Raw genomic sequence first — 69,421 nt, 5'->3', positions numbered from 1 at the left:
ACAGGTGCCCAAAGTTTGCCAAGGAGGGTGTGAGACAGATCTTTTATTTGCAGTTGTCACTGGGGCCGTTTCTTGTTGCTTATCTGTCTGCTGGCCTGCTCTTCCAGCTGCATGGCCACACGCAAAGCCTTGATGACATCTGGAAGGAAGGGGCAGTGTGGGACACATGGGGTCAGCGGAGTCCCAGAGGCCCCCATTCACTCAGGGCAGAGCTGCCACCACCACTTTGCCTGGGAGCCACAGAGGCCACCACGGTCTGCTGGCACCCATCCAGCCGCACCCACCTCGCAGAGCCGAGAAGTGCTTGGCTTGCTGGGCCAGGGCAGATTCCGCTTTGTTCACAAAAGTCTCCAGGTCATAGTCTGGCTGCTCGGTCATCTCGGAGAGCTCAAGCCAGCCTGGTCCTTGCTGCAACAACACAGGAAAGACCCTATCAACCCAGAACCAACCAAGCTACTTCTGCACATCTTTCTTGGGGCTGTACATGCAACACAGATGCCTGCACAGGATGCCACCCTTCAAGGGTCAGCGTTGTGGCATAGCGGATAAAGCAGCTCCACTTCTGACCCAGCACCCTGCTGATGAGCCTGGCAAAGTAGCCAGAGGATGGTGCAAGTACTTGAGCCCCTGCACCCACATGGGAGACCCGAAGAAGCTCCTAGCTTCAGCTGTTGTGGACATTTGGAGAGTGAACCAGCAGGTGGAAGATCTTTCAAATTAATTAATCAATCTTAAAAAAAAAAAAAAAAAAAAGACGCCACTCCTCTGTCCACAGCCCATATCCTGCCCCCTGCCCCTCTCTCCTGGGAAATCCTCAGCATGATCCATACTCTTCCTATTCAACTGTCTCTAACCCCTATGTTGAATGAATGACATCATTGTTCTTCATGCCCAAGCCTGAAATCTGAGTGGCAGCTAATAGAGCTTTCTTTCACCTTGCTTGATCTCAAAACCTGCCAATTCCATTCCCTAAATAGTTCTGGGTCTTATCCCATGGCCAAGCACACATGGTCTAGGCACCAACATTTCTATGGGATTCTTCCCAAATATTTCCTTACTTCTTCCACCTTTGCTCGTCCTTTCTAGTCCCCAAACCAGGATCCACATTGTGGCCACAGGAATGCAGCCAAAGCTCTGATACAACCATGTCACCACTCTGCCAAACTTCTTCCAATGGCTTCTCCTCTCTCAGTAATGAAGTCTGGGCACTTGGCATAAACTACATACAAGACTCTAGCTTTAGGGCCCTGCTGACCTTTCCACAGCGCTGACACTCCGAGGGCTGTGCCAGGGTGGATACCCAGCCCCTCTCCCAAGAGGGCCACTTCCCACCTGTATAATCTCCTTGAGCTCTTCCACAGCCCTCTCTTCCAGCTCCCTGATCTGAGTCATGGCTTCATTAAAGCTGGACATCTGGGAAGACAGTTCCTCCTCTTCATTGGAGAACTAAGGGAGCCAAGAGAAAGACAGTGTGGCCCAGTCCCTACCTCTGCAGGCCCCATTTCTGTCTTGCCTGTCCCTGCCCTGCCCCTTACGTTGCTTGCAATCCGGGCCCCCTTAGAGCTGGCTTCCATCTCTTCTGTTTCCATCTGAGTTGGCTGCTCTCCACTGGGTCCACTGTGGGGACTCAGTTCCTTGACCCTGAGGAAACAATAACTCTGGGATCCCACAGCAGCTCTCTGGCACCCACCACAGGAAGACAGCCCCACCCGGGGTGCAAGGGGGTGGAGGAGCACCTTTGCCTTCAGCCAAGGAGAAGCGGTGTAAAGATGAAGCCAGTCTGGTTAAGAAACAGACATGGCTGACTCACCAAGGCCCAGAGAGGAAGGGACAGACCTGGCATCATGGCTGAAATCCCAAGCCTCGGATTTCTGAGTCACAGGACATAGCCGACACTGAGGTCCCCAAGCCTTCCCGCTTCCAGCATTGCCATGTCCTTCCCCGATGCCGGCCCCCATCCTACCTGGCTATAGGTACTAGTACCTGTCTGCATATCGGAGTGTGTTTAAGGTATATTCACAGGAGCTTATGCCCGGTGAGATCATGGCAATCTGCCAAAGAGGGAAAGGATGGTTAGAGGCTGAAGATCACAGGGTGAGGGCACTAGACACCCTGCTCCTACAGTGGCTGCCAAGACCCACAGTTAGATGAGAGCACTCAATAGCACCCAGGCTGTGCATCCCCAGCTGGTAGGGAGAGGCCATTCCCTGGAGGGAAGGGAGGGTAGACGTCACCTTGAAGGGTTTGGGGATAAAATGGGTAGAGGATGAAAAATCATTCAAAGCTGGAACCTCATGCTTTGGTCTGTTTTCTAGGTTGAAACCCAGTGAGCCTGAGGGAAGCCATGCAAGACAGGACTCGGCTCTCCTGCTTACTCGGAGGGAGGGCTTCTGAATTTTGAAACTCCCTTCTCACTATCCCCAGGCAGCCAGGTGCTGAGCCTCCTGCCCACGGACAGAACTAAATGTCTCTTTGGAAAGCAATTGTTTCCTCCTGCACCATCACCTCCAAAGCTACTGCACTCACCATGCAAGTCCTTGAGTTTTCCCCGATAAAGGAGTCCCTGAGCACCTGCGTCAGCTTGCTCTCGCGGAACGGGGTATGAGCCTTGTTCTGTCCCAGGGCCCTGATGCACTCCTGTGGAGTGAGAGCAGCAACAAATGAGGTCCCTTCTTTCCTCCTGTGTAACTGCTCCCTCTCTTCCAGCAGAACTCCAAGGCAGCCCCTCCACGCTCATCCCACTACCTTCAGGGCCAGGAGACTCTTGTTAATTTCTGCACCCTCCATGCGAGTCTGCCGGTCAGCGCTAGAAGTGTCAGCACCTCGCTCATTCCCTGCCAGATCCACCAAAGAGAATTTGCCATGCATTCTCCCTTTGGCTCGAAGAAGAATCTGGAAGCAGGCATGGGACCGGGAGGAGTTGGAGTTGGCAAATGTCTGCCCAGAGGTCCTATAGCAAGAGGGCAAAGAAAGGCTATGAGCTTTTGGGGTCACCAGGCCCCCGGCACCCCAGAGTCCAGGCCACCTCAGTCTCTGGTGAGGGAGGGACCTGGCAGGACTCTAAGAAGTCCTAAGTTCCTGTCCCAGCCTTCATGCTGCTCTGCTTGGGCAGCAGCTCTCCCTCCAGACTAATCTGGCCTAACACATTTTCTTGACAGCCAGAATGGATTCAGTGTGAGGGCCTTGGCTAGACCTGGGGGCTTGTGTGAACTTGCCGAAGGAAAGCAGTGTCCTGTGTCACACAGAGGACACGCAGGGAAGGGGGAGGGGGGCTGTAATGAACCATCTGGTAAAGCTGATGGCCCTGCAGGGGACAGCACTCCTCCAGGGCCTCTGCAGCTGCTCAGCTCCACACTGGGTCATGCCTAAGGCCTTGATGGCAGTGTTCCCTACTTCTTATACAGGAGTTATGGCTCCATTACTTCCAGCCAGGAACAGACCTAGAGCTCCTAACTCCTACCACAAAGGGATGAGAGAACAAGGAAAAACCCAGGTTAGTCAGGAAACATGCCTCCAAGGGAATAGCCTGCAAACGAAGCCTGCTTTGGTTAGATTAAAGCACTCTCAGTTCTGATGATCTCTGGCCTTTATAGCCTTTACCAAACTGGGGGGAAGCCACACTGTAGAAGCAGAAATGGGCTCAGGGCTAGCCTGCCACCTGAACCATGCATTATCTGGCCCTGTCCTCTTCCAGCGCTCTGACCTGCAGGTGCTGCCCATGTCGATCATCCTGATGACATCATCAGCGGAGTTGACCAGGTGCTCCTGCAGCCCCACCACCTGCACTTGTTGCTTGCCATCTTCCAGCACACGCAGTTTGGCCTTCTTGTTGAGCAAGTCGAACAGCTGTGCCAGACAGGAAGCAGGAGGCTGAGACCATAAGTCACCCTACCCAACTCCTCCCTTCTACAGAGCCCGTGGCAGCTGGACAAGGACAGAGAGAACCCAGGCTGACAGATCCCAGTCTAGCAGAGGGCATTATACTTGGGATCTGAACCAAGCTGCCTTGGTTTGAAGCAACTCTGCTACACTATCAACTGTGCCAACCTCGGCAAGTTATTTAACCACTCCAGCCTTGTTTCTCATCCGTGAAGTTGAGACCACAAAGTGTTTCAGATAGTGCTTAGCATATGGTACCCTAATATGATAAATATTAGCTACTTTTAATACTCAAATCTTGCTCTAGGGAAGACAACTCTGCAAAAACCAACACACTGTTAGGAAGTAGAGAGAAAGGTATAGGAGAGGAAGGGGCAATTAGGAGAATGAATGAGTACAATCAGGGAAGCAGGTGACAGAGAAGGTAGGTCAAGGAATGATGGTGCACCCAGGCAAACCCCCATCTGAGAAGGAGCCCTGAGTCGTCCTGCTATTCCTGTTGATGAAACCACCCCATAAAATCCTCTACTCATGCAGGGCAGGTGGTCCATCAGGTTTGACAGCTAACAGGTTGTTGGGCTGCTATCAACTTCCAGCAGAATTCAAGGTTTTAGAAAGTCAGAAACCCCAACAGCATAAACAAGGAGCTCCTTGCCAGCCACCTTTCCATTGTAGATCTCAAAGAACGTCACATAGACTTCTAGGCCCAGGTTTCGGTAGCGAGGCTGATTCTTCAGCAGGAAGACATCTCGGGCTGAGAGAGAGTGAGCCTGGATAAGTAAACAACCTGCCTTCCTGTGCCCAACCCCAATGCGACAGAACGCAATACCTACAGGCCATGGCGTAGATCCCTTTCGATGCATTCTGGCCTTTACCAGCTAGGTCTCCACCCATAGTCTGCAAAAGGAAGGGGGAGAAGACCCTTGAGGGAACAGGCACTTGGTGCAGCAGTTAATATGCTGACTGGGACACCAACATTCCATTATCAGAGTAAGCAGGTTCGAGTCCTGGGAGGTTCTAGCTTCCTGCTAATACACAACCTTGGTGGCAGCAGATCATGGCCTAAGGGCTTGGGTACCTGCCACCCACTTGAGAGAGCAAATTTAAGTTCCTAGCTCTCGGGGCCAACATCGTGGCATAGCAGGTTAAGGTGCCACCTTTGATGCCAGCATCCCATAAGGGTGCCAGTTTGAGTCCTGCCTGCTCTGCTTCCAATCCAGCTCTCTGCTAATGGCCTGGGAAAAGGAACAAAAGATGGCCCAAGTGTTTGGGTCCCTGCCACCCATGTGGAAGACCTGGAAGAAGCTCCTGGCTCTGGATTGGCCTAGCTCTGCTCATTGCAGTCATCTGGGGAGTGAACCAGTGGATGGAAGATCTCTCTGATCTGTCTCTCCCTCTCTCTGTGTAACTCTTTCAAATAAATAAGTAAATAAATATTTAAGTTCCTAGCTCTTGGCTGTTCTGGGCATTTGGTGAATAAACCAGCAAATGGAAGTCTCTCTCTGCCTTTGTCACACACACACACACCCGGCCCTTGGTTCAGGCCAGAATTCTACTGGTTCCACTGCAACAGTGAGACACACTGTTAAAAGCCAGGAGGAGGCTGGATTTAGATCGACCTCAGCCCCACCCCACATCTGCTGTGGTGAGAGCATATGGAGATCTGCACTGAATTTCTGGAAGAAGCTCACTGTCCTCCAGGCCCAGTGCTGCACCACAGGAAGGCTCTCCCCATCCAGCCCTGAATACTCACATGTGTCTTGCCACTTCCTGTCTGGCCATATGCAAAGCAAGTTGCTTTTCCCCCTTCAAAAATTGTCTGTACCAGTGGCCTTGCTGTGAATCTAGGAGAAAGGATGCAGAGGAGGGTAAGAGTATTTGTGGAGCCATCCCTCAGTATCTGCACGGGATTGATTTCAGGACCCCTACCCCCCAACCCGGTGCCAAAATCCACAGTTACTCAAATTCTTGTATGAAATGCCATAGTATTTATATATAACCTATGCACATCCTCTCCTATTCTTTAGCTCATCTATATTTCATAATACCTAACACAATGTAAACGTTATATAAAGAGTTGTCACACTGTACAGCTTAGGAAGCAATGACAAAGGGGGAAAACCTGTGCATGTTGAATATAGGTACATTTTTTCCTGAATATTTTTGACCCATGGTTGGTTGAAGTCATGGATCCAGAACTTATTGATACAGGGCCAGTGTTGTGGTGCAGGTTAAACCAGCACTTGTGAGACAGGCATCCTACACTGGAGTGCCAGTTCTAGTTCCAGCTCCTCTGTTTCCAGTCCAGCTTTCTGCTAATGTACCTGGGAAGGCAGAGGAAGATGGCCCAAGTGCTTGCGTCCCTATCACCCATGTGATAGACCCAGATGGAGTTCCTGGCTCCTGGCTTCAGCCTGGTAGTCATGAGCCAGATGTGGCCTATGCCTAGTGTGTCAAACTCTGCTCCAGAACTTTCTGTGATGATTGGACAGTAGCCACTGTGCTGTCCAATAGTAGCCACTGCTTGGCCGGCGCTGTGGCTTAACAGGCTAATCCTCTGCCTTCTGGCGCCGGCACACCGGGTTCTAGTCCCGGTTGGGGCGCCGGATTCTATCCCGGTTGCCCCTCTTCCAGGCCAGCTCTCTGCTGTGGCCCGGGAAGGCAGTGGAGGATGGCCCAAGTGCTCGGGCCCTGCACCCGCATGGGAGACCGGGAGAGGCACCTGGCTCCTGGCTTCGGATCAGCGAGATGAGCCGGCCGTAGCGGCCATTGGAGGGTAAACCAACGGCAAAAAGGAAGACCTTTCTCTCTGTCTCTCTCTCTCACTATCCACTCTGCCTGTCGAAAAAAAAAAAAAAAAAAAGTAGCCACTGCCACATGTGGCAACTGATCAACTGAAATATGGGCAGTATAAATAAAGCACTGGAATTTGAATTTAAGTTTTATTTAGATTTATTTAAATAGTCATATGAGTCTAGTGTGTGTCTGAGCAGAGCTGAGGTTCCCTGAGCCTATTAAGTCCGATGGGAATAGGGGTAGCTGATTTAGACACCAGGAGGACCCCTGGAGCCTGTCCAGCCCAGCCTCAAAGTGTACTGGATAATACCTCACTCGTGATCCATTCACTAAAGCTGCAGACAGAGATGTGACAAGTACAAAATGGGGCTGTCCTGGGGCTAGAAGCCAGAGCTTCTAGCGCTGACCCCAGAAAACATGAGAGGCCAGCAAGGGGTTTCAACTCCAGGGTGTCTGTGCGTAGTGTTACCAAAGTATCCTGCATCTGAAAGTGGAAAGCTCAGGGAAGGAGGACACAAGGAGAAAAAAAAAAAGACTAACCTGTAGACAACTTCATTTGAAACTGTTTCATCAAATGCAAAGTCAAAGCAGAATGCTTGGTTCTCCAGATACTTTGTTAAGTCCACTTTTAATCTGGGTTCATGTACCAAGACAAGACACTTGCTAGGAACGGAAATCACATCAATTTCCTTCTTGGCCAGTTCTGCAGAAAGAGAATTTTAGGAGGTGCTTGCTGGACGCAGAGGGACTCACGTGACAGCATCTTTCTGACCAGCTGCTTCCCTACCTTGTTTATTCAGCGGGCGTTTCCTAACGCAGACACATATCCTGTGCTCTTCAATCTGCGGGAGGAGAGGAGGCCATGAGCCAGCAGAGGGCAGAGCAGAATCAAAAGCAAGCTTGGGGGTGACTGCAGCTCATGATAGTCGGCTATGCATTTTATGAGGAACTAGAAGAGAGGAGCTCACAGGCAATGGAAATGCTAATCACTGTGATGAGACCAGTACATGCTGTATAAGTCTCCTGATACCACACAGTGCCCCATAAATATGTACAATTAGTATATGCTAATGGAAAGTATATAAAACCTTCATGGGATGGAAAAAATGTTAGAGTTCTCAAAATTTTTAGAAAGAGCAAGTTTGTCCAGACGCCCTCCTCTCTAACCCCTCATCTAGCCATTACGGGTCAAGATCTAACACTAGTTCCCTTGCCTCTCCCATTAGCTACTCTCGAGGACAAGGTATCACTAATTTTTTTCCTAGTTTCCCCACTCTGATATCTATAGGAGGTCTCAGAACTGCTTTCATGGTCATTAGTAAAAATCTAGCCAACCTCATGTAGAAGGCAGGGAGTACAGTTCAAGCCCTCCCTTCTCGGCCTCATGAGCTCCAGCCCTCAAAAAACTCACAAGTGAGTGAAGACTCCTGGACTTACATTCCTGTAAAGGTAAGTTTCCTGTCGTTCAGTTGGATACCTACTCAGGGGAAGTGAGGTAGAAGTCCTTTGAATTTACTTACAGGGTCGGTCACAGTAAGTGGATGACATTCCAAAGTAGCCCGAAATTCTTTAATCATCCGGGCAAATTCCCAGTTTGGAAAGCTGGTATCGTACTCCTATTGGAGACAATAGCAAAACAGGGCAGACTGTTAAGCTGTAAGTGCTCTTAGGCCTCAGTGCTAAGCAGCAACAACAGCTCTTGAGCAACTTCATGACTAACAAAGCTGCAAATCTGGCTCTAGGCTGAGCGGCCAGGTACAAAGCCCTGGGGACCAGAGTTTGGCAGGAGGCCCAGGCATGCACCAAATCACCCTGAAAGTGGACTAGGCTGTGCTTCACATCCTAGGAGGCACAGCAACAGGCAGGACATCCTCAGAGCAATTAACCCAACTAAGGGGACTCCACTGCCTTCTTCCCCCTGCCACTGCGCATATTCACCATTTCAGGGAAGGTGGAGGAAAGCAGAAAACTACCCAGCACCCCTCTGGTCATGGAACCATGTGATGGGCTTGCTCACTGGACAATCAGCATTAAATATTCCTCATCTGAGGGCTTCAGAAAAATTTTTGACTATAGTATTTGTTCCTGAATCCTCATGAGAAACCAGCTAAACTTTTTGGATACCAGAATTAGAGCCTTAGAAATGCCAGAGCCCAGAGCCAGCATTGTGGCACAGCAGGTAAAGCTGCCACCTGCAACTCTGGCATCCCACATGGACACCAGTTCAAGTCCTGACTGCTGCTCCACTTTTAATCCAGCTCCCTGCTAATAGTCTGGGGAAGTGGAAAATGGCTCAAGTGCTTGGGAACGTGCACTCTCATGGGAGACCTGGATGAAGCTCCTGGCTCCTGGCTTCAGCTTGGTTCAGCCCTGGCCATTGCAGCTATCTGGGGAATAAACCAGTGGATGGAGGCTCTGTCTCTCCCTCTGTATAACTCTTCCAAATAAATAAACAAATATTTAAATAAATAAATACATTTAAATAATGAATATATCTAAATTTAAATAAATAAATAAATGCTGAGTCCCAGGGTATTTGGCATAGCAGTTTATTTACTTATTTTCAAAGATTTATTTATTTATGTGAAAAGCAGAGTTATGGGGGTGGGGGAGACAGAGAGATCTTCCATCTGCCGGGTCATCCCCAAATGGCTGCAATGGTTGGAGCTGAGCCAATCTGAAGCCAGGAGCCAGGAGCTTCTTCCAGGTCTCCCACGTGGGTGCAGGGGCCCAAGTACTTGGGCCATTTTCCACTGCTTTCCCAGGTATATTAGTAGGGAGCTGGATCAGAAGTGGAGCAGCTGGGACACAAACCAGTCCATACAGGACTGCAGGTGGTGGCTTTAATCTCTATGCCACAGAGCCAGACCATTATTTATTTATTTTTAAAGATTTATTTATTAATTTGAAAGGCAGAATAACAGAAAAGAAGAGATAGCAGACAGAGATCTCCCATCTGCTGGTTCACTTCTCAAATGCCAACAGTCAGGGCTGGACCAGGCTGATGGCAGGAGCCAGGAACTCCATCTGGGTCTCCCATGTGGGCTGCAGGGGACCAAGCACTTCAGCTATCACCTGTTGCCTCCCAGGATGCATCAGCAGGATAGTCAGAATAGTCAGAAAACCAGCACCCTGATATAGGATGCTTAGCTGGTACAGTGGTTTAGGTTGCTGCTTGGGATGCCCACATACCATGCTGGAGTGCCTAGTTCGAGTCCTGGTTACTCTGCTTCTGATCCAGTTCCCTGCTAAACGCACATCCTGGGAAGAAGGTGATGGCTCAAGTACTTGGGTCTCTGCCACCCATGAGAGATGCTTTCAGCCTGGCCCAGACCAGGCTGTTGTGGGCATTTAGGGAGTGAACTGGTAGATCTACAATCTATTTCTCTGCCTTTCAAATAAAATGAAAAAAGTTCAAAACTTAAAAAATAACAACAAAAGAATGAAATGCTGGAGCCCAGTTGTATCTCTGCTGCCCATAAGATTTTTAGCTAAGGATGGATGTCTTATAACCCCTGCTTTAGCTTCCCAAGAAAGGTACCTGTGCCCGCTTTATTCTCATTTCAGAGTTCTGGGCCCTCTTCTCTTCTCGCTTGTTCTTCATTCTTTCCATTTCCTTCACAAGACATGATTTCCGTCGAACTAGAGAGGAAAGAAAAGGAAGCTCACTCTTACCTGTCTAGGCCACCTGATGTCTCTGCTGTGACCGAGCGCTGGGGCTTTAGCAGCGACAGGCCTATTCTAGATCCTCGAGTGCAAGGAGAAGCAGCACAGATGTGACTTCTGGATGAATGAATCTGCATGGCACTCGGCTACTGTGAAGTCAGAGCAGTGACAGCAGCACTCCAGTTGTAACCCAAGCTCCTGCTATGTTTCTGTGGCTATTTTTTCAATAATCAAAAAGAGATGAAGGTGGGCATTTGCTCCAGTGGTTAAGACATTAGTTGATACCTGTGTCCCAAATTGAATGCTTAGGTTTGACAGCCGGCTCTGGCTCCTGATTCTAGCTTCCTATTCAAGCAGACAGATCCTGGGAGGCACTAGTGATGACTCAAGTGGTTGGATTCCTGCCACCCACATGGGAGACCTGTATTGAGTTCCCTGCTCCTGGCTTCAATATCCATACTCCTGAGTCATAGTGGGCATTTGAGGAGTGAACAGTGGAGAGGAGCTCTCTCTTTTTCTGTCTCTCAAATAAACAGAAATTTAGAGGACAAAAAACAGGTGAGAAAGCACCTGTTGGTTTCGATAGTCATTCTCAGTTGTTCTTCAGGTGACAGCCAAGACTTTAGCTGTGACAACACTGCAACTGCGTCTGACAGCTCCTGCCCAATCTTTTACCCCTTGAGAAAGACTGATTCCACAGGCACAGGAAACTGTGTCCCCATGTGACAAACAGGGTTTGAACTCAGGCACAGAATGGTAACCACCTGTCCTGCCCTAGGGCCAGCACAGCAGGCAGCTCAGTGTGTCTACCTGGGTTCACAGTGTTTGCAGAGGAGCTGCCTCGGTTGGAATGCACCTGCTCTTCCACCTCCTCGCTGACCATCGTCAATGGTATTTCAGCCACTGCAGGGCAGGAGGGCCTAGGGGGGCCAGCTGTGGGGGAACAAGAATCAGTGGAGAAGCAAGCAGATACACTGCAGCTGTCCTCATTTGAGCCCTGGCGGGTGCTGGGCCAGGAAAAGCACTGCCTCAGCAGGGGTTCCGGCGCTTAAGAGTACAGGCAAAGCCTGAGCCTTCCCCTCACCTCAACCCACACCCCAGACCCGACCATCCTGTCCGCAAGGGCTGGCTCCGTGGGTCAAAGTATCACAATGGGTGTGAGAATTCTCAGAATGGGCTTTGCCATGAAGGGAAAAGGCCTTTAGGGGCCTGAGCTCTTTAGATTTGACCCAAACAGGGGCTCTCAGCCCAGGCAGGCCTTTCCACCCCTCCTACTGAACAGCCAGGCCTTTCTAACTTCTCCAAAGCCTCAGGAACCCAGGTGGTTAACAAACATTGAAAAGCCAGGGCTTACAGGAAACCTGGGCAACAACTAATCACACTGACTCAACGCAGAAAGTACAATCCACAATGCTTCATTAGGTCCCCTTCATTTACATACATCCTATTAGATGAATTAGAGACATGTAAAGTATGATGATTATGCATCTTATAAAATCTGCAGCTACTTTACATATCTATCAACAACTGATAAACACTTAAAAATATTTTTTAAATTGCACTTATATAAAGCACAAAAAAAGAAAAACCCAATTTATGCCATTAGAGTCGGGGCTGTACATACCCTTGGGACAGTCATGAACTGGAAACATGCTGCAGTTGACCAGGAATGCTTTGATCTGGGTGTTAGCTACATGGGTGTGTTCAGTTTGTGAAAATGATATGTGCATATATACATATGCACGCGTACGTGTGTGTAAAGTCTCAATTAAGCAGAGTAAAATGAGATGATTCCCAAGAAAGGAAGCAGTGCTGGTACAGCAGAGGAGTAGAGGAATCCTACGGCATTCTAGCACAGGGCAGGGCAAAGTGTGAGGAGCCTGCTCCAGGGTCTCGAACAGGGACAGCACATTCACTACTCACCAGGAGCTGAAAACTGCTTGCGAGAGTTTGCAGACACAGGAAGCTCCACTTCCATGTCATTCTCCTGAGCGGCGATGCAAACCTCTGAGACAGTGGACATGCGAGTGGAGCGGCTTCGAAGACCTGGAGAATGAGGCCAACATGCAATCACTGTGGCTGTGGCCAGAAGGGGGAGCTAGGGGCAACCTTTAAGGTTCTGCACACAGTGAGATGGGTCTTGGCCTTGAGGAAAACAGCCCACCAACTTCCCAAGGAAAGTAAATATTTACAAAGAATAAGTCCCTGTGGCCGGCGCCGTGGCTCAACAGGCTAATCCTCTGCCTTGCGGCGCCGGCACACCGGGTTCTAGTCCCGGTCGGGGCACCGATCCTGTCCCGGTTGCCCCTCTTCCAGGCCAGCTCTCTGCTGTGGCCAGGGAGTGCAGTGGAGGATGGCCCGGGTGTTTGGGCTCTGCACCCCATGGGAGACCAGGATAAGCACCTGGCTCCTGCCATCGGAGCAGCACGGTGCGCCGGCCGCAGCGCGCTACCGCGGCGGCCATTGGAGGGTGAACCAACGGCAAAAGGAAGACCTTTCTCTCTGTCTCTCTCTCACTGTCCACTCTGCCTGTCAAAAAAAAAAAAAAAAAAAAAAAAAAGAATAAGTCCCTGTAACTCTAAAACTTAATTTTCCATATTCTGAAAATCTAGGAGCCAGCCGGCACCGTGGCTCAACAGGCTAATCCTCCGCCTTGCGGCGCCAGCACACCAGGTTCTAGTCCCGTTTGGGGCACTGGATGATGACCCAAGAGCTTGGGCCCTGCACCCGCATGGGAGACCAGGAGAAGCACCTGGCTCCTGGCTTCGGATCAGCGAGATGCGCCGGCCACAGCGGCCATTGGAGGGTGAACCAACGGCAAAAGGAAGACCTTTCTCTCTCTCTCTCTCTCTCACTGTCCACTCTGCCTGTCAAAAATTAAAAAAAAAAAAGAAAAAAGAAAGAAAAGAAAATCTAGAAGCCCTTGAGGCCAAAGGTAGAAGCCTCTGTCTTGAGTACACGGAGGGATCTGAGATCACTTCTGAACAGATGTATTCCAAGTCTTTTGAAATAGCATTATTAATCTGAACATCAGCAGTACCTACCACTGTATAAACCACATTCCCATTCCTCAAAGCAATACTATCCTGTAAATATCTGTATTCCTGTCTCATGCACAAGACACTAAGTTTCAGACTCATGAAGTAACTTGTCTAAATGTCATTCAACTAGTAAGTGCCAGAGCCAGGATGTGAACCCAGGGCTGTCAGATTACAAAGTCTAGGCTTTTCCCACTGCTTCAGGATGCTCCAGGCCTAAGTCCCAGCATTAGAAATCCCTGGGATCAGCTGCTATGATTTTCTGCAAACTTAAAAACATGGCTTAACTGAAAAAAACAACTTAGTTATACTTGAATTCTTATAAATTTTACAAGTCTAATAACAGAGGAAAAATGTGTCACTTATAAAATATATCATTATAAATTTCTGTTTGAAAACAGAACCTGTGGTATCATACAGGCAAACATCAACTTGTTCTGAATTTCTAAGTGTTATAGGTTTAGACCAATGGCTCTGTAGATGGTCCCCAACTTGCAATGGTTCAACTTATGATTTTTCAACTTAACAATGATGTGAAAGCAATACACATTCATTAGAAGTTGAATTTTGATCTTTTCCCAGGCTAGCAATAGTGATGTGATATTCTTTTACAATGCTGGCCGGCGGCAGGGAGCCCTAGCTCCCAGCTGTGTAACCATCAGGGTACACAACTGAGATCTCATAGTGTATTGTACTGCGGAACCATGATGCTCCATAGGTTAGGTGGATTAAATGCACTTTCGTTTTTTAAAGATTTATTTGAAAGGTAGTTACAGGGGCTGGTGCTGTGGCATAGTGGCCTAAAGCCTCCACCTGTAGTGCCAGCATCCCACATAATATTTAAGCCATCTTCTGCTTTCCCAGGCCATAGCAGAGAGCTGGATTGAAAGAGGAGCAGCTGAGAGAGAGAGAGAGAGAGGTCTTCCAAGCACTTGTTCACTCCCCAACTGACCGCTATGGCCGGAGCTGTGCAGATCCGAAGTCAGGAGACAGGAGCTTCCTCTGGATCTTCCCATATGGGTGCAGGGGCCCAAGGATCTGGGCCATCTTCCACTGCTTTCCCAGGCCATAGCAGAGAGCTGGATTACAAGTGGAGCAGCCGGGTCTCAAACCCGTGCCCATATAGGATGCTGGCACTGCAGACAGCAGCTTTATCTGCTACACCACAGCACCAGCCCCAAGGAAATGGATTATTATAATGTTCCTATTTCTCAGATGATTTGTGTTGACTAATCTGTATATAATTTTTTTCCCATTAAAAGAAGTTATGGTGGAGTGGACATTTGGTACAGTGGTTTAGATGTCACATCCCATATTGAGCACTTGGGTTTGAGTCCCTGCTCTGATTCCAAACCTGTTTCCTGCTAATATGCATCTTGGGAGGCCGGAGAGAATGGCTAAAGTACGCTGGTCCTTGCTACCCATATAGGAGGTTCAGATGAAATTCTGGATTCCTGGTTCTGGTCTGGCCTAGCCCTGGCTTTTGTGAGCATTTAGGAAATGAGCCAGCACATGGAAGAATTCTGTCTCTTATCTCTCTGTTGCTCTTTCAAATAAATAAAAATAAATCTAAAACACTTGGGACTAGCATTGTGGTGCAGTGGGTTGAGCCACTGCTTTTGACACCAGCATCCCATATCAGAGGGCCAGTTCAACTCTCCACAGCTCTGCTTTTGGATCCAGCTTCCTGCTAATGTGCCTAGGAAGGAAACCTGGGAAGGTGCCAAGTACTGGGACCTCTGCCACCCATCTGGAAGAACAGGATGTAGTTCCTGGCTCCTGGCTTCAGCCTGGCTGTTCAAGTCATCTGAGGCATGAACTAGCAGATGGATGATCTCTCTCTCTCTCTGTGTTGATCTACCTTTCAAATAAAAAAAAAGAAAAAGAGCTGCGGCAGTATCTCTTGGGGATCACATGGAATGGGACTGCTATCATTTCATCTCTCGAACAGGCCCTGAAGAACCAATCAGCAATATGGGGCCGGCACCACACCACCCAGACTCTCTTGCAATGGTGCCATCTTCCACCCAGGGTCCTCAGAACCTAACGCTCCAGACATGTATTCTCTGGGTCCCTGAGGTAGCTGGATCATGTCGGACCAATGACAATTGTGAACTAGGCTATGCATAGGCTCACTGGCCTGCAAGGCACTGTGGGCTTTTTCTTGGGCAGTTTGTGCCTTTAGCCGCCCTCTATAGGCACAGTCTATCACAGTCACAGTAGATTTGGGCTGAGTGCTTCTGTACAGTAAGTCAGTCCAACCTTCTCTTAAAATTCTTAAGAGGCGCTGCTGTTATTCTCCTGTCCCGCCTCCATATCACCATCACCTGGCTTCTAAATGGCCCAGACGTAACACCTGCTTTCTGCAGTCTCACTCTAAGGCATACTGTACCCCTAGGAAGTTAGGCCCTAGGTAGGTAAGCCTGCCAGTGGCTGATTCCCACTCTCCTAAGCATCGAGCTCTGGATTCTACAGGAAAGGCTTCTAAGCCAGCTTGCAAACTTCCCAAATACACCAGTTGCCTTAGAAGTTGGCCCAACAGCTATAGGTTGGATTCTCCCTGAGAAAGATGCTGGGAACACAGGACAGAACTCTGTTCACACAGAAACCACCTGGGAGAGTGAACAACGAATCTACTCCACAGTTCCAACTCTAAGCCACAAGAGCTTTATTCCTGCTACAAACTGCATGACAACAACAAGTAGAAATCCATGTACCTTCTTTTGGAGCAGGAATTTTGGAGTTGACTGATCTGCGTTTTTGTTTCTGGAAAACAAAACAATATATGTCTCATCGATTTTTAAAGGCGTTTCTGAGCCGATGTGTTGTGCTGAAGACCCAGGCAGGCCCAGAAAATAAATCAGCAAAGAACCAATATGTGAAGTGAATCCTCTGGGCACTGGCTGCAGCCAGATGCGACACTACCTGGACTGTTACATTTTCCTGCAGGGGCAGATTGTCCTTCGGGTGTAAGGGAAGAAGCTGTAAGAGTTCTGGGTTTATTGCAGCCACATCATCAAAATCAATCTGCAATGAGAAGGTAAAAGTCTCAGTGAAACAACACAGCTTGTTCAATCCAAACACATCTCTACAGCCAAGGATAATCCCTAGACCCAGACTCAACCAACTTCAAGTCCCATTAAGCACTAATAACTATAAATAAACGGTTACTCCTTAGTAATGGTTACCATCTAGATGGATATAGGTTTCTGATTCCCAAGCCAACGGGAATTGTCAGTAATGAAAATGAGGTGGAGAGGAAGGCAGACAGGCAGGCACTCTGGTAGTCCACGGCAGATCCAGGCCACTTGGCTCCCCTACTGTTGTGCTGGGCAGTGGGATCCTGCTGGGCACAGTCCCCTAACTGGCTGACACAGAGCAGGAAACCAGCCCTAACTGTGTGATGATGATAGTCAAAATGGAGGGCCCGGCCCTTCAGGATCTTATGGGAAGGGACAAGTTCCCCACAGCTGCTACCTAACCTAAGCCTACCTACATTTTCTACTGGGCCCAGAAATACAGCTTTCTGCTCATGCCTTATTTCCTGTTTATGCCTGCAATGAGGTCACAATTCCAGGTTTACATCATCAGAGTCCTGCAACCCTCTGGGAACCACTCAGACATAACCAGTGTAACTTCACAGTAGGTTCAAACACACCAAAATTAGTCCCAACTTGGTCTGTTTACCTTTCAAAACGTAACAGAGGTTGAGCATGCACTCCAGGAGGAGGCCTTTACCTCCTGTATATGCAACCTGTATTTATTAACTGGTCTCTTCAGTTACCAGCACAGGTAAGAGTATTGTGCAAGGGGAAGATATTCAAAGACAAAGACATATATCACTGGGGCCATCATGACACCAGCATCCTATATAAATGTTGCTTCAAGTTCCAGCTGTTCCACTTCTTCTTCTTTTTTTTTTTTTTTTTTTTGACAGGCAGAGTGGACAGTGAGAGAGAGACAGAGAGAAAGGTCTTCCTTTGCCGTTGGTTCATCCTCCAATGGCCGCCGTGGCCAGCACGCTGCGGCCGGCGCACCGTGCTGATCCGATGGCAGGAGCCAGGAGCTTTTCCTGGTCTCCTATGCAGGTGCAGGGCCCAAACACTTGGGCCATCCTCCACTGGCTTCCCGGGCCATAGCAGAGAGCTGGCCTGGAAGAGGGGCAATCGGGACAGAATCCAGCGCCCCGACCGGGACTAGAACCCGGTGTGCCGGCGCCGCAAGGCGGAAGATTAGCCTATTGAGCTGCGGCGCCGGCCTTGTTCCACTTCTGATCCAGTTCCCTGCTAATGCACCTGGGAAAGCAGGAGAAGATGATCCAAGTACTTGGGCCCCTACCAACCACTTGGGAGACCCAGATGGCATTCCAGGCTCTTGGCTTTGGCCAGCCCAGCCCCGATCATTGCAGTCATCTGGGGAATGAAGCAGCAGACAGAAGACTTCTTTCTCTCTCTCTAACTTTTTGGACAGCGATGGACACTCAGTATACATACCTCCCCCACTTCCAAACTCCAAACTCCAGAGACATAAACGACTCATGAGACCAGAGTTCTTACCTATTCTGATATCAACTGGTTCTCATGTTGAGGATTAAGGGAGAGCATCCTAAGAAGGGGGAACGTGAGTTGCGAGTGTAGACAGCAAGGCAGGGTGGTGAGCTGCCCCATTTGCCAGGCTCAGGACACTTTGGAAGAGTGTATGGTACAAAAAACAAACAAAAAAAGGTGGATGGGATCAGATTTTGAAAGGGCTCTGAGGGGGCCAGTGTTGTGGCACAGGTTAATCCCATATGGCATCCCATATGGGCATCAGTTCAAGTCCCGGCTGCTCCTCTTCTGATCCAGCTCTCTGCCATGGCCTGGGAAAGCAGAAGATGGCCCAAGTGCTTGGGCCCCTGCACCCACATAGGAGACCTGGAGGATGCTCCTGGCTCCTGGCTTCAGATTGGCTCAGCTCCAGCCACTGTGGCAATATGGGGGAGTGAACCAATGGATGGAAGACCTCTCTCTCTCTGTCTCTCCTTCTCACTGTCTGTAACTCCACCTCTCAAATAAATTAATACTTTTTTTTTTTTTTTTTTTTTTTTTTTTTTACAGGCAGAGTGGATAGTGAGAGAGACAGAGAGAAAGGTCTTCCTTTTTGCCTTTGGTTCACCCTCCAATGGCCGCTGCGGCCGGCGCATCTCGCTGATCCGAAGGCAGGAGCCAGGTGCTTCTCCTGGTCTCAAATTAATACATTCTTGAAAAGCAGGGGGGGGGTGGCTCTGAATGCCCTACTAAGTTTAGACTATTTTCCCAAAGGCAATAATTAAGCTAGGGTGAGACCCAATAGGAAATATATTCCTAAGCAAACAACAAAAACAAAAAAAAAGTCACAGGGCACTGTGAAGAGCTTGTTTAAAGGAATTTTGGGAACAGATGATGGAAGGCATTCACTCCTTGTATTTCTGAGCTATGCCACCTGCACACCTACCACAGGCATTATGCTCAGCAAGCCCTTTACTTGTCCTGTCTCCTTAAGCTCTGTGAAAGACGGTTCAAGACTCTTATTCACCCCTGTATTCCTGGCACACAACATACTGTCTAGCATTTTGGAACCAGTCCAAAAGGATTTGTTAAGTAAGTTCTCCTAGCAACCCTAATAGGTAGACATTGTCATCTTTGCTTTATAGATGAGACACTTTCTAAGAGAGGCAGAACATGCCTGAGAACACACAGAGCGACACAAGAATCCAGGCTTCAATAGTGACATTTTCATCACACCCCAATGTCTCTAGAACATCAATGCTTGTCACAGCTCTCCTCTTTTCAAATTCCTCCCAGGGCTCCCCACTGTTTTCAGAAGAAAATCTAATATCTTCGTGTCAGAGAGAAAGGTCCTCTAGTTTCCTTCTGTAACTGTTTTGCTGCTGCCAAGGATCCTGAGCCTTCCACTGCCCACAGCCTTCTTCACCCACAGTCCCCGCGGGTGCCATCTTGCTGCTTCAGCTGAGCATTCACGACCCAGAATCCCAGCCCACCCTCAGCGAGCTCCCCTCTCTGAGCCGCTCTAGCACTACTCGTCGCACCATTCTTCACGACCTGACTTCTGTTCGCTGTTTCACAAACTGAGCTATTGATTTTACTGCCCCGGATGATATCACGGGTGGTGTGCATTCAGAACCGAGCTTGGGTGAACACGGGTTTTGGATTCTGTGCAGCCTGCTCTCTGTGAATACATCAGAATCTTCTGACTGCTTCAGTTTAGAGCAGACTTGACTAAACAAAATCACAATGTACACAAGGAGGGCTATTTTTCAGATTGGGGAGACAACATAGCATCAGAAATTGGGCTCTCGGAGGTTCTTCCACACATAGGAAGATATTAACTGTGGTAGACGTATTCATCACACCTACCTCTTTGCCCTTTGTGGTACCTCCTTCTGTCCACTCCACTGAAATGCAAGATTTCTCCAAGCTCACAGTCCTTATGACGGCACTGTGTATCAAGCCTAAAACACAGAAAGACCAGAGTTACCCACCTGCTTCATTTTTAGGATCGTACAGACTCCCAATGTTAACTTGGACAAAGAGGCAGCTGAATTTTTTTTCTTTTTTATTTTTTTTTATAGTTTATTTTTTTTTTGGACAGGCAGAGTGGACAGTAGAGGGAGACAGAGAGAAAGGTCTTCCTTTTTGCCGTTGGTTCACCCTCCAATGGCCGCCGCGGTAGGCGCGCTGCAGCCGGCGCACCGCGCTGATCCGATGGCAGGAGCCAGGTGCTTATCCTGGTCTCCCATGGGGTGCAGGGCCCAAGCACTTGGGCCATCCTCCACTGCACTCCCTGGCCACAGCAGAGAGCTGGCCTGGAAGAGGGACAACCGGGACAGGATCGGTGCCCCGACCGGGACTAGAACCCGGTGTGCTGGCGCCGCAAGGCGGAGGATTAGCCTATTGAGCCGCGGCGCCGGCCTGAATTTTTTTTCTTTTTTAAACACCAAGAGACAAACCTGGGACTTCACCCTTAGAACATCTCACAGTGAGGTAGGCAGGAAACAGGTCTTTAAATGAGTTGCATGGGATAAGGCTTCACTCCCACTCAAAAAGAGAACCCTCAAGTACAGGCATTTAGGCTTGCAGGTCAGATGTCTGCGCACTACATCAGAGTACCTGGCTTTGATTCCTGCTCCCATCACTGAAGGCTGGAGCCTCCTGCTAATGCACATACTGGTAGCCGGTGGTGCCAGTGGGTGCTGCCACCCATGTGGAAGACCTGGATTACAGTCCAGGCCCTGGCTTTGGACATCTGGGGAGCAAACTAGTAGATGGGAGCTCTGTCTCTTTATATAAATACGTATTTCTTTATTGAAAGAGAGGCCAAAGGTACGAAAGAGTTTCTGATCAACGTGAGAGTCAATACAGTCATGCGAACTGTGCTGAACACAACACTGAGGATCCAGACATCTCCGACCACTCTCCTAAAATCAGGAATATCGAACCTGTCCGAGCCGCAGCAGCTGCGCAGCCACAAGCACCACCGGATTACACGCTCCCCAGGAGCAAGGATCTTGTCCGTCTTGTTGATTCTGAATACCACTGCCTGACACACTGCGACTCACCAACTTCTGCTGGAGTAGAGGGCCACAAAACCGATATCCCCACAAAAGCGGGCAAGTTTCAGGGGAGAATTCTGGAAGGGAACTAAATCTAATTTCAGCCCTAATTTCCCTGGCAGGTCCAGTGACCACGGAGAAGCTCCGCCCACTCCCGGAGTGCAGGGACCCCAAACCAGCACAGAGGTTTCTACCCTTACGTAGGGAAGACCGACTGCCAATGTAGAAACTCCGACCCTGCGTTTGCGGGGAAAATTCCCAACAGCGTCTCGGGGCCCTGCCGTTTGAGAGCAGGGTAGTAATTTCAGCCCTCTCTCAGTTCATAGGTCCCCATGGCCTCGGGACCCAGCCCCTCACCATTACTGCGTTGGATCTTGATGGTGAGACCGGGAAACAGGCGCGCCGGAAGCGATGACTCCATGGGCATTCGGAGGTCCTCCAGGAAGAAAAATGCGAAAACGCCAAGAAATCACAACTCTGCTAAACCTCCGAATTCACAAACCGCCGTAGTTTAAATCCCGCGCGCCAGCGTCCCTGATGACGTCACATGCTGCGCCAGCCTCGCTTCCGCCAGTCAGCGGTGCCCTGCGGGGCCTTGTGGGATATGTAGTTCCCAGCCCGTTTGCCGGCGCTCGGGACAGCCTGTTCGTCTAGCCACACCCGCGAGCGCCGTGCCTGCTGGGAATTTCGCCGGAAGTTGGCGTGAAAGGGCTGTTCTTGCGTTAAGTACTGCATCCGTGCCTCGGTGACGGGTGTGTAGTGCTCGGTGTTTGAGAGTGAGGGCTCCGGACCCTGCAGCCATGGTTCAAATCCTGGCTTGTTCAGTTGCTAGTTCAGGGACGGAGGAGAAGTTAGAATCTTGACTCGGTGCCCAGTGTGCAGTGTGGAAGCGTGTTTTCTCACTGGAGGAGTTGTGTAGGGAGCCCCCCTGCAAGACACGGCTTCACCCGGAGATTATTGTCTGCCAAGTGCTAGGCGTGGTGCTAGACGATGCAAATAGCAGAAGTAAGACACATGGTTCTCGTTCCCGTTGATCTGTCATCTCCGATAAGAACAGGGAACCAACAAAGTGCCCAACAGAAGTTACGGGAGGGAGCCACGTTGTGGTGCAGCGGCTGCTTCGCAGCTGGCATCCCGTGTAGGATTTAGAGGAGACCAATGGAAAGGCGTGTTATACAGTGGTAGGTACTGCTGATGTTCAGATTAATAATGCTTTTTCGAAAGATTTGGAATAGATCTGTTCCGAAGTGATCTCAGGTCCCTCCGTGTACTCAAGGCAGAGGCTTCTATGTTTGCCCTCAAGGGCTCCTAGATTTTCAGAATATGGAAAGTTAAGTTTTAGAGTTACAGGGACTTGTTCTTTGTAAATATTTACTTTCCTTGGGAGGAAGGATGGGAAGTCGGTGGGCTGCTTTCCTCGTAGCCAGGATCCGTCTCACTGTGTGCAGAGCCTTAAAGGTTGCCCCTAGCTCCCCCTTTTGGCCTCTGGGTTGCCAGCAGCACCGATTGCTTTTTGGCTTCCCGTCCGGTTTCCTGCTAATGCGCCTAGGAAAGCAGGAGAAGACGGCCCATGTATTTGGGTGCCTGCCACCCCGTGGGAGACCAGAATGCAGATCCTGGCTTCAGCCTGGTCCCGATCTGACCGTTGCAACCATTTGGGGAGTGCACTGCCAAATGGAAGATCTCTCTCTCTCTCTCTCTCTCTCTCTCTCGTCACTTTGCCTTTCAAATAAATAAATCTTTTAAAAAGTTATGGGAGACCATTGGTTTAGATTGGACCCCTGCACTAGGCACCAGTGGCCAAACCAGAATTGAGTCACTTATGCTGAGGTTCAGTCACTATGCTGAAATTAAGTTGTTTATCTGACTTCCTAGAAATCTGGAGGGTGAGAGGTAAGAGCCAAATCCCATGACAAGCCAGTTCTCCCTGTCATGATAAGTGAATTTCAAGGTTAACATTCACAGTGAAAGTAAGTTTGAAACAACCGATCTGGTTTTTGTTCTGATTCTGCTCTCCTCAGCCTTCTCTGAGTGTAGAAACCAACCTCCCAGGGCGAGCATTTGGTCTGACAAGCCCCTGGGTGGAACCTCTGCATCCCATTACTGAGTGCCAGGGTTCAAATCCCAGCTCTGCTCCTGCTTCCAGCTGCCTGCTAATGCACACCCTATTGGCAGCAGGTGATGGCTCAGTTAGTTAGGTCCTGGTCACCTATGTGGAAGAACTGGATGGAGTTTCCTGCTCCTTGGCTTTGGCCTGGCCCAGTACTAGCTCTCGCTGGCATTTGGAGAGGGAACCTGCAGATGGGAGCTCTCTTTCTGTCTCTGTTTGCCTCAAAGAAGAAAGAAAACCAGTCTCCTCTGCTTAGCTCAGTGCAACAACTCATTCTGTTTTATGGAAATAAAGTGTTGCCTGGTTCTAGAATCACAAGTAAAAGACAATTGAGGTCTTTTTATATTAAAAAGATGTATTTAATTTATTTGAAAGGCAGTTACAGAGAGAGAGGGAAAGGCAGAGAGCGATATCTTCCATTCGCTGGTTCACTCCCCAAATGGCCCTAATGACCAGAGCTGGGCTGATCTGAAGCCAGGAGCTTCCTCCAGGTCTCCCATGTGAGTGGCAGGGGCTCAAGCTCTTCTGCTGCTTCCCCCAGACACATTAGCAGGAAGCTGGATCAGAAGTGGAGCAGCCAGGGCTCGAACCAATGCCTTTAGGGGATGCTGGTGCCGCAAGCAATGGCTTAACCTTCTGTACCTTAATATTAGCCCTTCAATTGAGAGCTTTAAATTCCTTGTAATTTTGTCTGCTGACACAAATAAATTACAAATTGTGGTCAGCAGTCTGTGGAAACTGAGAGCTAGAATAATGAGAAAAATGGTGGAACCAACTTTAGATCAAATGTCAGGCGAAAAAATATTTGAACTGATATTTCACCTAGGTCTAGAGAACAGAAAAGGAGCCAGTCACGCCAAGATGGAGAGCAAGGAGGTGGTGGCTTTCCGGAAGACGAACAGTACAAGGGAACTTCAAGTAGCTCCTGGAGCAGTTGGTGTGGCGGCACAGTAGTGAAGCTGCCTCTTGGTTCTCTTGCATTCCGCTGCTCCCTGCAGATTCAGTTCTGCTGATGTGCACTCTGGGAGCAGCAGGTGGTGGCTCAAGTCCTGGGATCTCTGCCACCCACATGGGAGCCCTGGGTTGGGTATCAGACTCCTTGCTTTGGCCTGGTCCAGCCCCGGCTGTTGGGGCATTTAGGTCAGAAGTGAACCAGGAGATGGAAGATCTCTCCATCACTGTCACTCTGCCTTTCAAATAAATAAATTAAACCTTGGGGCCGGCGCTGTGGTGCAGCAAGTTAACGCCCTGGCCTGAAGCGCTGGCATCCCATATGGGCACTGCTTCTAGTCCCAGCTGCTTCTCTTCTGGTCCAGCTCTCTGCTATGGCCTGGGAAAGCAGCGCAAGATGGCCCAAGTCGTTGGGCCCCTACACCTGTGTGGGAGACCCAGAAGAAGCTCCTGGCTCCTGGTTTCAGATTGGTGCAGCTCCAGCCGTTGCGGCCAATTGGGGAGTGAACCAGCGGATGGAAACTCTCTCTCACCCTGCCTCTCTTTTCTCTGTGTAACTCTGACTTTCAAATAAATAAATAAATCTTTTTTAAAAAAAGCTTTAAAAAATAAAATAAATAAACCTTTTTAAAAAGACGTACAGTGACTATGTTAGATTAAAAGAGTTAACAACCAAATGCAGAAGGTGAATCTTGTATGGATCATAGTTTTTAAAAATTAGAGAAAAATTTGTATAAACTTTAAAATTATTTTATTTATTTGAAAGGCAGGGGGACAGGGACTGGCGTTGTGGTGGAGCAGGTTAAGCCACCACTTGCTATGCCAACATCCCATATCAGAGCACTGGTTCTAGTTGTGGCTGCTCTGCTTTTTTTTTTTTTTTTTTTTTTTTTGACAGGCAGAGTGGACAGTGAGAGAGAGAGACAGAGAGAAAGGTCTTCCTTTGCCGTTGGTTCGCCCTCCAATGGCTGCCGCAGCCGGCGCGCTGCGGCCAGCACACCGCGCTGATCCGAAGCCAGGAGCCAGGTGCTTCTCCTGGTCTCCCATGGGGTGCAGGACCCAAGCACTTGGGCCATCCTCCACTGCACTCCCGGGCCACAGCAGAGAGCTGGCCTGGAAGAGGGGCAACCGGGACAGAATCCGGCGCCCCGACCGGGACTAGAACCCGGTGTGCCGGTGCCGCAAGGCGGAGGATTAGCCTGTTGAGCCACGGCGCCGGCTTTTTTTTTTTTTTTTTTTAAGATTATTTATTTGACAGTCAGAGTTACACAGAGAGGAGAGGCAGAGAGAGAGAGAGAGAGAGAGAGAGAGAGTGAGGTCTTCTATCCAATGGTTCACTCCCCAATTGGCCACAACAGCCGGAACTGTGCTGATCTGAAGCCAGGAGCCAGGAGCTTCTTCTGGGTCTCAAGTCCATCTTCTACTGCTTTCCCAGGCCATAGAGGAGAGCTGGATTGGAAGTGGAGCAGCTGGGTCTCGAACTGGCGCCCATATGGGATGCCGGCGCTTCAGGCCAGGGCGTTAACCTGCTGCACCACAGCACCGGCCCCCCAATTTTATTATTTTTTAAAAATCGTGTTTTAGGCTGGCGCCGTGGCTTAACAGGCTAATCCTCTGCCTTGCGGCACCGGCACACCAGGTTCTAGTCCCGGTTGGGGCGCTGGATTCTGTCCCGGTTGCCCCTCTTCCAGGCCAGCTCTCTGCTATGGCCCGGGAAGGCAGTGGAGGATGGCCCAAGTGTTTGGGCCCTGCACCCGCATGGGAGACCAGGAGAAGCACCTGGCTCCTGGCTTCGGATCAGCGAGATGCGCTGGCCGCAGTGGCCATTGGAGGGTGAACCAACGGCAAAAAGGAAGACCTTTCTCTCTGTCTCTCTCTCTCTCTCACTATCCACTCTGCCTGTCCAAAAAAAAAAAAAAAAAAAACAACGTGTTTTAAAGTTTTTATTTGGCCGGTGCCACAGCTCACTTGGCTAATCCTTTGCCTGTGGTGCCAGCACCCTGGATTCTAGTTCCGGTTGGGGCGCTGGATTCTGTCCTGGTTGCTCCTCTTCCAGTCCAGCTCTCTGCTATGGCCCAGGAATGCAGTGGAGGATGGCCCAAGTGCTTGGGCCCTGTACCCACATGGGAGACCAGGAGAAGCACCTGGCTCCTGCCTTCGGATCAGCGCAGGACGTCGGCTATAGCAGCCATTTGGGGGGTGAACCAATGGAAAAAGGAAGACCTTTCTCTCTGTCACTCTCTCACTGTCCACTCTACCTGTCAAAAAAAATTTTTTTTTAATTTATTTGAAAGGCACAGAGTCAGAGAGAGAGAGAGAGAGAGATCCTTCTTCTGCAGTTCACTTCCCAAATGCCTACAGCAACCACAGCTGGACTAGGCCAAAGCCAGGAGCCCAGAACTCAATTCAGGTCTTCTACATGGGTACCAGGGACTCAAGTCCCAGCTCACCTACTTCCAATCCAGCTTCCTATTTAATGTACACCCTGGGAGGCAGCAGATGAAGGCTCAAATACTTAGATCCTAGCTACCCACATGGGAGATACAGATTGAGTTCTGGACTCTGGGCTTCAGCCTGGTCCAGCCATAGCTGTTGTAGGTATTTGGGGAGTGAACCAGCAGATGGAAAATGTCCATCTGTCTTTCTGCTTTTCAAATAAGATGAAAATAAATACAAATTTTTAAAAATAAGTGTAATAAATATATTCAAAAATAAGAAGGGATGCCATTAACGTAAGGCAGGAACAAACAAGAAGAATCCATTGGAAATGCTGGGTTTGAAAAATTTAATAGCTGAAATCTATATATAGATTGAATAGCAGGATGATTGCAGTCAAAATGAAATCATGGAATAATAAGATCAGGGTGAGCATTCACTCAAAAGGTATCAGCAAGGGATAAAGAAAACAAGGAAGCTTGAACACAAATGAACCCATTGTTTATGGCTACACTGTTAATGGCTAATCCAGCAACCATCCCTTCCCACTTCCATCTTCCTTCTTCCTCTCTACAGTAAAGATCCAAAAGCTTTATACTTGCTTTCCCAGACTCCCATGCAATTAGAGCTGGCCATGTGACATTGTTCTGGCCAATGAAATGCAAGCAGGAGTGTTCTGGGGGTGGGGCTTATGGGCAACCTGTTGTTTCCCCTTTCTTTCTCTTTCTCCCTCCTTCTCTCTCTCTCTCTCTTTCTTTACAGAAGGAGAGGCAGAGGTGGGGAGGGAGAGATTTTCCATCTGCTGGTTCACTCCCCAAATGGCCACAATGACCAGGGCTGGGCCAGGCTGAAGCCAGGAGCCAGGAACTTCATCCAGGTCTCCCACATGAGTGTACAGGCCCAAGGACTTGGGCCATCTTCCACTGCTTTCCCAGGCCATAGCAGAGAGCTGGATTGGAAGTGGAGCAGCTGAGACTCAAACCAGTGCCCACATGGGATCCAGCACTGCAGGTGGCAGCTTTACGCACTACACCATAATGCTGGCCCTGGTATGTTGTTTCCTAATAAAAGAGTGATGAAGAGGATGCTTCACCTATGTCTTGCCTTGGACATGGATATTTTTTCTGGAGTGGCGACAGCCACTGAGTTAGGTATTAATCATCACTTGAGACAGTCAAGTAAAACAGCAGGACGACTCCAAGAGCATTCCTGATAACCGAGCAATTGAACCAATTCTAGCAGCCACTTACATCCATATTCCTTTTTGAAAAGAATTCCTACAACTATACTTTTTGTTGTGTGAATATAAAACAAAACCCACCTTTTTTACCTTTATTAATTTTTCAGATATCTATTTATTTATTTTAAAGGCAAAGCAACCAAGAGGGAGGGAGACACACACACACACACACACACAGAGAGAGAGAGAGAGCGTGAGAATCTTCCATCTACCTGTTCACACCCCAGATGTTTGTAACAGAGAGGGCGGCACAAGGAGCCGGGAGCCTGGAACTCAGCCCAGGTCTCCCATGTGCATAGCAGGGTCCCATGTACTTAAGGCATTATCAGCTGCCTTCCAGGTGTGTGTTAGCAGTAAACTGGAATTGGAAGCAGAGTTAGGACTTGAACCAAGCACTGATATGGGACCCTAGGGGGGGGGGGACTTTGAAGTTGTCATCTGTCTGTCCATAATACAAGTGGATATAAAAGAGACCCAAATAAAATTGTGAACTATGGGCTGGTACAGCTGTGAATTAAACATCAGTTCTTTCAAAAGAGGCTATCTGGAAGAGATCTTGACTCAAGCTTTAGAACTAAGGTCATCTTAATGGGCAGTGAATAGAATCATAAGCATGTGAAATTCCTTAAATAAAAATCTACTTGGTGCTGGCACTGTGGCCTAGTGGGCAAAGCTGCTGCCCACAGTGCCTGCATCCCGGATGGGCTCCAGTTCTTTCCCCGGCTGCTCCACTTCCAATCCAGTGCCCTGCTAATGTGCCTGGGAAAGCAGCAGAAGAAGGCCCAAGTGCTTGGGTCCCTGCCATCCATGTGGGAGACCTGGAAGAAGCTCCTAGTTCCTGGCTTCAGATCAGTTTAGCTCCGGCTGTTGTGGCCATCTGGGGAGTGAACAAGCAGATGGAAGACCTTTGCCTCTCCCTCTCTGTCACTCTACCTCTTAAGTAAATAAATAAAATCTTAAAAAAAAAAAAATAAAAGAAAGGCTGAGTGACAGAGAGAGGAAGAGAAAGAGAGCATGCATGAGGGCTTCTATCTGCTGGCTCACTCCTACGTGGCTACAACAGCTGGGGCTGGGCCAGACCAAAGCCAGGAGGCTGGAACTCCATCTGGGTCTCTCACATGGGTACAGGAGCCTAAGCATTTGGCCCATTGCCTTCCCGGGCACATTAGCAGGGAGCTGGATGGGAAGCAGAGCAGCTGGGACATGAACCAGCACCCATTTGGGATGCTGGTATTGTGGGCAGCACTTAACCCACTGTGCCACAGCGCCAGCTCCTAAAAAAAAAAAGTTATGTTAATGATATTGTATCATAGGTCTCCTTTAGATCTCTAAATATATGTTTCTGATGTTCTGATGCAGTGTGGCATCTGGTACATGATTCCAACATTATTTTACCTGCTGCTCCCCCAGCAACCTCAGACACATAGGTTGTGTCCACTTCAGCAGTCACAAAGTGTGCTGCGAACAATGCCCAGCAAAATCAAATAGGCCCCCACCTCCCCTCAGACAGAAAGACAACCTAATTTGGAGTTCAACTGTAAAGACCTTGGAAGCTTTTCACTTAGCATCCTTCCACCTTGTGAAGACTCAAGAAGTCTGCAACTTCTCAGTTGAAGTCTCAGCCGTGCCAGACCCCTCATCTGGAATTTCCGGCCTCCAGAACTGAGAAAACTTCTGGCTTTTTTTTTTTTTTTAACTGCTTTATCGAAATGTAATGGAAAATCAAAGTATACCTGCTTGATAAGTTTTTCCCCCTCATTTTTTAAAACCCAAACTCCTTTTATACTTGCCACCCTCCCAACCTCTGGTAGTCACTCCAGGGAGCCGGATCAGAAGTGGAGTGGCCGGAACCAGCGCTCAGATACCGGGTCCTGGCATAGCAAGCAGTGGGTTAACCGCTGCACAGCAGCCCTCCCTGTGAAGTTGTTGTTTAAACAAAGAAGTTTCCGTCTGGTTTTTATCTGTGAAGTTTTATCTGCGCTGTGGTTAAGGGGGATGAAGTAGGGGAGATGTGGGTCTAGAGGGTCCCTTCCTTCTCTCCTTCCTCGCTCTTCAGCAGGGGACAAGCTCTGGTGGAGGGGTCCGCCCTGGGAGGGCCGAGGGCGGAAGGGCAAGGTGCTGGAGGATGAGGTCATGCCTGGGGCCGTTTGTGTGAGAACAGCAGGCATGCAGTCAGTGCCCGCAGTGGGGGACAGGGCCTGTGATCACAACAGGCCGGAGACCAGGCTCGTCAGAGGTTTGTGCACTTGTCTGACTTTGCTGGAGCCCAGCTGGCTCAGGGCAGAGGGCTGGGGCTCTGCCAGGTAAGGAGGCCGCAGGACAGAGAGGCAGGAGCAGGGAGACCTGCCGGGAGGTAGGATGGAGGCCCAGCTCTGAGCGGGGTGGTCACCCCCACCTTCCCCTTCTCCCATCGGGCCCCCACCCCGCCCTGCCTGAAGTGGCCCCAACCCCGCCATTTCCCAGTCCTCCACGGTTTGTCATCCCTCAGTCTTCACTCCCTCTCCTGAACGCGCTCCTGATAGTAACGAAAGGAAAAGTGAAAAAAGGCTGCCTCTGATCCGACCCCATTCCGGCGGGGCTCTCTTGAATTCTTCAGAGCCAGTCTCGGAGAGCGCTGCCTCCGCTCTCCGCCTGAACACCTGCCTCCCAAGCTCCCGCGGAAGGAGTTCTGGCTGTGTTAAATCCAGCGAGGTCCCCTGATCGTCCATTGGACAGCTGAGCACTCCTTTCTTGACAATGCTCTTCGGCCCTTGGTATCTGGGCAGTGCACACTCCCTGTGTTGTCCTGCCGCAGGCCTCTGTCCTGTGGCTGCTCTCCAGGGACCTGTCCCGGGCCTCTTGTCCTCAGGCAATCCACGCCATCCCCTGGGCCAGCTGCCCTTTGTTTCGTTCTGACTTTGCTCTAAGTTATCGCAACCTTTAAATAATCTATTTATTTTTACTTGAAAGGCAGAGTGATACACATACATACACGGGGAGGGGGGGGGGATGTTCTATCTGCTGGTTCATTCCTCAAAGACCCCACAACAGCCGAGGTTGTGTCACGTAGAAGCCAGGAGCCAGGAACTCCATTCCAAACACTTGAGCCGTCCTCCACTGCTTTCCCAGGTGCATCAGCCGGGAGCTGGGTGGGACATGAACATGTGCCCATATGGGACACTGGCATCACAGGTGGTGGCTTCGCCTGCTACATCATCATGTCGCCCCCCGGCCTCCCCTAGTTGCATTTCTAAGAAACACTCAGGTCTATTAAGTATATTTGCTAGGACTACTTTAACAAAGACCTCCAGACTGGATTGCTTATCAGAAATTGTCCCACAGTTCTGGAGTCCTTCTGTGGAATGACTTCTTTCCAAATAAAGGCACTTTCTGAGGTACGGGGGGTTGGGACTTCAACATGTGAGTCTTTTTCCAGGTGTGGGAGATACAGTTCACTTCCAGGTGGTGATAACATTGCTTTAAAAATCTGATCATAGTATTCCTTAAAGTTTTTCAATGGCTTTTTCACTCTCACACCCAAATTCCCTCAAGGTAAACTCAAGTTCTTAGCGTGGCATGGAAGGCCCATCAAGAGGTGCTCTTGCCCTGGGACTCACATTGCTCCCCCTAGAAGGCCCTCTCCCCTCGACTTTTTGGGATCCTTTAACAGCTGTCCCCTGTGCCACTGAACATTCTCTCGCCCATGCTCATCACGCATGTCCTGTCCCCTAGGGCCTAGCACAGCTAAGTGTTCAAGGAAAGTGTACTGAAGGAGTGTAATGAGGCAATCATTTTTAATCCGTTTTTTCTTCTTAATTTTTTTTAAAGATTTATTTATTTATTTATTTATTTGAAAGTCAGAATTACACAGAAAGGAGAGGCAGAGAGAGAGAGGTCTTCCATTTGCTGGTTCACTCCCCAATTGGCTGCAACTGCTGGAGCTGCGCTGATCCAGAGCCAGGAGCCAGGAGCTTCTTCCAAGTCTCCCACATGGGTGCAGGGGCCCAACGACTTGGGCCATCTTCTACTGCTTTCCCAGGCCATAGCAGAGAGCTGGATCAGAAGAGGAGCAGTCAGGTCTCGAACCGGTGGCCATATGGGATGCCGGCACTGCAGGCCAGGGCGTTAACTAGCTGTGCCGCAGTGCCGGCTCCTCTTCCTAATTTTAATTTTACTTTAAAGGCAGAAAGAGTGGGATCTTCCACCCCTGGAAGTTGAGCCTAGGCAGAAGCTGAGAGCCAGGACAGGAACTCCATCCGGAGTTCTCAACGGGGTGGCAGGGACCCAAGAACTTGAGTCATCACTGTGGAATCAGAGGCCGAGCCGGGCTTGCTAAACGTCCTCCTAACCGCTGCCCAAACGCCCGTCCCCCCTTTCCGTTTTTTAATTCAAAACAATTTTTTTTTTAAACTCGGGATGCCAATTATAAAAGTTTCTAGTTGGACCGGGTCTGCAGTCCCGTATATCTGGCGTCCGCTCTGCCCCCTAGTGGTGGCCCTACGCCGGCCCAACCGGAAAACACAAGAACTGTTTAAGGTGTTTCCGGAAACCAGAAGTCGACGACGCAGCGTCATTTACATACCCACAACACACTGCGCATAGACCCTTCCCTACGTTAAAATGGACGGATTATGCTGTTTCTTTCTACTTTTTCCTCCCCACTAAAAGTGACGTTGTTTTATACGACTGTGAAAGAGGAAAGCAGAATCACCAGTCTTTTAGGTAAATAGTTACCACTGCTGACCTAGGAGTTATAGTTACCCGAGGACTGTGTGGCTAAGTCCTCAGCATACTCTGGTTTCTCTTCAGATCGTATAAATCTTTCGCCTTTTACTAAAGATTTCCGTGGAGAGGAACAATTCTGAGTCTTAACCCAATTTTTTGAGGCCTTGCACTAGCAAGGCTGTTAATGGTTGTATAAAAAAAGACTAAAAAGACAATCTATAACTGTGTAGAGTCCTTCTTCCCTTATCTTTGGCCTTATTAAAACAATAGCCAAGAATGAGTTGGTAATTAGAGTGAGGTGATCTGTCACTGTGCCTCCAAAGGACTTAATTTATAAGTTCCATTTTTCCCACGAACTTTCTGAGTAGGTTAATTGAGGGCATTTTAGTGTTGTGCATTATTTTAGATATTAATGAATTAATAATTACATTAACTTTATTGTTCCTGCTATAATGAATGACCACAAACTTCATGGCGTAACACAAATCTATTCTCCCAAATTCCGGTGGTCAGAAGTCTAAATTAAGGTGTTGGCAGGACTGTGTTCCTTCAGAGCAGGATGCTTCCTGCCTTTCTCAGCTTCTAGTAGCTACCTGCTTTCCTTGGCTTGTGACCTCTTCACCCATCACTCTGACCTCTTGTTTCTGTTAGGTCATCCAGGACTAACTCTGGGTCCTCCTGCTCTCCTGAGGGCTGTGTGACTGCCTGGTTCCCACCCAGGTCATTCAGGATAATCTCCCCATTATGGGATCCTTAATCATATCAGCAACATTATGATATGTGGGGCAACCTATTCGTAGGTTCCAGGGGTTGGGATGATGTATTTGGAGGTCATTCCCTCAAACCACCACAAGAATATTGTAATGGGCGTTGTGGCCCAGCAGGTTAAGCTGCTCTTAGGATACCCACATCCCACGTCGGAGTGCCAGTTCAAGTCCTCGACTCCTTCGCTTCTGACCCAGCCTCCTGCTAACGCTTTTGGGAAGACAGCAGGTGGCCCAAGTTCCTGAGCTCCTGCTACTCACCCGGGAAACCAGGATGGATTTCCAGCTCCTGGCTTAGCCTGTCCATCCTTGACTGTTGCAGCCATCTGGGGGAGAGAACCAGTGGATGGAAGACCTTTCTCTTCCTCTCTCTCTGATGCTGTTTGCCTTTCAAATAAATAAATAAACCTATCTGTGAAAAAGAATGATGTAATGATGTAGAATATCCTTGTTCCTTGTCAAAACACAGTGAAGTATTTGGTCTGTGATGATATCTATGGTAACTTCCAAATAGCTTAGCAAACACACAGAGAAAGAAGGCAAATGGGTTAAAGGGTATATTTTGGTATAGGTATTTACTGTTTTATTTCAACAGTTTAAAAAGTTATTTTATGTATTTGAAAGAGTTACAGAGAGAGGGAGAGATACAGAGATCTTCCATCCACTGGTTCACTCTCCAAATGGCCGCAATGGCTGGGCTGGGCCAGGTGAACCCAGGTGCCAGGAGTTTCATCCTGGTCTCCCACGTGGGTGCAGGGGCCCAAGCACTCTTTTCTGCTTCTTTCCCAGGCCATTAGTAGGGAGCTGGATCAGAAGTGGAGCATCTGGGGCTCAAACTCGCGCCCATATGAGATGCCAGTGTTGCAGGCAGCAGCTTAACCTGCTACACCACAACACTGGCCCCTATTTCAACTATTTGTAGCTTTGCATTTTTCAAAATAAAAATCAGAGGAAATATTAATAAATTCAACTTACTGAACATGTTTTAGATATTTGTGTTATGATTTAAAATTCCATTGTTATTAAACTGTGATTATTTTAGACCTATGGTTCCAAGATTTTTTTATTTTTCTAAAGAAATTTACAAAAAAATTGTTATTTTTTTCCCATCATTATACAAAAGAAAGGACACTTCACACCCACAACCAGTAAGAATATTTTTATATCAGTGAGAAGGACACTTCCTTAAGATAGGAAGTTCAGGGGTGGGCATTGGACCCAGAGGTTCACACTAGTTGGCACACCCCACATCTCATCGGTGTACCTGGCTCCAGCTTCCTGCTCATGTGCACCCTGGGAGGCCACAGTGATGGCTCAAGTAGCTGGGCCCCCGCACCCACAGGGCACAGAATGAGTTCCTGGCTTCTGGCCCATTCTCAGCTCTTGTGGGCATGTGAGCAGTGAAGATCTATTTTGTCTGCTTCTAAAGTAAATACATGAAAATTGTTTTAAAAAGAGAAATCCAGGGGCCAGCTCTGTGGTGTAGCGGGGAAAGCTGCCACCTGCAAGGGCCGTCATCCCATATGGGCGCCCGTTTGAGTCCCAGCTGCTCTACTTCTAATCCAGCTCCCTGCTGATGGCCTGGGAAAGCAACAGAAGATGGACCAAGTGCTTGGGCCCCTGCACCCACGTGGGAGAACTGGAATAAGCTCCTGGTTTCAGATCGGGCCAGCTCAGGCCTTTATGGCCATTTGGGGAGTGAACCAGTGGATGGAAAACTCTCTCAGGGCCGGCACCATGGCTCACTTGGTTAATCCTCCACCTGCGGCACCAGCATCCCATATGGGCACCGGGTTCTAGTCCCGGTTTCTCCTCTTCCAGTCCAGCTCTGCTGTGGCCCAGGAAGGCAGTGGAGGGTAGCCCAAGTGCTTGGGCCCTGCACCTGCATGGGAGACCAGGAGAAGCACCTGGCTCCTGGCTTCGGATCGGCGCAGTGCGCTGGCCGTGGTGGCCATTTGGGGGGTGAACCAACGGAGGGAAGACCTTTCTCTCTGTCTCTCTCTCTCACTGTCTAAAACTCTACCTGTCAAAAAAAACCCAAACAAACAAACAAAAAAAACAAACCTCTCTGCCTCTGCCTCTCTGTAACTCTCTCAAATAAATAAATAATTTTCAGAAAGAGAGATAAATCCATTTAGCTGTATGTAACATGTTTTTGCACTCTGTTAACTTTTCTTTCCTCCTCTTTCCTAAGGGAGGGAAGCAGAGCCTCAAAACCAGTTTGGGGAAAGCTGGGCTGCCTTAGGCCACTATAGCAGAGCTGTGATGCCCTCTTGTGGCAGCCTGCAGAATTACCGCCGTTTGACTTCATTTCCTGGTGGGATGATTGTCTCACAAATTCATGCACACTGGGCATCCTCGGAGAGATCGGTCAACAAAACAAACACCCCTGCCCAAGTGGAGCTTACAGCCAGGTCAAGAGACAGACAGAAAACACCACAAATAAGGGAATGCTGTGGGGGAAGCAGCAGAGTAAGGAACAAGGAACAGGGGCTTGGGTAGAGAGAGAGGGAGAATGTGTCTCAATTGAAAAAAAAAAAAAAAAAACCAGTAGCTCATTGGAAAGGTGACTTTGTGTGGTGTTGTAGGGAGGTGATGGAGCTATCTGTGAAATGGGTGTGCGGGTGAGGGGCTGGGCGGAGGGCCGGGTCGGGATCCAAGCCCTAAAGCAGGAGTTGTCCATCGGTTTGAAAGGGGGGGAGGGTGTGTGTCCAGGGTCTGGAGCAGAGTGGAGTAGGCAGAGCACCAGAACGGGTCACCTAAGGCCGCGCAGGCTGCAGAGGCCACGGCCCTACCCTGCCCAGGGCAGGCCCCTGGGGTTCTGCACACACTGACAGGGTCTGTAGTCTCAACAGAGGACCCTGGCCGCGGTGTTGAAGAGAACAGGGAGAAAAGCAGAGTGACGTCGAGAGGTGATGGTGCCTTAGCTCGGGCTGCTGGCAACAGCGGGCGTGATGAGTGGCCGGATCCTGGAGAGACCTGGGAGGCCGAGTCAACGGACAGAACAGACGTGGGATGTGACAGGGTGACCGCAAGGGACGTGCCCCTGCTTCGTTCTCAGTGAGGGGGAGGCAGGCGGCCCAGGAGCCAGGAGCAGCTGGGTTTTAGAGACAGCAAAGTGGAAACTGAAACGGTGGGGGCACTGGCCCATAAAAGGTACCCAAGATGCTGCGACCTGGCCAGGGTGTGGGAGCAGGTCACTCCAGCTGGACAGAGGCGAAATCAGCCGAAGAGAACATGAGGCAACCGGAGAGGGCGTGCAACAGCAGGCGGGAACGGCCATCAGGGAGCTGAGCGGAGACCCCCTGTTCGTTTCCCTTCAGGCCTGCAGCCCCCCCCCCCCCACACACACACACTCGAGGACACACGGACATCCGGGCTCTTTATTGAGCTCTCTGCAGGCAGCACTCCCTCGCGCCATGCGCCCACCTCCCCGCCTCCCGCTGCTGCCAAGCGGGGTCTCCCTGAGCCGGGGTCCTCCCGCTGGGGCCTTCCTGCTCCTCCTTGAGGACTCCGTTACTCCTGCGATTCGTCATCCTCCCCTTCGAAGTCTGCCACGCAGACCAGGTGGTCCGGATCGTCGGGGCCAAGGATCAAGCTCAAGTTGCTTCCGGAGACGCTGCAGAGGCGCAGGGCTGCAGGCGGGCCCCGGGCGTGAGTCTCGCATGCCGGCTGCACCTGCGCTCCAGGTGCCCGCGCGCCTGCTCACCTTTGGGAATGTTGACCTTGTTGGACGCCAAGATGTCTGCCTGGATGCTGTCCATCTTCAGGTACAAGTTCTCGGCGTTGCTCTGAGGACGGGGGTAAGAGAGGCCGGCTGCGGCGCCCTGTGGCAGTCTGGACTTGGGAGTTGGGTGTGGGCCACGGGAGAGGTGCAGGGAGGGGCCCGCGTGGGCGCGAGCTGGGCAGGGCCGGCGGGCCGGGGCACTCACTGCGAAGAGCTGGTAGAGCTCCTCCCCCATGGCCTGGTGCACCTGTTCCTCCACCAACGGGAACGTCTGCACGAAGAACTGCGGGCGGTAGTGGTGATGGTGGTGGTGGGAGAGGTTCGTGGTGCGGCCGTGACCGCCCCGCCCCGCGCCGATCCCCCGCCCCCTGCCCCCACCCAGAGCGCGTCTGCCAGGCACGCACCTGCAGCGCGAGGCTGGCCAGCCGCTGGCTGTTGCTGTGGTCCATGTTGCCCATGGCGGTCATCAGCCTGTGCACCACGTGCAGGTACAGCATCTCCTCGGCGACGGCCAAGTCGCGGCGCGCCAGGACCCTGGGCCAGGGATCCCGGCTGGGGCGACGCCTTGGGATTCCCCCACCCACCGGGGCCATGGCTCCTTCCCCCCGCCCCTGGCCCCCCCCCGCCCGCCTACCCGATGGCCTTGGCCGCTGCAGCCTGCTGCAAAAACACGGGCAGGTGGCCGGTGAGTTGCAGAGCCGAGGCATCTGCGGGAGAGCGCGCCGTGAGACGGGGTGGGGTGGGGTGGGGGGGGTGGGGGGTGAGGGGCTCCCCGGCCAGGCAGCCGCGTCGGGAGCGGGTCTTACCGGTGAGGATCTTGCGCTGCAGTTTGGAGGTCTCCTTGGCGGGCGGTGTCAGCAGAGCCACGAGGCCCTGGAGCAGCGGCCGGCGCACGTCATAACCCAGCAGGTCCTTGATTAGCTCGATGGCTGCGGAGAGGCAGAGACACTGCAGAGCCCTGGACTCCACCTCCCCGGAGGACGCCAAGCGTCTGGTCGCTTCTTTTTGCCCTGTGCCGTCACCTACCCTTCCTAGCGCCTGGTACTGCTGGGCACCTCAGCCTTGCACGCCTTGGGAGCAAGGGGGAGGAGAAGGGCTGGACCTGACCCTGACCATCAAGGAGGCCCGTAGGATGTGGGAGTGGAGGCCGAGAGGCCCCTACAGAGGTGTGGCTTGGAGAAGTGATCCAGGTTTCACACAGGACGACGGAAGGGGGCTCAGGGGTCAGGTGTGGCATCTCTCTGCCCATTGGCTCCTAGGCAAGACAGGGTGTAGGCAAGGTTCTTGTTCCCCTAGTTAGCTCATTTGCACCACAGACTGCAATGTAGAATCATGGGAACCATGACTGTATTATCTGTTTGAAAATGAAAATTAGCCTCTTCCTTCCTTGTGAGGTTTTACCCAGTAGGAACAATGGAAGAAATGTGTTTGCTTTCTCTCTCTCTCTCTCTCTCTCTCTCACTGTCCACTCTGCCTGTCAATAAATAAATAAATAAATAAATAAATAAAAGGCCAGCGCTGCAGCTCAACAGGCTAATCCTCCGCCTGTGGTACCGGCACACCGGGTTCTAGTTCTAGTCAGGGCGCCGGATTCTGTCCCGGTTGCCCCTCTTCCAGGCCAGCTCTCTGCTGTGGCCCGGGAAGGCAGTGGAGGATGGCCCAAGTGCTTGGGCCCTGCACCCAAATGGGAGACCAGGAGGAGCACCTGGCTCCTGGCTTAGGATCAGCATGGTGCGCCAGCTGCAGCGCACTGCCGCAGCGGCCATTGGAGGGTGAACCAACGGCAAAGGAAGACCTGTCTCTCTGTCTCTCTCTCTCACTATCCACTCTGCCTGAAGTGGAGCAATCGGGACTTGAACCAGCACCCACATGGGATGCCAGTGTTGTAGGAGATAGCTTTACTTGCTATGCCAAAACGTCAGCCCCCTCATTGATGGATTTTGATAGTAAGATGATGTTATTAGGGGACGATGCTGTGGCAGAGCAGGTAAAGCCACTGACTGCAGCACCGGCATCCCATATGGGCGCTGGTTTGAGTCCTGGCTGCTCCTCTTCCAATTCAGCTCTCTGCTATGGTCTGGGAAGCAGCAGAAGATATCTCAAGTACTTGGGCCCCTGCACCTGGAAGAAGTTTCTGGTTCCTGGCTCCAGATCAGCTCAACACTGGCTGTTGCAGCCATTTGGGGAGTGAACCAGTGGATGGAAAATCTCTGTCTCACTCTCTGCTTTTACCTCTCTGTAACTCTACCTCTCAAATAAATAAGTAAAATCTTAAAAAAGAAATATGATGTTAGTCTTATAAGTTAAGGATATATGCCCTTTTTTCCTAATCTCTGGAAGAGTTTGCTTAAGAATAAACTTTTTTTCTTGAATGTTTGATACAATTCTCCAGTGAAGTTATCTGATCTTATGGAAAAATATCTTAAATTATTGATTCATTTTCTTTAATGATTAGAGGCCATATAAGTTTTCTATTTCTCCCTGAATCCACTTGGATAAGTTGTATTTTTCCAGCAGTTATCTAATGTTTTAGAAGGATTTATAAAGGCAGAGCGCAGAGAGGCAGCGGCAGAGAGGGAGAGAGAAGGAGAGGGCTTGGCTTCCAAATGGCCACAACGGCCGGAGCTGGGCTAATCTGAAGCAGGAGCTTCCTCCAGGTCTCCCATGTGGGTGCAGGGGCCCAAGGACGTGGGCCATCTTCCACTGCTTGCGCAGGCCATAGCAGAGAGCTGGATGGGAAGTGGAGCGGCCAGGACTTGAACACGGTGGCTTTACCTGCTCCACCACAGCGCCTGCTCCTATCCAAATTTTCAAACGCTGAAGAAAGTTGCTCATTATTTTGTCTTTTTATCATCTGAATGAAGGTGGCTTCTGTGGTGATGTCCCCTTTTATTTGCCCCATATTGACTGTGTGGCTTTTCTCTTATGTCAGCTTCCTTCCCACCTGGTCCCGTAGGGGTGACACAGGTACCTGCTCATGCAGTGACTTGTATTATGGAGAGGAATCCTGGTTCCTTGAAGAGAGCCTGCATGTTACAGCATAAGCAGTGAGCGTGCCTGCCCTTTGCTAAGGTGGATACTGTCTTCATCTTCCAGAACTGTTCACTGAACATGCGTCCTTGAAGAGATGGCCTGGAACCAACAGCAGTGAGGTTTCACTTGTTTTTTTTTTTTTGTTTTTTTTTTTTAAATTTAATTGTGAGGTAGAGTTACAGACAGTGAGAGGGAGAGACAGAGAGAAAGGTCTTCCATCTGCTCCCCAAATGGCCACAACAGCCAGAGCCATGCTGGCCAGAGCCAGGAGCCAGGTGTTTCCTCCTGGTCTCCCATGCGGGTGCAGGGGCCCAAGGATTTGGGCCGTCTTCTACTGCTTTCCCAGGTCATAAGCAGGAAGCTGGACTGGAAGTGGAGCAGCCAGGGCTCAAAGCGGTGCCCATATGGGATCCTGGCACTGCAGGCTGGGGCTTTGACCAGTTGAGCCACACGCTGACCCAGAACTGGGTTCTATAAATGTCAATTAAATTTTGTTGGTTGATAGTGTTGTTGAGTTCTTCTATGTCTTTGCTGATTTTTCTGTTGTGCTGGTTTTTTTTTTTTTTTTTTTTTTTGACAGGCAGAGTGGATAGTGAAAGAGAAAGAGACAGAGACAAAGGTCTTCCTTTTTGCCGTTGGTTCACCCTCCAATGGCCGCTGCGGCCGGCTCATCACGCTGATCCGAAGCCAGGAGCCAAGCGCCTCTCCTGGTCTCCCATGCGGGCGCAGGGCCCAAGGACTTGGGCCATCCTCCACTGCCTTCCCGGGCCATAGCAGAGAGCTGGCCTGGAAGAGGGGCAACTGGGATAGAATCTGGCGCCCTGACCGGGACTAGAACCCGGTGTGCCAGCGCTGCAAGGTGGAGGATTAGCCTGTTAAGCCACGGCGCCGGCCAGAAACCTTAGTTTTTAATAATCTGTATTTAATAATATATCTGAAGTCTTTGTGAGTCTATTTCCATTCTCCTAGTTCCAATTTATTATGACTTCTTTGTGTACTTGATTTTGTTATGCTTGGGGTTGGCCTTGTATTTGTTATTTATTTATTTACTTTTTAAGATTTATTTGAAAGTCAGAGTTGCAGAGAGAGAGAGAGAGAGAGAGCGAGAGATCTTCCATCTGCTGGTTCACTCCCCAGATGTCTACAATAGCAAAGGGCTGAGCCAGGCTGAAACCAGGAGCCAGGAACTTCTGAGTCTCCCATGTGGGTGCAGGGGCCCAAGCAGTTGGCCGTCCTCCAATGCTTTCCCAGGCCATTAGCAGGGAGCTGGATCAGATGTCGAGCTTAGAGGCCCCTGGGACTTAGAGGCCTCTGGCCTTGTATTTGAATACTTGTACCAAAAATATAGAGAGCTGAGGATAAAGACACTCTTCCCAAAGAGTATTTGCACTTTTTTAAAAAAAATTTTTTATTTGACAGGCAGTAAGAGAGTGAGAGAGAGAGAGAGAGAGAAAGGTCTTCCTTCCGTTGGTTCACTCCCCAAATGGCCGCTACGGCCGGAGCTACGCCAATCCGAAGCCAGGAGCCAGGTGCTTCCTCCCAGTCTCCCGTGCGGGTCAGGGGCCCAAGCACCTGGGTCATCCTCCACTGCCCTCCCAGGCCACAGCAGAGAGCTGGACTGGAAGAGGAGCAACCGGGACAGAATCCAGTGCCCTAACCAGGACTAGAACCCGGGGTGCCAGCGCAGCAGGTGAAGGATTAGCCAAGTGAGCAGTGGCGCCAGCCCCTGTACTTATTTCTACCAGGCACCTTAAGACTTGAGGTTGGGGCTGGCACTATGGTGTAATGGGTTAAACCACAGTTTACAGTGCTGGCATCCCATATGGGTGCCAGGTTGCATCCTGGCTGCTCCTCTTCTGATCCAGCTCTCTGCTTATGGCCTGGGAAGGCTGTAGAAGATGGTGCAAGTGCTTAGGCCCCTGTACCCATGTGGGAGACTCGGAAGAAGCTCCTGGCTCCTGGCTTCAGATAGGCCTAGCTCTGGCCTTTGCGGTCATTTGGGGAGTGAACCTGTGGATGGATGGAAGAGCTTTCTCTCTGTATCTTCCTCTCTCTCTAACTCTACCTCTCAAATAAGTAAATAAAATCTTAAAAAACAAAACAAAACAAAAAAACTCGAGGGGGCCAGCGCTGTGGCTCAGCAGGTTAATGCCCTGGCCTGAAGCGCTGGCATCCCATGTGGGCACTGGTTCGAGACCCGGCTGCTTCACTTCTGATCTGGGAAAGCAGTGGAAGATGGCCCAAGTCCTTGGGCCCCTGCACCCGTGTGGAGACCCGAAGGAAACTCCTGGCTCCTGACTCCAGATCAGAGCAGCTCCAGGCATTGCAGCCAATTGGCGAGTAAACCATTGGATGGAAGACTTCTCTCTCTCTCTCTCTATCTCTCAGCCTCTCCTCTCTCTGTGTAACTCAGACTTTCAAATTAATAAATAAATAAACATTTAAAAAAAAGACCCAAGGCTGCCTGGACCAGCGGGTGGCTGTGTAACGCACTCAGGACCACTGGAGGGGAGGTGCTATGGTGAGGATACTAGTTTGGGTGACCGCCAAAGGCCTGTGTGTCGAAGGCTTTCTTTCTCAGAATGGTTCTATGGGGAGGGGCCCTAGGTCATTGCAGACAAGCCCTCCGAGGTTGTTCTTGGCACAGGGTTGTTCTAAAAGACTGAGTCTGGGGCTAAGTCTCTCTTTCTCTCTCTCTCTCTCTCTGCTTCCCGGCTCAGCATACAATCTTTCTTTAGCACGTGCTTGGCTGTTGCCATCTGCCACCCTCAAGGGAAGCCAAAGCAAGGGGGCCACCTAAACTTGGACTTGAGCCTCCAAACCAGTGACCTCCATAAACCTTTTATTAAGTTAGTTGTCTCAGGCATTTTGTTGCAGTAATGAAAAGCTGCCCGGTGCTGATGGCTTCCTTCTGGCTCGCCTTTACCTCTGAGCCTGGAGGTCTCAGACTTGCACCTCTGGCAGGCCCTGGTTACCTTCTCTCTCTCTCCTTGGCCTTTTGTTGTTGTTTGTTTTTCCTTTTTATTTCAAAGGCAGTGACACAGGAGACAGAGAGGTGTCTTCCATCCACTGGTTCACTCTCCAAATGCCTGCAATAGCCAGTTGAAGCCAGTAGCCCAGAACTCCTTCTGGGTCTCCTACGTGGGTGGCAGGGACCCAACTACTTGAGCCATTGCCTGCTGCCTCCACATTAGCAGGAAGCCGGGTTCAAGGTGGGATAACCGGCCGGCGCCGTGGCTTAACAGGCTAATCCTCTGCCTTGCGGCGCCGGCACACCAGGTTCTAGTCCCGGTTGGGGCACCAGATTCTATCCTGGTTGCCCCTCTTCCAGGCCAGCTCTCTGCTATGGCCCGGGAAGGCAGTGGAGGATGGCCCAAGTCCTTGGGCCCTATACCCGCATGGGAGACCAGGAGAAGCACCTGGCTCCTGCCTTCGGATCAGCGTGATGAGCCGGCCGCAGCGGCTGTTTGAGGGTGAACCAATGGCAGAAAGGAAGACCTTTCTCTCTGTCTCTCTCTCTCTCACTATCCACTCTGCCTGTCAAAAAAAAAAAAAAAAAAAAAAAAAAAAAAAAAAAAAAAAAAAAAAAAAGGGTGAGATAACCAGGACTTGAACCGGGTACTCTGATAGGGGACTTGGGTGTCCCAAGTTCCAGCTTGACCCCTGAGCCCTGCACCCACACCTCCTCTCTGCTGGTGATGCTGCTTAGCTGCTTAAGGATCTGCAGACGGCCTCAGCGTTGAGTGCTGGGCTTGCTTCCCGGGCCCCGCCGTTCCCCTAGCCTTTGGTCTGGCAAGTCCTCACTGCGCTGCTCTCCAATGCTATTAATAAGATTGCAGTTTTTTTCTTCTAGATATTTCAGTGCTTCCCGGGAGGAGGGTGAGTTCAAATGACCCAGGTGCACTGTCAGAAACTGGCGTCCTCTTCTCTTGGCCATTGCTATTCCAAGACTCAGCTGAGAAGCTAACTGAGCGGAAGCTGTCTCTGGCCTGTTCTCCACCTGCCTCTGCTCTCCAGCATCTCTCAGCCCAGAGCAGTGTTTTCCTGCCATGGAACAGCGGCGACAGTCAGTTCCCTAGTGTGTGACCTCGCAGGGGACACTCTGACGCATGGGAGAACCCAGAGCCTCAGGCCATTCCAGCACAAGGTGAAAGCTCCACACGTGTTGAAAATGACTAACGGGCACCCAGCTTATTTTGTGGCGCTCTCTCTTTTGCTCTACCTTTCAAATAAAGAAATGAACAAATAAATCTTTTCTAAACAAGGAAAGAACTGACTGGATCCTGCATGCCTGTAGGCTAAACACCACGTGGGGGATGGTAGCTTCGCGATTAGAAACTGCTGACCCGGTGGGCGATGCCTCCAGAGCGGCTTTCCCTGCCGCCTGGGGCCCTCTCCCACACTGCGCTGTCATTGGCCATCACCAACAGAGCGGTAGTTTGGGAGGGCAGAGGTTGGGGCCCTAACGTGTTTGCACCCTGCACACTCCATCATCCTGCCTGGCTGCTGAGTCTCCCAGTTGCTCTCCTCACCCAGGCCTCCCAGTGCCCTCCAGCAGGAAGGAGAGAAGCAGTTTTGGCTGGCACCTCCATCTAAGGAAAAGCAAAGAAAAATACCCAACAGGAAGAAGCAGCCCAACCCCTGTGCCAGATTTGGGGGTCTCCTGTCCACTGCAGGCCTCACAGCTCAGGGCACACCAGAGAGCCCTGGGCCTGAGGCCCCACACAGAGCCCCTCTGGTCTCCTCTTGTTTCCCCAGAATCCAAACTTGACCTGCAGGCGGAAGATCCTCTGGCACGTCCTGCACCACCACGTCCAGGCTCCTTGGCATTCAGGGGGACAGGGTTTCTGGGGTGGCCCCTTTCCTCCATGGGCTCCCCCAATTCAGAAACACTTCCTGTGACCGCCCAGCCACGGCTTCTGCACTGCCCCTTTCTTGCAGCTGTCCCAGGGGAGCCCCGTGGTCCCTGTAGCCCAGTCCCCCAGAGCCTCGGGTTGCTCAGATGCGGCTCTGGATTGGAACTGCTGATCAAGCACCATTGCGGAGGGAAAAGGACCAACTCTGGGAAGGTGCAAAGCACACGAGTCTCCCTGGCTCCCTGTGCCCTGCAACTCCCTCATCTGGACGAGACAGCAGCCTGGATCCTGCCTGTCCCAGCTGTGCCTGCCACCCTGACGTCTCCTCACGCGCTCTATTGTTCGCATGAAGCCCATTCTTCCCTCTTCTTAATCAGTGCGGCTGACTTTTTGGAGGGGTGCTTTGGGTCCTCCTTGTCTGATGGGACCTGGCTTGGCTAGGGCTCCTCAGTACCTGGGACGCCCTGGGAAAATGAAACTGCTGTGCCCGACAGCTCTTCCTGCAGCAAGAAATGACGTGATGGGCGCACGGCGTAGAAGTGAGCAGATGAAGATATTTTTATGACATTTCCCCGATCACAAGCAGCAGGTTCTGCCCATGTAGGATTAAGGACTCCAGGAGACAAATACCTAGTTCTGCTTGTTCACGTTACACCAACTGCTTGATCTTTCATTAATTATGTATCTGCAGCACTTGCAGCTCCTTGGAAGAGCGAAGATCTATTCACTGAGTCATTTTCGATTGAGTTTTAGAATTCACAGCTGTCACTGTTTACATGCAAAGTCAAAGTGCTCATCCCTGCCCAAATGTTTCTGCAGGAGCCACGGCCAGCTCCGCCCTCCGTGCGCCGTGCCAGTCACGGAGCATGGCAGAGGCTTTCAGAGAGCATCGGGCGGCTGCTGTCCCTGGCAGCTTCGCCACACGCCTGTGGTGCTGATAACACTCAGCTGCCCTACACTGAGGCGGCCCTGCTTTATTCGCCAATTCGTCGGCTTTTCCAGCAGAATACTTAGCATCTTCCGTGTGCCAGGGTCCTGTGTGCTAGGGGACATCACAAAGAAACTAGCATTTCTGATGCTGTTTTGGAGAGGCCATGGGGACAGAAAGGAAGCCAGGCTGGGTGATGGAAGGGTGGAGGAGGTGGGGCAAGCCAACTAGAAGACAGCTTCCTTGGAGGTCACCTGTGAATTGACTAAAGCAGGGGGTGGGGGGGAGAGGGGCTGGAATGTGACAAGTGCCACTTGGACAGTGCCGTGTCATGTTTGGAGCCAGGCAAGCAAGGGAGGACCGGCTGGGACATAGGTTGCTGGGCCATGGAGTGAGAGCTGAGCCCACGGAGGTAAGACAGGCAGCTTCGGCTCCTGCAGGGCCAGCAACCCAGTACAGTAGGCCTCTCCCCGTTCCTTTCAGAGAAAACAGACTCAAAACGCTGGAGCAGCTTGCCCAAGAGTCAAGTACCTAATCAGGATGACTCTGTCTGGGGATGAGCGCTTAGCCTAGCAATGAAGATGCCCACATTACAACCCAGTGCCTGGGTTGTGGTCCCGGCTCCGGCTTGCAATTCCGGCTTCCCCACCAGTTCAGGCCCTGGGAAGCAGTAGGTGATGGCTCAAGGTCCCTGCCACCCACATGGGAGACCTGGATTGAGTTCCTGGCTCCTGGCCCTGACTCTGGCTAGCCCAGCCTTAGCTGTAACAGGCATTTTGGAAGTGAATTATTGTGGGATGGGAACTCTCTTTGTCCAAAACAAGACACTGCTTCTGAGCCCCATATTCTTCACCACCAAGCTCCACGGCCTCCACTCTGGCAGTGGACCAGGAAAACCAGCTGTGGGCGTCACCCTGGAGGGAGGGGGGGGAGATCAGTTCAGAGGTTAGTGGAGACGGGGTGGAGAGGAGGGGACAGATCTGAGCCGTAGGGAGAGAGCAGTGACTAGTCTTGTTAGGGGGAGGCAGGAAGGGATGATGAGCACCCAGTGGCTAGCCTGGGTAGCTGGGTGCTTGTTGGAGAGCAGGGATATCAGGAGCCCAGCTCTGAACGCGGGGGTGAGATGCAAATGGAGACATTCATAAGACAAAGGGAGACCTGGGTCTTGGGGCTCAGGAGAGGGTTCTCCACCACAGGGCCACAGCTCAGCCACTCCACTGGCTCCTCACCAGTAAAACGGGAGCCATGGTGGGGTGGACCTCCGCGGCCCCTGGTGAGGGCTGGATGAGCAGAGGGCACGGGCAGTGCCGCGACATTTGGCAAGTGCTTTGCAGAAGTGCGTTCTGGTTCCATCATAGAGGTGGCAAGGGGCGTGGATGCTGGGAGGAACACCGGCTCCAGCGCCTTCGGGCCCACGCCGGATGCCGCTGAGCAGCAGCGCGAGGGGACCCAGGGAGCCCGGGGCGGCTCCCGCGCTAGTGCTGGGGAAGCCGGGGAAGGAGGCGGACGCAAGGCGCCTGCCGCTCGCTCAGGGCCCCGCTCCTCCGGTCCGGACAGGAGAGGAGCCGCGGCAAGCACGGCCTGCCAGCCACAGACCACACCCTGGCCAACACCTGTCTGATCGCCACACCGGCCCGAGGGGGAAATGGAGACTGACGACCTGCCCAGGTGCTCACGGTGCGGCGGAGACAGACCGTGGCAGTAGCCTTCGTGTTCCTTTGGCACAGGGACCTTCGACCTGGCATTGCACCTGCGCACCGCGACTAACCCTGCAACCGCTTCCAAGGCGCTCTCGCCCGCCAAGGAGGGTTCGTTCAGATTCCCTGCTGCGGGAGCCCGGGGTCTGCCCCGGACACTTCCGGATGGAACTGCCGCCTACTGGCCACATGTGAGAAGTGCGCTTCCACGCAGCCCCGCGGGTGGGAATGCCTGGCGCGCATGCTGAAGGAAGGCAGAGGCCAGCGCCCCGCATCTTCCTGGCCAACTGCATGATCTTTCTCTCCCGGGCGTTTCGCTACCTATATCACCACATCCTATTCAAAGTCCCATGTTGACATATTAAACACACATTTTATTCACTTAAAAATTTGAGAGGCACAGAGAGAGTTCCTATTTACCCGTTTATTCGCCACATTTGAAAGACAGAGTCACAGAGAGAGGTAGAGCCAGAGAGAGAGAGAGAGGTCTTCCATTCTGCTAGTTCACTCCCCAAATGACTATATGGCCAGAGTTGAGCTGTTCTGAACCCAGGAGCCAGGAGCCAGGAGCTTCTTCTGGGTCTCCCAGTTGGGTGCAGGGGCCCAAGGAGTTGGGCCGTCTCCTACTGCTCTCCCAGGCCACAGCAGAGAGCTGGATCAGAATATGAGCAGCTGGGATTCGAACCAGTGCCCATATGGGTTGCCAGTGCTGCAGGCTAGGGCTTTTACCTGCTGCACCACAGCGCTGGCCCCAATATAGGGTCTTAATCACTAGGCCAAATGGCCACCCCCTGCAATTTTAAAAAATATTTATTTGAAAGGAAGAACAAGAGACAGAGACGGGGACAGAGATCTTTCATCCACTGGTTCACTCCCTAAATGCCAGACTAGAGTGAGGGCTGGGCCAAGTGGAAGTCAGGATCCAGTAACTCTATCCCATTTTCCACATAGATGGCAGGGATCCAAGTACCTAGGCCCTCATTTCCTGCAACTGAATCAGAAGCGGAGGTGGGACTCAAACCCAGGCACTCTGGTACGGATGCAGGTGTCCCAAGCAGTGGCTTAACCCACTGAGCCACATTCGCCTTTTTTTAAAGCCAGGCCATGCAGTACTTAGTGCCAGGGGTTGGCTGGCTCACTAACCACAGCGCTGTGTCTGCCACTGCTATCTGCTTCTGCAGGCCCAGTGCACCCAGTCCAACCAGCCAATGCGTTGTGCCTTTAAACCATCACCGTTGAATGTGCATATATGTTTGAGGAAGTAATGCATCTTTTAAAAATAGCAAATTAAAAAAATACAGGAACTGTTTGTGTGACGCCGTTCTTCAGTGTGAGAGTCTTGCGACTGCTGTTTGGTGAAGGTGCACGGGACAGGCGGCCTCCTGTGCAGCAGGAGAGGCTGCGGTGTGAGCTCAGGAGAGCAAGGCAGAGGCGCAGGCTCCCGGAGGCACAAGCTGAGGTCTTGTGTGTACAGGTGTTGTGGTGCCGTTAGGGACATGCATATCCCACATCAGAGTGCCGGTTGGGTCCCAGCTACTCTGAGCTTCTGATCCAGCTCCCTGCTAAGGCACCTGGGAGGCAGCAGGTGATGGCCCAAGTGCTTGGGTTCCTGCCACCCATGTGGGAGACCCGGGTGGAGTTCCTGGTTCCTGATTTCAACCTGGCCTAGCCTGGGCTGTTGGGGGCACTTGGGGAGTGAACCAGTGGGTGGAAAATCTGTTTCTCCCCCTCTGTCACTCTGGGTTTCAAATAAATAAATCTTTAGGAAAAAAAAAATGAGGTCTCATACTGTTGATGCAGTGAAGGGCATAAAGCTAAGCATATGGAATGTTTCAAACATAGTTTTCCTGTATTATTAACGCTGTTGTCCACTGTCAGGATTTGTCTGCTTCCACAAACCGCTAAGAACTAAGATCTTGATGGTGCGGGGGTGAGGACATGGGTGCAGCAGCCCGCCTGCCTGGGTGGGACCCGCGACTTCCCCACTGATTTCGAGGCCTTGGACAGGTTACTTAACGGCCCTGGGCCGTGGCATCCTTCCCCGGGATGTACCTGCTTACAGGGCTGTGAGGGCTGCGTGAGACACTCGAAGGGCCGCTCTCGGCCAGCAGCACCACGACCAGTCCTCAGCCCCGTTACTATTGCTGTTGTAGTGAAGCTCCCGGAGAGCACGGCCCTTTTTCACCTGTCACCACAGGCTCAGCGCCAGCCCAGGGCTCATTCTTGTTGCGTAAGTAAATGTACAGGTGAGCGAGCATTTGGCCCGGCGGTTGAATCACCACTTGGGGAGGCAGCACGCTTGGTTTGCATCCGGGCCACTCTGCTTCCCATGCGGCTTCCTGCTGGTGTGCAGGAGCAGCAGAGGGTGGCTGCAACTTCACAAGGACCCTGAGCCAGAACCACTCGAAGGAAGCTGCTCCCAGCCAACCCACAGTGCTGTGTGAGATGATGAACGTCCACTGCCTGCAGCTACGACGTTTCAGGGTGACTGTTTCTGTACAGCAATAGGTAACGCAGGCGGATCGACTGATTTTAAAGAGCTTCTGAAGGTGTATGCAAAGTCTGAATGCGAGGCCTCTCATTTCGTTGTCTTAGCAGCATCTCAAGGAATCTTCATTTGTCTCTGCCCAGGTTCTCTGCGGTTGGAGAGACAGGGAGGGGCTGCAGAGGGGACCTGCTGGGCTCGCTAGGCTGCAGAGCCCAGCTGTCCAGTTTGAGAGGATGCAGGGCGAGGGAGATCCAGGTGCCAGCAAGAGTAGAAAGGGGGCCTGGGGGGCAGAGAGGGGCCAGGAGCCTTAGCTCTGAAGTTCCTGCATCTCTCACCTCCTGCAGGCCCTATGGTTACAACTACCATGAACTGTGACAAACTTTACAAATATTTAAAGGAAACACGTTTTCAGTACATTGGCAATTGGGCAAATTGGCCACTCAGCAAATTGGTCATTTGGTCAATTGATGTTTGGCAAGCATGCGTTTGGCAAATTACAGTGAATTAGTCTGCCTCTAATTAAGTCATCCATACTAATTTTTATATCCCTAAGGTAACTGTTTATTTTTGCGAAATACTAATACATTCATACACACACACACACACACTCTTCAAATTCCCAACATAAGTTGTTAATTTCTTCTTCCAAAAAACTTTGGCTTTTGGGATTTCTCTCCTCCGCAGAGGAGATGACGAGCAGCTCCCTCTGCGGCTGTTGACCACCAGCCCTGATTAGGCCCCTGCCTGCCACTAATTCCTGGAACGGCAATTCTCCCTGGGAGGAGACTGCCATTTTTCACTTCAAAGCAATTATAAATGAAGATAAATTCCAGGCAGGGCCCTGGAGAAAGCCCCCCTTTAATCTTGATTTTGGCTCTCTTAACATTAAATGGGATCATTATGAAAAGAAATTCTGAAATCTTAATTCTATAATAAAACTCCTAAGAAATTAGGGGATACAACAGTCAGGACCCTTGCCCTAGTTATTCCTACTCCAAAGAGAATAATATGGCAAGAAAAAAAAAAAGAGTATAGCAAGAATGGACAAGCAGAATGTGGACGAGCCCGGCGTGGGGACCAGAAAGCAGGGCGCTGCCCATGGCACTAAATGCAGTGTTCGTCTCCCAGGCTCCTCCAGGGGCTCCTGCACAGGAGACGGGCGAGGTCACATTATGAACCCTGCTCTGGTAGACAAACATATTTCAGGAGACTGCATTAAAATGCCGAGAAAGGGGTGGGACAGGAAGAGAGAGAGAGGCCCATCCCTCTTGGACAGACTTAGAGCCGCCATCACCTTTGTCTCCCAAGTTTGACACATTCCATTGTGGTGGTTTTAAAATCTGTCCATAAATTTATCTGACCCTCTTCCAACTGAAGTGTGGGGTCCATGTGTTTCCCTTGAATCTGGGCAGGAAGTGATGCTGTGACTGGGGAGGCAGCTGGGTCAAAAAGGCCAAGCACCTTCAATCAGGAACGTCCAGGGAGCTCCCTGTAGGCTGCCCTCTCTTGGAACCCAGGTACCAAGCTTCGAGGAGAGACATGTGCAGGTGCTATGGTGACACTTCCTGCTTAGTCCTACCTCTAAGCCCCCGTGGGATTCTGTCTCATTGTGTTTCCCAAGGACAAGGGTGAGGCAATGAAGCATTTGGCTCAGGTGCAAAGTTTAAGGGGTGGTGAGTAGGGAGTAGTAAGAAACTCAGATATCAAATAAAATATTTTATTTATTTGGGAGGGGCAGAGAGAGAGAGAGAGAACGCTCCCATTTGTTGGTTCACTTCTGAAATGCCTGCAATGACCGGGGCATTTCCAGGTCTCCCATGCCATGACAAGACCCAGTTACTTGAGTTGTCACTGCTGCCTCCCAAGGCATGTGTTATCACAGAGCTGGAGCCAGATATGGAACCCAAAGACTCTGATGTGTGGCATGGACGCTGGGTTTAATGCTCACCTCATGAAATCTTTTGAAAAAATAAAAAATTAATGCAAAACTCCCTATGACAAACAACATTTCAAGACATCGAGGGGCCGGCACTGTGGCGCAGTGGGTTAACGCCCTGTAGAGACCCATATGGCTGCTCCACTTCTGATCCAGCTCTCTGCTATGGCCTGGGAAAGCAGTAGAAGATGGCCCGAGTCTTTGGGCCCCTGCACCTGCGTGGAAGACCTGGAAGAAGCTCCTGGCTCCTGGCTTTGGATCGGTGCAGCTCCAGCCGTTGCGGCCAGTTGGGGAGTGAACCATCAGATGGAAGATCTTTCTCTCTCTCTCTCTCTCTCTCTCTGCCTCTCCTTTCTCTGTGTAACTCTGACTTGCAAATAAATATTAAAAAAAAAAGACATCGAGTGAAGACTGGATCCATCTGAGTGCCACGTGGACCCACACTGGAGCTCCTAATCCTCACCAGCCACGCTCTGGTCATTGCTGTGGCCACCAGCTGTCATCCCAGATGAGGCCCCTGACATCAGAGATAATCCATCTCCACCCTGTCCTGTTCAAATTCCTGACCTGCAGACTACGGGCACGTAGTAAAAGACTGGTGCTTTTATGGTACTAAATTCAGGTGTTTTGTTACAAGCAGCAGGCAAAAGCTCTGGAGGTCTGACCATCTCCCTGCCTCCTCCAGCAACCTCGCCTTTCCACTGCTTCTCCATTTCCTCTTCTTTGGCCTTAGGAACTCTCAAGAAATAAAGGGCCACTTAAGTCACATAATCTCCCTGTAGTCGACAGGACTGTGACTGAACGTCTGGGCTGAAAAACCTGGGTAGATGTGATGTGGGCGGGAGGGGACAGTCCCCCACAAGGGGGCCCTCTGAGTTTGCACCTGAAGTTTCAGACGTTGTCCACATCCAAGGTCTGGGGTAAGGACTTTATGCTTTGTAGGCCATGGCAAGTTTCTGGATTTCAATATAAAGAATGAGGTGTTTTTTCTTTCTTTCTTTTTTTGTTTTTTAAGGGGAAGGGGGAAGAGAGGGAGAAGAGAGAGAGAGAGGAGAGAGATCTCTCATCTCCCATCCCCATCTACTGGTTCAGAGCTTAGCCAGGCTAAAGCCAGGAGCCAGGAACTCAATCTGGGTCTCCCACCTGGGTGGCAGGGAGCCACGTACTTGAGCCACCGCTGCTGCTTGTGAGAGTGTGCAACAGCAGAAAGCTGGCATCAGGAACTGCAGATGGGACTTGAACAAGGGCACTCTGAAACGCGATGTGGGCATCCCAACCAGCGTCTTAACTGCTATGGTAAATGCTCTCCCCGGACATATCTTTTATTTTTTATTTATTTTTTATTTTTATGATTTATTTACTTGAGTGAGAGAGAGAGATCTTTCACTTACTGGTTTACTCTCCAAATGGCCACAACAGCCAGAGTGGGGCCAGGCTGAAGCCAGGAGCCTGGAACTCCCCCCCACCCCCCGTCTTCCATCTGGGTGACAGGGGCCCAAGCACTTTGGGCCACTTTCCACTGCCACTGCCTTCCCAGGAGCATTAGCAAGGAGCTGGATCAGAAGCAAAGATCTGAACTGGAATTCGAATCAGCACACCAATATGGGATGGCAGAATGCAAGCATGGCTTCACCCACAGCACCCCAATGCCAGCCCTTCCATATGCTTTAAATCCTCTCTAGACTGCGTGTAATAGCTAACACAGTGCAAATGCTATATAAGAGTTGTTAGACTGGAGTGTTTAGGGAATAACACAAGAAGAAAGCCTGCTCATGTTCAGTATGGACGTGGTATCTCCCCCGGGATATCTGCCAGAGAAGAGAGAAAGGGCGAGGTTAGCGACAGAGGTGACCCGCTGGAGGGATTGGAGGGAGCATGCTTCAGGAAACAGGTGGAAGAGGTGGCCCGTGCCAGGGGCAGGAAGGAGAGCAGATGATGTCGTAGACTGGTTGCATGGAGGTGGGGTTTCTGATGACAAAGAAGGGTAGGCCATCAGCAGTTCCTCCACGATGACACCCTAAGGCCCTCCACCCCCTGCTCTCACCCGGCTCTCCCCTGGGAATTCCACTTGCCCTGGGCCTTCTCAGGAGGAGGATGTCGGCCCGTAGCCACCGCAGCCCGGGAGAAAGGGGGTCGCCTCCCTACTGTTCGCTTTAAAACCATTTGTTTTTCTCCTTCTCAACCCAAGCACAAAGTATCAGTGCCTGGCCTATTTCTTGGTGCACCACAGACATTCAATAGCCATTTGTTTAAAACACAAACGAAACAAACCCTGCCCTTCTAAGGCCGGCCCCTCTGACTGTGTCACCTGTTAGGGCTTCTCATCCCCCTTTCTGGCGGATTTCTCTGCTCTGTTGCCACCAAGCTGGGCGGTTTCCTGCTGGATTTGCAGTTTGGGGCTCCCAAACTCACGGAAAGTCCTCTCAAGTCAGCCACTGTTAGAGTCACATCTAAGACCTATCAGAGCCTCCCTCCCCTGCCTTTGCAGGAGTTTCCATGGAAACACTGCAAACTGCTGGTTTAATGTCAACTCTGCAATTATCACGTGAAACAGTGCCCCCTGGTGGAAAATCGCTCTATCGTACTCAGGGTTATTATGAAGACTATTTTGAAGTGCTATGTTAAAAATCATAATAATTCGTTCAAACAACAGAAATTTCTTGAACACCTGTTATGAGTCTGGAATACATGAAATTATCTGGAGACACGCAGTCTCATCTCTATCCCATGTGCTGACATCAAACCAAAAAGGGAGTGACAAATCTTCTTGCACCCACCGCCTCTGGCAGAGGGACTCAACACTGGGCCAGCACTGGAAAATGCTGGGCCAGTTTCTACTCTGGAACAAAACTGAACCTGAGCCCTCTCTTTGTAAGTTTATTCAGCAAACTTCACCTGGGCACTGATGCTGCAGGCCCTGTGCTGGAAAATAAATGAATCAGACCTCATTCCCACCCTGGAGTTGCTCTGTGTGCCAGAAGGGGGAGCACAGGGGTGAGTAATGGCTGCTGCAGCCTCTCTGTGCAGGACGTACTTGTCGACCACGTAGCGAAGCCCCAGCGTGCACCAGGGGATGTGTGGAGGCCACGAGGATAGAAATGATGACCGCTGCCGTGGAAGTGTGCATGTTCTATGGAACGGGCAGAGCTTCTCCAACAGAGGGAGGTGCTCCTGGGGTGGACAATGGTGACGAGGGGTCCAAGGGCTGCCCTGTGGGCGGGATTGAAGGCAGAGCCTTAGGGAAGAGATGTGCAGGCTGGGAAGCTGTGGGTGGGTAGGAGTGGCCACGTTTGCACAGGTTTCTCATCTGCTTGGGGCTGTCAGACGACGCCTCCTCACCTGACTCCACGGCCATGGCACTCCTTTGCTGCGCTGCCGGCACCAGCTCTCTGCCACCTTCCCCAGGTGCCCCCTGCCCCACGTCACCCTCCCTGGCTCCAAGGCTGTGCTGCAGCTGGGATTCAGTGGACTCCACCTCAGGCCCTGACACCCACACGTGCCCGCACACGAGCCTGACAGTGCTGCTGGAAGATTGGTATGGTGACGCTGAGTTCCAGCACTGCCTCCCCAAACACTCCCAGCCGGAAGTCTTCCCCCAGACGCCTGGTGCTTCCCTGTGTCTGTGCCCTTGTTTCTGCCGTGTGCTGTTCCAGAAGCCCTTTGCTGCTGCTTTCCACCTCCCCAGATCCTTCCCATTCTCCAGGGCTCGGTTCAGACACCACCTTCTTGGTGGCCCCTCCCTGATCCCCTGCTGTTTTAAGTGGCATCACCCTCCTCGGATCTGCGGTGGGGAGAGGGACGGAAGGGCGATCCTTGAAATAATGGCCGCGTGCTGCACGCTGTGAGCTAAGCTTCAGGGTCCGACAGATCTGGTTTGAATCCAGTTAGCTGTGCAGCCTTGGGAAGCACCCTGAACCTCTCCACCATTCGTTCATTGTGACAGTTGGAAAATACAACCTGAGCCGGGCGTTGTGTCCTTACGGTTACTTTGAGGACGAAATGAAATGACGACTGGAAAGTGGCTGGCACATAGGGGGCACTCAGTAAGTGAAAGCGGATGAATGCGGCCCTCAGCCAACTTAGGTCCCAGAAGAAGGACCTTCCTCGGGCTGATGTCTGCTTCGGGGGAACCAGCTACCGGGCCAGTGCTGGGCTGCGGCTGATCCTAGCAGCTGTTGAAGCACCATCTGGCTGATCGGAAGCACAGATGTGACTCATTTGCTGAGCAAGTCACTGATTGGTGGGGAACCACCTTGTGTCTACTAAGACTATGTCTTTATTTGAAAGGGGGAAAGAGAGAGAGAGAGAGAGAGAGAGAGAGAGAGAGAGAGAGAGAGAGATCTTCCATCCACTGGTTCACTCCCCAAATGCCTGCAACATCTGGGAGCCTAGAACTCCATCTGGGTCTCCCACATAGGGGGCAGGGACCCAGGTACTGCTGAGCCATCACTTGCTGCTCCCAAGGTGCACATCAGCAAGAAGCTGGTACCTGCAGGAAAGCTGGCACTCACACCGGGCATTCCCATGTGGGAAGTGGGCATCCCGAGGGAAGTGTTGACCACTGCGCCAAATGCCAGCCCCACTGAGACTTTTGAGAGTGAATGCGTCTTACCCCCCCCCCCCCACCAGCCCCTTCCCCAGCCGAGCGGTGCTCCCTACCTTCATACTGGACTTCCAAGTGCATTGTGCCCAGCACCTTCAGCACGCAGTCCACGATGCTGGGGTGTATGGTTCCAACGACCGACTGGTGAGACAGACAACAGGACAAGGTGGTTACTCCTCAGGTCTCGTGCAGGCTGGAAGGGCTGAAACAAAACAGTCAGGTGTCTGGGTGAAGCGGGAGCAGGGAGGACGGGCAGAGGTGCGCCATGGGCCTAGGCCCTCGCGGTAGAGTTGGGGCAGAGACGGGCAATGGAGCTTGTCACCGAAACCTGCAGCTCAGGAGCCATGAGGTCAAGGTCAGCTGCCTGTGCTTGGGGTGCAGGGACAAGGCTCCCCCTTGGCTAGGGGCAAGGAGGGGTGTGTCTCACCCTGGGTCCTAAAATTGTCTCCTCCGGAACCTCACCCCATCAGTCAACCCCTCTTTCCTCCCTCCTCACGCTTTCCCATGCCTGGATTTCTTTGCTTAGCTCACCCTGATCTGACACAGTTGTCCACAACTCTACAACTCTGGTCTCGGCTGTGCACCACAGCTTGCAGAGAGAAGCCATCACACACACACACACACACACACACCACGCCAGCCAGCAGCTGTCATTTAATTCCCCCTGCCCTAGGGCAGGCCCCTAACTCACCATGGCTTTTCCTGCTGGGACCATCTTTCCAGTCTGCCCTTGCGTCACCTCTGTTCTGTGGGGCCCCGCCCAGCCGGTCCTCCCCGTGGAAACCTCTTCCCCTTGGCTTTCACAGCCGTGTTTATTTCCTCCTCCTCCACCACTTTCATTGCTCTTTTCTTCAAAGAGTGGTTGTGTGAAGGATAAGGGCTCAGGAGTTGGAACTGGATTTAAATTCTCACTCAGTAAATACCTATCCAAGCGTGAGGCCTCGGATAAGCCACTTAATGGCTCCCCTCCCCCACCCCTCCGCCCCGCCCCTCCGCCCCGCCCCAGGGCTCGGCTCCATCATCTATAAAATAGGGCAGTGCTCTGGGCCTCCAGCAGCGGCAGTGACGACAGGACAAGGGAGTGGGCAGAAGCCTCCGACGCAGGGCCTGGTGTGTGGGCAGCTCTTAGAGGCAGTGTGGGAGTGGCAGTGCCAAGCAGCTAGGGCTCCTGGCCCCTCTTCCTCCGCACACCTCTCAGGTGTTGGAGGTGTCCCCTCTCTTCTCGCTTGGCACATGCAACCCGGGAACCTGAGTTACTCTGCTTCAGGTATGCCTTCTCTGCTCGCATAGCCACACTGACATCTTGGGCCTCTCCCTGGAGCTTCAGGCTTGTTTTCCACTGAGCCATGGGCATCTGTGCTAGCTGTCCTGTGAGCAGGAATCAGACCTACTTGGGCGCTTAGACAAAAGGCCATCTGAGAGCAGACTCAGGTTCTACGGGAGGGAGGATCTGGACTTAACATTCTTTACAAAAGTGAAGCAGGAGTGGGCACTTGGGGCAACAATGAGGACACTATGTGGGGTGCCCACACCCCACACAGGCGTGCCTGGGGTCAAGTCCTGGCTCTACTCCCAACTCCAGCTTCCCGCTAACGGGCACCCTGGGATGGCTCAAGTAGTTGAGTCCCTGCCATCCACATAGAGACCTGGTTTGAGTTCCTGGCTCCAGGCTTTAGCCTGGCCCAGCCTGAGCTGTTGTGAGCATTTGGAGAGTGAACCAGTGGGAAGATCTCTCTTTGACTCAACCCTCTCTCTTTCAAATAAATAAAATAATAATAATAAAGAGAATACACTCTATCTTCTGCAACCAGCCTTGACTGCCCTCAGATGGTCACTTGGGAACCACCAACTGTGCCTGACTCAAATCAAATCCTCCCTTTATTCCCATTGCCTGCCTCTTGGAGTGCACAGCTCACCTTGCTGCCTCTTAGGCAGGTCTGGGTGAAACCTGGGATTCCTTTTCTTTTACTGCCCTAGATCCCACACCCTCTGTGTCGGAAATATCTCTGCAACCTGGTCACCTCTACCCCCACTGCCACCGCCACTGCTCCGGCTTTATCATCCCTTTGGTGTCTTCATGGCTCTCCTGCCCCCTGCCCATCCTCTGGGGCTGTTCTGAGAGCTTTTGATGGTGCCCTGCAGAGCCATCTTGAGTCTCAGCCCCTCCTTACCAGGCGTGACATCTTCATAAAGTCACACTGCCCACGTCCGCCTTCACACGCCTTCTGGGCACCGGCAGAGGGGCGCAAAGCCAGCAAGAAGAAAGGGGTCTTTCCTCCCAGCATTGGGGGTGTGGCTTCCTCCCTGACATGCTCCCTATCAAATCGGCTCCTTTAATCTTTCCTACAGTCCTTTCATCACCCTCCTTGCTTGTCTCAACCGCTTCTGAGTCTGCCAGTGTCCTTCTGATCCCTTAGGTAAACAGGACAAATCACTCTGCTGGGAGACGCGAACTCCCTGCCCTGCCTCGGCCTCCTGGAAGTGGTGTCATTGAACAGCAGCCACATGGCGGGAGGCTGAGCTCTGCCCTGCACGCCCTGTGAGGGGCAGCCGAAGAAGGCGACCGTGAGATCACTGCGCGTGAATCCAAGCGGCAGGGGCACGCAGCCTTGGCTCACCTGGGCAGTCCGCAGAGTCTGCAGGGACAGCTGCTGCGCCTTGGGGGAGGCACAGGGCAGCAAGGCGATCAGCCCTTTATACACCTGATTCTGGTACTTGGGGTTTCCGTGGACCAAAGAATCCAACAGCACCTGTACTTCTTCCTGGGTCTCCTCTGACTTAGACTTTGCCAAAAACTCTGCTATGGACCGGACACCTGAGCAAAGGAGAGAGGAAATGCTGAAATTGGAAGGGCTTTAGGGTTGCATAACATGAGTAAAGATCTCGTCACCCACGCCCGTTTAACGAGGAGGTGGGCTTCTCACGCTGCATCCCCGTCCTGTTTACCAAGCTGCTAAGCTGGAGGGTTTCGTTTCAGCACAGGCATGTCATGTCAAAATCCATCTTAAAATTTAAAGTGGCGGCCGGCGCCGTGGCTCAATAGGCTAATCCTCCGCCTAGTGGTGCCAGCACACCGGGTTCTAGTCCCGGTCGGGGCACCGGATTCTGTCCCAGTTGATCCTCTTCCAGTCCAGCTCTCTGCTGTGGCCTGGGAAGGCAGTGGAGGATGGCCCAAGTGCTTGGGCCCTGCACCCCATGGGAGACCAGGAGAAGCACCTGGCTCCTGCCTTCGGATCAGCGCGATGTGCTGGCTGCAGCGCGGTGGCCATTGGAGGGTGAACCAACGGCAAAAGGAAAACCTTTCTCTCTGTATCTCTCTCTTTCTCTCTCACTGTCCACTCTGCCTGTCAAAAAAAAAAAAAAAATTAAAGTGGCTCTGCAGGATGTACAAATAACACCTGCATGTTTGATTGCTAGCTGACGACACTTGCCTCAGTGGTTCATAAGATGTTTTTTGACAAATTCTACCTCATTCAGTCCCAGAAACTATACTAAGAGGGAGTTGTTATTCCCATTTTATGGTTAATACAACAAGGCTCAGAGAGGCCTTGGGGAGACAGAGAGGAGAACGGTGATGAAAGTGCAGGGTGGGGAGTGTTTTGGGAAGGATGTAGGGAGGAGGTGGCTCCTTCTCAGGCTCAGTCAGAGCACTGGGTAGATCATCCCGAGATGGCTGGCTGGTGATCTTTCTCACATGCAAGCTCTCTGAAGACAGGGACTGTAATTGTATTTTTTTTTTTTTAAGTTGGGCGGGTGTGGATGTTTGGTGCAGCATTTAAGATCCTATATCCCCCATCAGAGCCTACACTGAAGTCCTGGCTCTGCTCCCGTTTCTAGCTTCCTGCTGGTGCGCATCCTGGGAGGCAGCAGGTGACAGCCCAAGTATTTAGGTCCCTGTCACCATGTGGGACACCTGGACCTGGGCTGAATTCTGGGCTCCTGGCTTTGGCCTGGCTCAGTCCCAGCCAGGGGCATTTGGGGAGTGAACCAGAGGGCTGATGATCTCTTTGGTCTGTCTGTCTCTCTGCTTTTCAAATAAATACAAATTAAAACTTTTTTTGGATTAACATGTAATATTATACATGTTTATGGAGTGTAGTACAATATTTCAACACAGCATGTACTGATCAAATCTGGCAGTTGGCATTTCCATGTCCTCATCCTTATGTTAGCAGTCTGCCATGGCCTCTCTTAGGGGTGGTATTTTAGTCATCATTGTCAACCTTAGCATAGACCTAGCACGCAGTAGATATTCAATAATTTTATTTCACAAAGGAAAGTTATCTCAATTTTATTTCACAAAGGAACTGCTAATAAGTCTTTGTTGAATGGATTTATGAAAGAGGATTTATTTATAATAGTGAAGTATTTCTAAGACTGCTACTAAAACACTTGAGCAAATGATGAATCAGGAAAATCACACATGTGGGTCTTCCGGTGGGGACACAGACAAGGGTAATTGAGTCTGCCGTGCAGAGCTTCCGGTGCAACAGGACTGCCCAGGGCTCTTTCCACAGCAGGGGTGGGTGCTGCCGCCATTTCACCCAGGCTGCTGGGGAGATGCGGGGGTTGAGACACCCTGCTCGCACACAGTACTTACCATAGCTTTCGCAAATGAGCTCCTTGAACTTCCTGCCAGAGTTTGCAATGACCTGGAGTAGCTTGACGGATTCCTTCTTGTCCTCTTCCTTGACATTCTCTAGCCCGAGGATTTCCAAGAGTGTTAGGACACCTCCAACCTCCAGGAATTCTATCAGGTACCGATTACTGCCCAGAGGGATAGAGAAGCAGAAAGAAAACACTTTTCACGTTCCTTGGCGGTAACCTGTCTAAGGAACCCCCAGGCCCTTTCTTGGTATACTTTGCAGGAAATGTTTGTAGGCAAAGGGGCACAGCAGTGTGGAAATCCTTCCTTTTTGCAGGTTACACTGGAATTAGATACTTACTTTTGGCTTCCCAGAATTTGTTCCCATTTATTCCTGTGACAGCACCTTCAACTGACCCTTGGGGCATCAGCCCCGCCACTCATGGGCTGTGGGGTTGTGGTGCAGGGATGCCATCCTCCGAGTGCGGGGATTAGTTGGGGGAAGGCATACGGCATAAGTTGGTCCAATGAGGCTTGAAAGCTGGGACTTTCTTGGGAACTTGTGGAAAAGTCACGCTGTCTTGTAGGTGTGGCTGAACTCAAAGGACGCTCCCCAAGGACCCCAGCTCACAGAGGTGAGACTGAGGAGAGAGAGGGCGGACCAAAGACTGAGCCTCCGGGGTGTACTCAGACCTGAAGTATGTATTTCCACCCTCAGGCCCTGTCGATTTTAAGTGAGAAAATGAATTCCTTTTTTCCTGAGTCAGGGTGAGTGGGTTTTCTATAATTTGCAACCAAGAAGCTGCTGGCTAGTAACACACCAAGGGAGACGATGGCAGTGGGGAGCAACTGGAGCAGAACCACAGGAAACACGACCCCCGGGCCCTTCCACTGACACCCAAATCCATGGCCCACGTGGTGTGAATGCCAAGGACACCACTGACCCAGAATCGCTCTGGAAGGGCACTCACCTGCTCACTGCTGATAAGAAGATGTTGATGGACCTCAGAAGCTTTTCCAAGCACGAGCCGGTCATATAGCTGCACGGCGAGTTAAAGAGCGACTTTCAGGGCAGTTCTCACACAGGAACAGGTCCTGTGTGTGATCCCTGGGACTCCCTAGGGCCCAGGGTGATCAAGCAGCTGAACTGAACATTCACCCTAGCAGTGGCCACAGCTGAAGGGGACAGGCCACACACACAAGGTGGAGAGGGATGGCAGGCTGGTCTGTTCCCAGTTCTCCAGGGAGCTCCCCTGGGACCTTTCAGCCATGTTGGCTGTGATGGGCTCCCCAGGAAACTAGGGGTGCAGCTGAATCAAGGTGTATGCAGAAAGCTGGGGATCAGCCCCCCGAGCCTCTCCAAGCCATGGCTACTGGACTCTTGGGTCCTGGATGGTCCGTTACTTCGTGCTTCCTTCCTAGACGTCTCTGAAAGGAAGCAGCTTCATCGTTAATTCGCAATTTTGTCCTTACTCAGCCTTACACTGCAGGTCGCTATCCTTAGGAAGAATTCAGTGGCTTCTTAATAAGAGTAACAGGAGATGGTGGAAAAATTAAACACTGATTTAAAAAACCTCAGTATTTAATTTTTTTTTTTTAATATGAGCCTTTTCAAAAAGCCTCACTGTAATAAGGCACGCAGAGCACGCATCAGCTCGGATACAAGGTATGAAATCAAGCCGCAACAGAAAAGGAACCAGTCAACAATTACTAGGCTCATAACACATCACAGGCTCTTAGAACACTTAAGAAATTAGCTGAAATGATTGCAGCTCATGGAGGATGACTGAGAGCTCCTAAGACTGATAAAGGCTAATGTAATGGGTTGGAGGTAATGGTGCTTTGTTGGGGGAAGGGTGGGGACGTGAAGCAAATTATCTCTGCTGCACCCTGGTTCCCAGGATGCCAATAGAAGTAGAGACAGATTGGCTCATTAGGAAAGGCTCTTTACTGCAAAAACAGTGTTTGCTCTGGAGCCAGGCTCCCCTGCCTGTTGCCGCCATAGCTGGGGCCAGGCTATCGTCCATGTGAGAATCTCTATTTCTGCATTGTCCTCACCATGCTCACCCACCCCTGGCGTGTTCCTGCCTCACTCAGTACATTCTCCCCCTTTCCTTCCATGATCAGTGAGGCTGACCAACGTTTGTCATCTTTTGTTTCTTTTTGTCCTAGGTTAGTCTTGTTTTCATAGTCACTCATTACATGCGTATTTCTGGTCTATTATTTCCAGTAATTAGCCCCAGAGGGTTGCCGCCACATTGGTAGTAGCTAACAAGCATTAGCATTTATTGTGCACTGGGCATTGTGCACAGTCTCATATAATCCTTACCACATCCTTCTGGTGGGTGCTATTAGCATTTCCATTTGCTTCAAGAGTAACGTGTGGTAGCCATCTTGGACAGGATATTGACATGGCCAAGGTCCCAAAGTGAACTGATGGGATCAGGATTTGAACCTGGGCAGAGTTTGAGCTCTTTCTGTCTGTCCTCACTGCCCGTGGATGAGTAGAGGGGTGGGGCTATATATGCAGACGATCTCTCCTGATTGATGTTGCAGGTGGAGGGCCTGTACTGTGCCCTGAGTGGGACCACTGAAGTTCAGTGGCTGCTATATGGGTTTGGGCTAGACAGACTCATTTTGAGCCCTGCCTCTGCTATTTACCAATAAATTACTCAGCTTTTTTCAAGATCTTGCCTATAATATGGGATATAAGGAGCAAACATTTAGCTTAGTGGTTAAGATATCCACAGCCCACATTGGAGTGCCTGGGTTCAACTCCTGCTCCAGCTCCTGATTCCAGTTTTCTGCTAATGCAGACCCTGGGAGGTAGCAAGTGATGATTCAAGTAATTGGGTTCCTGCCATCTGCATGGGAGACAAGGACTGAGTTCCCAGCTCCTGGCTCCAGCCTCAGGTCAGCCCTGGCTGTCGTGAGCATTTGGGAAGTGAACCAGCAATGGGAGTGGTGTCTGTCTCTGCCTCTTAAAAAAGACTAGAACGTGAGGCTGGAGCTGTGGGTTAATGCCCTGGTCTGAAGTGCCAGCAACTCATGGGGCGCCAGTTCTAGTCCCGGCTGCTCCTCTTCTGATACAGCTCTCTGCTATGGCCTGGGAAAGCAGTGGAATATGGCTCAAGCCCTTGGGCCCCTGCACCCATGTGGGAGACCCAGAAGAACTCCTGGCTCCTGGCTTCGGATCGGCTCAGCTCCGGCCGTTGAGGCCATCTGGGGAGTAAACCAGCAGATGGAAGACCTTTCTCTCTGTCTCTGCCTCTCTCTGTAACTCTCTCTTTCAAATAAATAGGCAACAAAGAGGTAGCTGGTAACATTGGTGAGGTCAGTGTCATGAGTTGTGGGGACAGGAGCCAGATCATAGGCACTGCTGTTTCTCCAACTACTGGCAGCAGAGTCAACAACAGAACAGAGGTCAAGGTCCTACCCTCAGTCTACTAAATCAGAACCCTGGAGCCCGTGGGGGTGGGGAGGTAGGCAGGTAGGCGGCTAATCTGCATTTTAGGCACACGGATGTGTGAAACATTAGGGCCAACTAGAGATATCTTCAGGGCTATTTCTTTTGGCCTGAGTTGTAGGTCTACATCTGAATAATAATCTTATCAGTGACCTAAATGTAAGAAAAAGGCAGCTGAGCTGGGTTTACTTGAGCCAGTAGATCTTCCAAGCTGCAGACGGTGGTTCAGTGCTTCCTTTATTCAGCAAATGTGCTACATGACGGAGATGCAAACAAGAGCAGAACAGATGCAATTCCTGCCCTCATAGAGTTTACAACCCAAGGTGGGTTGGGAGGGGAGAGGAAATATCAAGTAGGTAATAAATAGAGAGTGCTCAGCGTATACGTAACAGGGAAAACTGAGCTCGTCTGGGGCTCAAAAAAGGGCTTCCTGAGAAAGTGTTGTTTAAACTGAGACCTGAGTAATGGAGTAGGAGTTTGTTAAATACAGAGGAGAGAAAGGGAGAGGGTTTCAGGAAAGGAAAAAAAAATATACAGTCATAGTGTAAGATGGACCACCAGAGCGCTGTGGGCACACAGAGCAGAACTACCCTTAAATCCAGCCACCTTGTGGCGGCCAAATCTGCCTTCAGTCCTGATCTGTCTCCAGGGCTCCTGAGTACAGGTGCCTTGAACTCAACGTGTCCTGAAACCTTAGCTGCCACGGAAACTTCAGAGCTGAAGTTCTTCTTCTGTTCCTTTCCCATTCACCCAGTTTCACAAGCCAGGAACACAGTGCAGGAATGGAGATGGTAGTTGCATGCATAGATACAGAACCCAGCTTGCAGAGGGAAATTTGGAGATCCTCAGTCTGGAGATGTGTTGGCATCAAGACCATGGATGAGCTCACTCGAGGAGACTCAGAGTGGGTGGAGAAGAGGGACTTGGATGGAGTCGACAGGAACACCCCAGCATTTGAACGACGGCTGAAGAAAGAATGGGCAGAAAGAAGAAAAATAAGAGGACTGGTATCTTGGAAACGAGGGGAGGACTGGAGAAGTGGGAAGGGTTGATGGACAAACGCCAGGGAGAGGTCAGAAGAGAGAACTGAGGACGCAGTCACGGGGCGCTGCAGTCAGGAAACCACTGGTAACCTTGGCAGGATCTGCCTCTGCGGAATGTGTGTGGGGTGGGGAGAAGCAAGGCTGAAGAAAGGGAGGAGAAAATGGAGGCAAGGAAAGTCAACAACCTTTTCAAGAAGCTTCACCACGAAGGGCCGGAGCTAGGTGGAACCTCGGTTTGAGACAGAGATTTCATTTACTTTATAGAAGAACTTTCTGCATATATAAATGCTTTTTAAAAAAGATTTACTTGTTTACTTGAAAGTCAGAGAGTTACAGAGAGAGAAGGAGAGATAGATAGAGAGAGAGAGAAAGAGAGAGAGAGAGAGAGAGAGGTCCTCCAACCGCTGGTTCACTTCACTTCCCCGTTGGCCACAACAGTCAGAGCTGGGCTGATCCGAAGTCATGAGCCAGGAGCCAGGAGCCAGGAGCCAGGAGCCTCCTTTGGGTCTCCCACACAGGTGCAGGGGCTCAGGGACATGGGCCATCCTCCACTGCTTTCCCAGGCCATAGCAGAGAGCTGGATCAGAAATGGAGCAGCTGGGACTTGAACTGGTGCCCATATGGGATGCTGGCACTGCAGGCAGCGGCTCCAGCTGCCACACCCCAGCGCAGGCCCCTGCATATATAAATGTTGATGAAAGCAGCCAGTAATGTGGTAAAGGTGAAAGACGTAGGAGAAAAAGAATAAAGAATAAAGTCCCTGAGAAGATGGGAGGGGATTCGAGTGGAGTACAAATACAAAATGGCACCAGATAGAAGGAACGTCTACTTCCACTCTGATGGGGACAAAGGATAGTGGTGAGAGTGAGGATGCCGATGGGTTGGCAAGACAGGAAGTCAATGCAATTGTTGACTTGGGGGATCATATTTGCACAGACATCTTCTGAAATATCAGGAAGACTCAAGAGAAAAGCTTTCTCAACAACCTTCTCCCTTTTTCTATCTAGAGATTGCCTTTATTGATTGATTGATTTCTGTTCAGCAAAGGATACATGATTCTAAGCCAGGTGGTCAAGCGTACCAGAAATAAGCTGGCCCCCTGGGAAAACTCCTGCTCCAATTCAGGGGCAGTCTTGCCTTGGTTGATTTCAATGAAACTGTCCAGGATGTGACTCCTTTTGACTTTGCCAGCCTTGTCCCACTCTTGTAAAAAACTTAAGAGCCTGCTAATTGCTGCCTGCTCCTTTATAGAAGTCATGATTGAACAGTCCTGAGGATGACTACAGAGGGAGGGAAAACAGACAGATTATCCCAGTGTGTAGAACCATGCAAGTCCACTGCTTGGTGCGTTTTGCTTCGCCAGTGCTCAGGTTAGAAGGCAGTGAGCCTTTGTGGGGGCGTAGTTATGTGCAAAACACACACTAGGGCTGGTCCTCTGCTGCTTGAACAGGGAGGTCCTGGCTGGCTTGTAATGCAATTAAGACTCTTAAGGGTGTACATATCTATTCTTTCAGGGCTGGCACGTTAGCCCTTCAGCTTCTCTGCTGGTGCCAGTAACCCAAAGGCTGCAGGATCCAGCTGAGATCACTGCTTGTTAACAAGCCAGGTCCCTACAGGACTCACTTCACACAAGGTCAGAGAGATTCGAGGCCTTTTACACACCAGACCCTTCTCATATGCTGATCGGCTATGGGAAAGTGCACTTGCACCTTGGGCTTTTATATTAAGACTTCAAAACAACTTTTCAACAAAGTAAGTGGGAAGAAAAAAGTTCTTATTCCATAGTTGGATTAATGGGCTGTGGTTTGTAGGAGTCTGTGTCCTTGGGAGAATATTTCCAGCGGGGGAGGGAAGGTTTAAAGTAAACCCGTTTTCCAAAAATAGTTGTGATTGAAAGTGTTATTATCCATAACAAATGTTAGTGTGGATGGGAGAGAGGCACGTGCGGTTCTTTTGTCTAACAGACAAGTGAAAGTCATATTTCACATTATCATGGGGTTTTCTGTGATTTACAGAATATTTGTGAAACATTACTTGCAGGGGCCATGATTGATATGGAGAGAACAGCTTGTGTGTAGGGGAGATGTGTATTTCACGAAGACGGTTCAACATGAAATTTACAGTCCCATAAAGTGCTTCTACATCTTCGCCAGAGATCTAGTTAAAAGGACTTTACAGTCTGAAACATCCTAAAATTGATTCTAAATTAACGTTTCCTCACATGTATTTGAGATATTGATGGGGCCCAGCTATCAGAGTTTTATTAGGAAGCTATAATCCGAGGCATGCTGAGACGGACATACGTACACAGCAACCTCCACTGCTCCGGAGGACGTGGGAAACGTGCTCCCAGGAAGGGCGTCCGCGCAGCTCTGGGGAGGAAGATGCTCGCGAACTCCTGTCAGCCTTAAGACCTGGTGAATAACTGTGGCCCAACCTAGACACAAAAATGACCAAAACCCGCATGAGATCAGGCATCAATCACTGTGAATGAGAGTAACTTTCAGAGGCCAAGGCCACCTTCAGCAGCCAAACTGGCCCCAATAAGATGGGGCTGAGCGGCTGTTCCAGACCCCAGGGAGGAGGGGGTGAGACACCACCATCAGACTCGTCAGGATGAACCCTTTCTAAGGCCAAGACTCCAAGGGCTGGCAGAGATGCGCCCTGTAACTCCACGCCACCGAGGGTAGGAAACGCGAAGCAGGACAACGTACACTTCGAACCCCTCAAGGTTTCCTTGCATCTCAGCCTTCCTCTACCTTCTTTTGAACCAGGAAAAAAAAAAAAAATAACACATGGCAGCTTTCAAGGTCACCGCGATGCAGCCCCACATCTTTCCTCCATAGGGAAGGCCCACCGTGCAGCTCTGCGTAACAAACTGTGGGAAACACGGAGACAAACATGGGGCTGCCGCCAGAACCTTGGGGAGCCCCCAGTATGTGGGACAGTGGAAGGAGGAGGTTGGTGTCAGACTGGGCTCAAGGCTCAGCTCCACCAGTTTGCTACTTAGCAAAAAATGACAGTAATAGCACCTGTCCCACCACTTGTCAGGCTCCACCCTCACTCCAAAGAGGCAGCCACTTTGAACTCTCTTGGCTATTTCTTCCAGTGCTTAGCTCCATATGCCTGAACAATGAGCTTACACAACTTGCTATGAGCTGAATTGCCTCTCCCCCAAATTCATATATTGAAGTTCTAACCTCCAGATAAGGTCTTTTTTTTTTTTTAAGGATTTATTTTATTTATTTGAAAGACAGAGTTACAGAGGAAGGTAGAGACAGAGAGAGGTCTTCCATCCACTGGTTCATTCCCCAAATGGCTGCAATGGCCAGAGCTGAGCCAATCTGAAGCCAGGAGCCAGGAGCTCCATTCGGGTCTCCCACATGGGTGCAGGGGCCCAACCACTTGGGCCATGCTTTGCTGCTTTCTCAGGCACATTAGCAGGGAGCTGGATCTGAAGTTGAGCAGCTGGGACTTGAACCAGAGCTCATATGGGATGCTGACATTGTGGCAGTGGCTTAACCTGCTGTGCCACAATGCTGGTCCCTTTTCGGTTGTTTGTTGAGAGCTAGCCACTTAGCATTGTATACACACACACACACACACATATACATACATCTATACACATATATGTGTGTGTGCATATATATAATTTGTTTTAACCCTCAAGATCTTCAGATAGCAGTTATTATCCATAATTTTCAGATGGAGCAAGAACGGTTTAAAAATGCTTGCTCATTTATTGCGGGCCTGACAACCAAAATGGAATTTGAACTCAGTGGAAATGGAATTTGAACTCAGATTTGTACATAACTTCAAAAGCCAGGTTTTGTTTGTTAAGCCAAAGGCACTGATCCTGCTCTCTTCTGTGCTACAAAAATGTC

The 69,421-nt window shown here is 50.9% G+C and overlaps 2 protein-coding genes and 1 non-coding gene across 4 annotated transcripts in view; 1 reads left to right on the top strand and 2 right to left on the bottom strand.

Annotated features, from left to right (window-relative positions):
• KIF2C (kinesin family member 2C) overlaps positions 1-21,519 on the bottom strand; it is a 22,848-nt gene extending 1,329 nt beyond the window's left edge. Inside the window, exons 1-21 of one of the 2 annotated variants that reach the window (XM_062191156.1) lie at positions 21,328-21,519; positions 19,775-19,869; positions 16,305-16,406; positions 16,097-16,145; positions 12,265-12,387; positions 11,152-11,274; positions 10,217-10,317; positions 8,196-8,291; positions 7,463-7,517; positions 7,216-7,378; positions 5,633-5,723; positions 4,713-4,776; positions 4,542-4,633; positions 3,704-3,846; positions 2,746-2,950; positions 2,527-2,637; positions 1,984-2,051; positions 1,536-1,641; positions 1,333-1,446; positions 285-408; positions 1-139 (exon numbers count right to left, since the gene is read on the bottom strand). The exon at positions 1-139 is cut by the window's left edge and continues 1,329 nt beyond it. In XM_062191156.1, the coding sequence (XP_062047140.1) occupies positions 57-139; positions 285-408; positions 1,333-1,446; positions 1,536-1,641; positions 1,984-2,051; positions 2,527-2,637; positions 2,746-2,950; positions 3,704-3,846; positions 4,542-4,633; positions 4,713-4,776; positions 5,633-5,723; positions 7,216-7,378; positions 7,463-7,517; positions 8,196-8,291; positions 10,217-10,317; positions 11,152-11,274; positions 12,265-12,387; positions 16,097-16,145; positions 16,305-16,406; positions 19,775-19,869; positions 21,328-21,397 (2,178 nt within the window). In that variant the 5' untranslated portion in view covers positions 21,398-21,519 and the 3' untranslated portion in view covers positions 1-56. The remainder of the gene's footprint in view (positions 140-284; positions 409-1,332; positions 1,447-1,535; positions 1,642-1,983; positions 2,052-2,526; positions 2,638-2,745; positions 2,951-3,703; positions 3,847-4,541; positions 4,634-4,712; positions 4,777-5,632; positions 5,724-7,215; positions 7,379-7,462; positions 7,518-8,195; positions 8,292-10,216; positions 10,318-11,151; positions 11,275-12,264; positions 12,388-16,096; positions 16,146-16,304; positions 16,407-19,774; positions 19,870-21,327) is intronic. The other variant, XM_062191157.1, reaches the window with a different exon arrangement.
• Positions 21,520-32,475: 10,956 nt separating this feature from the next.
• LOC133761242 (U5 spliceosomal RNA) lies at positions 32,476-32,591 on the top strand. The gene has a single exon (XR_009866040.1). It is a non-coding gene; the product is annotated as a U5 spliceosomal RNA (small nuclear RNA).
• Positions 32,592-36,639: 4,048 nt separating this feature from the next.
• Positions 36,640-67,874, bottom strand: ARMH1 (armadillo like helical domain containing 1). The gene is made up of 12 exons (XM_062193310.1): positions 67,845-67,874; positions 66,590-66,817; positions 62,000-62,068; positions 61,044-61,210; positions 59,062-59,258; positions 56,500-56,584; positions 37,709-37,831; positions 37,537-37,609; positions 37,307-37,436; positions 37,108-37,185; positions 36,885-36,966; positions 36,640-36,810 (listed from the first exon to the last, which is right to left on the bottom strand). Exons 2-12 carry the CDS (start codon positions 66,793-66,795, stop codon positions 36,692-36,694), a joined length of 1,329 nt encoding a protein of 442 aa, XP_062049294.1. The 5' UTR covers positions 66,796-66,817; positions 67,845-67,874; the 3' UTR covers positions 36,640-36,691.
• Between the last annotated feature and the right edge of the window lie 1,547 nt (positions 67,875-69,421).

Source organism: Lepus europaeus, chromosome 5 (genome assembly GCF_033115175.1).
Source record: "Lepus europaeus isolate LE1 chromosome 5, mLepTim1.pri, whole genome shotgun sequence".
In the NCBI taxonomy this organism is placed as follows: domain Eukaryota; kingdom Metazoa; phylum Chordata; class Mammalia; order Lagomorpha; family Leporidae; genus Lepus; species Lepus europaeus.
This window is presented reverse-complemented; position numbering and strand designations above follow the sequence as displayed.

Coding starts and splice junctions, on each gene's coding strand:
- ARMH1 (XM_062193310.1), bottom strand. CDS start 66,795: ATGACTTCTATAAAGGAGCAGGCAGCAATTAGCAGGCTCTTAAGTTTT. Junction 56,585..59,061: donor AGACTCTGCGGACTGCCCAG/GTGAGCCAAGGC, acceptor CTGTCTCACCAG/TCGGTCGTTGGAACCATACA. Junction 36,811..36,884: donor CAAGGTCAACATTCCCAAAG/GTGAGCAGGCGC, acceptor GCCCGCCTGCAG/CCCTGCGCCTCTGCAGCGTC.